This window comes from Alexandromys fortis, unplaced genomic scaffold (assembly GCF_014885135.2).
Source record: "Alexandromys fortis isolate MF-2015 unplaced genomic scaffold, M_Fortis_MF-2015_v1.1 scaffold_7, whole genome shotgun sequence".
Classification (NCBI taxonomy): Eukaryota; Metazoa; Chordata; class Mammalia; order Rodentia; family Cricetidae; genus Alexandromys; species Alexandromys fortis.
Genome location: NW_026067920.1, coordinates 17,897,389 through 17,969,477, shown reverse-complemented (window position 1 = coordinate 17,969,477; position 72,089 = coordinate 17,897,389). Strand labels below are relative to the sequence as shown.

The window sequence follows — 72,089 nt, the reverse complement described above, 5'->3', positions numbered from 1 at the left end:
TCTGCCTGGTTGTGGAGAGAGCCAGACAAAGAAGCCCCAATGGGCGTTTATTCCTAAATGCACAGGGGATTCTGTTCCTTGATCTGGGCGCTGAGGGCTCAGCCTTCCTTTCTCATGTCGTCTGCAAAAACAAACCTAAAACCCTTTCAAGTGGTGCGATTGTTAAGTAAGGGATCATTTCTGAGCACAAGATGAAGCATTGAGCCCATTCTTGATTTTAGACGCATGTTAGTTTATGAGCCTGTCCAGAGTTCACAGTCCCCTGAGGTGACAGTCACTTGCTAGACACTGTAAACTCGAGAAAGCAGAGGCAGACTGTGCCTGGCTCTTGAAGCCCTTATTGCACATTTTTGAAAGCTTAAAGACAGAACATCTTACACATGTTTCCCATAAACACCACCATAAAAAGTCTTCTGGTTCGCCAGCAGCCGAAGTAGTTGCCGCAGGACACCAGCAGAAGGTGGCATTGGCATCAACACATAGATGTGACTATTAACCTCACCCACGTTCTTTCTGCCTGCTACCCTGTTCTCCTCCTGAACTACACCCCCCTGTGTCCTGTGCATGCTGAGCTCTGTTTAAAATTAGGGCGGGTTCTGTGTGTGGGAAATCAGCTCCCTTGCATAGACAGCATATGGCTCGGAGTACAGAGGATGCTGAGAAGTCATTACATGCCTGTATTCTCTTAATGGGGTGCTCAGCCAACAATAAGTCCTAGAACCTGCATCTGTGCTCACGTATAGTTCCCTTTAATAGTTTTCAACCCACTCTACCAAATATATATATAAATAAATAAAAGAAGAAAAGAAAAGGAGGGATGATGAAGGAAGGAAGGAAAGCAGAGGGGCAGAGGGTTGGGGAAGAATAAACCACTATGAAAGCTTTTTGAGCCTCCACAGGGAAAAAGCAGCACAAACCCACAGATCCAGAACTGTGGAGCAATAGACCTGTCTGTTTATGAGTGACAGATCCAATTATGTAACTGGGTAAACTAAGGAAATCTAGTGATTTTATTCGCAGTGGGAAAGCTATGCTTTTGAATCAGCCAAGAGGCTTTGACTCTGAAATAGGTTTATATAAATTGTTGGTTTATTTTCAGTTGTTATAAATTCAGTTCATTATCTTAGCATGTCAAAAATAGTGTTTCAGGGTCTGTGACGAGACTTTGCGGGGAACGGCACTTGCTCCCAGGTCTGACAACCTGAATGATATCCTAGGCACTCGGACTCCCACAGGTTGTCCTTTGACCCTCACGCATGTGGACCCACCCACATGTGCACACCCACACAATGTTAAAGAAATTAAAAATAGTGTTTGCATGTAAATAATATTTCCTCATTCTTTATTACTAACACTAGGTAGCTTAAAATGCTTTCTTATGATGGGAGCTATTCCATCAACATGCACATTAGATGGGGTACCTCTTTTATCTGCCACCCTGTAATTCCTCTGATTTAGCGGGGAAGGAAGGTGTACTGTAAGCAATGGGTCAGTTCTAGCTCTACTCCACATTTACCTTGCAAATTCTTCTCTTATTGGTTTACTTAAAATTTTATGCTCAGGAACTGTATTGTGTTTACAAAATAAAAAAATTAAAAATATTTCTATGTAAATTGAATATTTTAAAGGTTTTGTTATTTCGTGAAAAGTGTGTGCGCGCATGCACTTGTGCACCAAGGTGCTTGTGAGGAGGTCAGAGGACAATCTGATGAAGTCAGTTTTCTCCTTAAGGGTCCTGGGAATGGAACGCAGGTTCTTGGAAGCAGAGGCCTGTCTTAGGGTTTCTGTGGCTGCGACAAAACATCATTATCAAAAGCAAGTTGGGGAGGAAAGAGTCTATTTCATGTTACAAATCTCAGCCCACAGTCCACCACTGAAGGAATTCAGGGTAGGAACACAAGGCAGGAATTGAAGCAAGAGTTCCTAGAGGAGTGCTCCCTACTGCCTTGTCTCTCATAGCTTGCTCAGCCCACTTTATTCCACAGCCTAGGACCGCCTGCCAAGGGGTGGCACCACCCACAGTGCTCTGGGCCCTCACACATCATCACTAGTCAAGTCGCTGCCTCACAGACTTACCCACAGGCCAATCTGATGGGGACATTTCCTCAACTGGGAGTCCTTCTTCCCAGATGTGCCTAGGGTTGTGTAAAGTTGACAGTGATCTCACTCCTGAGCCATCTCACTGGCCCATAGATATTTTTTTTTAATTTTTTTTAGATAGAATTAGTGTAAAACTTTCCATCCGAGGGGCTGGAAAGATGGCTCAGTGGTTAGGAACACTGGCTACTCTTAGGCAGGACCTGGGCTCAGTTCCCAGTAATCACATGGTGGCTCACAACTCTCTGTAACCGCAGTTCTAGGGGATCCTTTTCTGGCCTCTTCGGGCACCAGGCACAAATGTAGCACACAGACATGCATGCAACCAAAACCACCATACACATAAAATAATTTCAAAAAATGTAAATGTCTACTCTAAAGGGAAAAGGCTGGAAAAATAAAATATTAATTCATAATTTGGATTCATAATTTAGCAAATTCCATAGATACTCAGCAAAGCACTTAGCAGATGTTTTCTGATTTTTTACTACTTGCACTTATATTAATACTGTCTAAATGCTTTTTCCTGAAATGTAAATTGTAATGAAGTCTGAAATAATAATTAATCCATTTCTCTATTTTTTCATTACTTATTGCAGGTGGGGTGGGTCGCATGTCACAGCACATGCGAATGGGGGTGGGGTGGGTCGCACATCACAGCAACATGTGTATGCAGGCCAGGAGACAGGAGCCATTTCTTTTTTCCTACCAAGCAGGTCTCAGGGATCAAATTTAGGGCACTTGCCCCAATGGCAAGCATTCTTATTGGCCCAAATCCTTTTCTTTTTCCTTTTCCTTTTTTCACCTCCCTTGTCTCTTTTTCATTTGACTACTGAGTACTGAACTCAGTTTTCCACCCAGGGCCTTGTGCATGATAAGGCAAACATTCTACCATTGGACCACATCCTATCCTGGTGCTTTACCTCTTATTTTTAGACAGGACCTCATTAAGTTGACCTGGAGAACCATAAGCTTGAACTTTTCCTGCCGCAGCTTCTCAAGCAGCAGGGAATAGCCACTTGCCTTAGTCAATGTGCCAGGCCTGGGGCACTTGACTAACTTGATAACAAACTAAACCCGAACTCAAGTTGAAAAACCAGCAACTTCATGGGACTGTCTTTTCCTTTGTCATCTGGTTAACCTGTTATTCAGTCCGGTTGGTTTGTGTTGTGTGTGATTCCCTAGGTGGTAATCCCAAGAGAACTGTGGGGGAATTATTATGTTTTTCAGCAGGCAGACAAAAGCTCTGAAATTCAGTCCCCCGGGAAACTTCACAGGGTGTTTTCTGCTTATGGTGCAAGAGTCTCAAAAGCAGGAGCAAGCTTCCCAGCTGGGACAGAGCCCCAGGGGCCTATTTGGCGCTTGTACCTGCCATGCCATAATTGACTCTGAGTACAGGGATTAAATTACAAGTTACTCTTACAAGGCATGCAAAAAAAAAAAAAAAAAAGCTTTCTGTTATTGCCACAAAGCAAGGTATTTTGTGTTCTTACCAAGTTTAAGACAGGTTGAACTGATTCACTGTCTGGAGAAAAACGTGTTATAATCAAGTGCAATATAGCCCTGTGCTTGGGGAGACAAAACTCAATTAATTGTGTATTTCCAGTCTAACAGCATCCTGTACCTCTATGTTGGAAGGTTTGATATTCACCAACATAGGTTAGTGTTATGAACTAGCTACGTGGTCTTCACCACTGAGCAGTAAGTGACCGGTAAACAGAAGAACATGAGTCGATATAAGGACAAAGAGAGCTATCAGCTTGGGTTAGATTTGTTTGAATTTGCTATTCAAATCCTTGAGTCTCTCTATACTTTAAAGACAGACTGTTTCTAAAATAGGTAATTTATGTAAAGGTGACATGTGTGAACCAAATCTTATACATCTAGACTGTGAATTAGACTCATTATTAAAAAAGCAATAATTTCTAGGCATGGTAGTCCATGCCAGCCCCCGGAGGCAGAGAGAGGAGGCTTACCACAAGTAATTGCAGGCTCGCTTTCCTGTATATTAAAAAAAAATAAAAAACATGGTTCAGGAATGTAGCTACATTAGAAAGGTGCTTGCCAAGTATATATGCATAAGGCCTAATGTTCTATTGCTAACACTTAAAACAAATGGTAGTATAGTATAGAGCAATGCCTGGTTATAAAAATTTTAAAATGTCATTATGTTTTCTGACCAGTCACCACAAGACATAAGAAAGCATATCATTGTCATTTAAAGTGATAATCAGAATTGTAATAATCCTTTATCAATAATGTTTAACTTAAACATTAAGGTTACTAATTTGAGGTGTTCTTAAGTATATAACCTGGAACTCACTCTGTAAATCAGGCTGGCCTTGAACTCAGAGAGGAACTCAGATTGCCTCTGCCTACCTATGCTGGGATTAGAAGCCTGGGTCACCACTGCCTGGTAGGAAAACATTCTTATATTCATACTACTTGAAATACAAAATCATTTGATATATATTTATTTCTTAAGTTGAAAAAAAAAAGCAAAAGGCTTCCATATATATTCCAAATTATGTATCACTTGAGGATCTTAATGGAAGACACAATGCTAATTAATTTACTGACACCCCGTGTGGTAGATGCCTTTTTATCCCTCCTCTCCTTTTAATAGGCAAAGAGGCCAAGCAGTGCCCCCTGGGGAAGCGTTAAAGAAATTGTGTAGCCTGAAACGGGGACCCAGGAGGTTGAAGCATGAAGTCTATATGATCTACAGTCTGAAGAAGAGGCCATTCCTCAGGTGTGAACATTCTGCTCACATGGTGGACTTGTGGAGGAAATGAGCTGTCTGTATTTCTGAGTCTCCTGCCAATGTCACCTGCCCGTCAGGCTGATGCCAGAGCCACAAACTTACTTTTAGAGGTAAAACTTCAATCCCTCAGATCTGAACTCACTCAGTAAGCTTCAGATGGTTTCTAACGGTGGATTAAAAACGGAACTTAATAACAATAAGTGCTGAAATCGACATGGAAAGATGAAACAGACTTGGCAGACAAGACTTTACCTTTGACCTATTTATGATTTTACACACACGTTCACACTCACACATTACGTGCAAACCTTTTTTAATGTTTCACTTTTTAAAAGTGTGTGTGTGTGGTGTATGGTGTGTGTGTGTGTGGTGTATGGTGTGTGTGTGTGGTGTATGGTGTGTATGTGTGGTATATGGTGTGTGTGTGGTGTATGGTGTATGTGTGTGGTGTGTGTGCATGTGGTGTATGGTGTGTGTGTGTGTGTGTGTGTGTGTGTGTGGTGTATGGTGTGTGTGTGTGGTGTATGGTGTGTGTGTGTGTGTGTGTTGCCTACAGAAGCTGTCTGGATCAGATCACCCTGAGGCTAGAGTTACAGTTGGTTGTGAGCAGATGGCCGTGGGTGCTGGGGACCAAAGTTGGGTCCTGTACAAGCTAGATTCACACTCTTGAGTCATCTCTCTGCCTCTTTTTGTGGTGTCTTTTTGGTAACTGAATACAGGGCCTCATGCAAACACTCTACTGCTGACATATAGTCCACGTCCACACCATTACTTTATTTTGATTTATTTTTACTGTGTATATATGGTGTGCATGTGTGGGCACACACAAATCATGACATGTATATGGAGGTCAAAGGGCAGATTTGTAGAGCTGGCTCTCTTCTTCTATCTTTATGTGGATTTTAAGGATTGGGTTTAGGTTGCCAGGCTTGCACAGCAAGCCACCGTATCTGCTAAGCAAGCTCCTGGTTAGACTTTTATTTTTCTGTCCTAACAGTTAGCTCTTATGGTAATCCAGAATCGCACTGTTTCAACCTTAGTATCTGTAGGCAGTACTCAGTACCGACGTGCTGCCTGAACATGACACTCCGCCTGGTCACAGACTGACTGATGTCTCTTGCAGGAGAATGGAACATGGGTAGCACGATATAAAAAATCGTCACTCATCCAAGCCTTTGTTAACATTCATTTAAGCACACAAGTTGTGATTTGAAGAGTGGAGAAATGAACTAGAAGTAGCTGGGTTGATGTCAGTTCAGTTATTTTGGTAAATGAATACATAGTACTATTTTTCCTTCCAAAACTAAAGACTTACCGTTAGGTCTCAGGAAGTGCCTATGTCCAGAAATGAGTCTTGACCCAGTCAAACTGTACTATAGAAGGATTTCTTGTGGTTAGATAAAAGCCAGTACCGCAGGAACTTGTGAAAGGGTTCCTAGCCACCAAAAGAAGTTATTTCCTTGCTTCTGGCAGAAGGGGCACACGGCTCTCCATTGACAAGCTCCTGTGTTTGTATATGAAAGCCCATGCTGGCTTCCAGGCTCCAGTTCCCTCCCCTAGTCACCCTCCTATAATCTGCATGGGTTTTCCTTGCCTGCTTCCCTTGCCCTGGCCATGGCCACTCTGTTTGTTTTTCTCTCTGCTCTGGACTCTTCCAGATACATCTGGATATTTTCTTTCTCTTCTCCACAATAAAAACCTCCCCCCAAACCATGGAGTGGACATTTGTTGGTTTCTTTACAGTGTTCCTCACACACACACTTGCCAGGGTAGTGTAGCTTAGAGTTTAAAAATCAGGTTATTTCAAGACCCAGCAAATCCACATTTGTCTAAGTTTCATCAAAATATAATTTGTTTCCTTAAAATTTACCCAAGGTTTCTAGCTTATTCTAGAGATGCTCCCAGGCTCCAGCTGCCTATCCCAGTACTCTCTCCCTCCACCCTCTCCCAACCTGATCTCACCTGTTCCCATACCCAACCTCTCATTCAGACACCACTTTGATGTCTGACAATGTTGGACACCCCGTCCAACAGCGATGTCTATTCTATTTCCCCTTCACAGTGAGATTCCTGCATCCCTGCCCCCTTGGGCTCTGCTTGTTACTTAGCCTCTCTGCGTCTGTGGATTGTAGCATGGTTATCCTTTACTTTACACTGAATATCCACTTATAAGTGAGTACATACCGTATTTGTCTCTCTTGGTCTGGGTTACCTTACTCAGTATGATCTTTTCTAGTTCCATCCATTTCCCTGCAAATTTCATGATGTCATTGGTTTTGCATCTGAGTAGTACTCCATTGTGTTAATGTACTACATTTTCTTTATCCGTTCTTCGCTTGATGGACATCTAGGTTGTTTCCTGGTTCTTTTATGACAAATAAAGTTGTCATAACAAAGATCAGCAGGTGCCCTTGCGGTGTGGTGGAGCATTCTTTGGGTATTATGTCCAGGAGTGGTATAGCTGGGTCTTGAGGTAGATCTATTCACAGTTTTCTGAGAAACGGCCATACTGATTCCCAAAGTGGCTGTCCAAGTTTGCACTCCCACCAGCAATGGAGGAGTGTTCCCCTTGCTTCACATTCTCCAGCATGAGCTGTCCCTTGTGTTTTTCATCTTAGCCATTCTGACAGGTGGAAGATGGACTTGCTGTTTTGATGTGCGTTTCCCTGATGGGCTAAGGATGTTGAAGATTTCTTTTAGTGATTCCCAATCATTTGAGATTCCTCTGTGGAGAATTCTTTGTTTAGATCTGTACACCATTTAAAATTGGATTGTTTGTTTATTGTGATGTTTAGTTTCTTGATTTCTGAATATATTTTGGAGATCAGTCCACTATCAGATGTGGGGTTGGTGACGATCTCTTCTTATTCTGTAGGCTGCTATTTTGTCTTATTGACAGCGTCCTTTGCCTTACAAATGCTTTTCAGTTTCATGAGGTCCCATTTGTTAATTACTGATCTTAGTGTCTGCTCAGTTGGTGTTCTATTCAAGAAGTTGTCTCCTTTGCCAGTGCACTCAAGGCTATTTCCCACTTCCTCTTCTATCAGGTTCAGAGTATCTGGTTTTATGTTGAGGTCTTTGGTCCACTTGTACTTGAGTTTTGTATAGGGTGATAGATATGGATATGGATCTATCTACATGCTTCTACATGCAGACATTCAGTGAGACCAGCACCATTTGTTGAAGATGCTTTCTTTCTTTTTTCATTGTATAATTTTGGCTTCTTTGTCCTTAGGTGTATAGATTTACTTCTGGGTCTTCAATTTGATTCCATTGATCAACCTGCTTTTATGCCAATACCATGTGGTTTTTATTACTATTGCTCTGTAGTAGAGCTTGAAATCAGGGATGATGATGCCTCTGAATGTTCTTTTTTTGTACTGGATTGCTGTAGCTATCCTGGAATTCTTTTTTTCCATATGAAGTTGAGTATTGTTCTTTCAAAGTCTTTAAAGAATTGTGTTGGAATTTTGATGGGGATTGTATTGCATCTGTAGATTGCTTTTGGTAAGAGGCCAAAATATATTACTTTTTAAAACCAAGAATAAATGCTAGAAGCTGCTTGACTACTAGCATTAGGTAGGATGAAACAACACCATTGAGTAGTTTTTTTTCCCATAAAAATTTCTGTATTGATTTAGTTGCACCCTTACAAGCTTCTCCTATCACTTTTGGGTTATGATAAATAAAACAACATCCTGAAACTGTTGACTATGAGTCAGGAAAGCACTTTTGTGTTTGGTTTATGTCGTAAGTTTCACATTTGAGATTTTGCATCAGTACACCACTGAAAAATAAGCTTTGCCAGGCCATTTCCAGCAGAATATTTATGGATAACTGAAGTGCCCCTCCCCATGCCAGAGCTGGGCATGCCATGCCAGCAGTAGAAAGATGAGGAGAAAATGGAAAGTTTGCAGCTTCCAGGAGAGAAACACACACACACTTTTTTAAAGAGCTGTCCATCCCCTTCTCTATTTTCCAGCCCCAGCCCCACTGTAATGGAAGAGAGCCACTTGTTAGAAATTGTCTTTGTGGCTCTTTCTGACTGACAGACTGTATATATTCATTCCTCTTTCTGGGTTCAAGTTGAATAACTCCTGAGATTTTAATTTTCCAAAGAAGAAGAAAACTGTTGAACTGCTTTCTGCTATTTCTAGAGCCAGGAATTGAGGTAAAAAATATCAGGAAGGCAATCAATGCCAAGTTGACTTTTTGTTTTGTAGGTTAATACTGGTGGAGAAGGAATATGTAGCCTATGTTTGCTCTCTCCTCTCTCTCTCTCTCTCTCTCTCTCTCTCTTTCCCTTTCTTCCTCCTCCTCCTCCTCCTCCTCCTCCTTCTTCTTCTTGTTTTAAAATGACCAAGATGTACCCAGTTTATTCTGAGACTGTGAGTTCTTGGGTATCAACCTCATTTCCCTCTGCTTATGTTCTTACAGAGATTTCAGACCAAATGAAAGGAGAGCCATCTAACTATTAATCATACTCTTACTGGAGTTGTTTGGGTCAGAGCCTGGGCTCTGGCAACCATAACAAGTTCAACCACTCACCCTCAATAGGTCAATTAAAGAGACAGAGTAGTACTAAATAAGCAGATTTAGTCAAGGAGGCCATAGTAGGAAGAAGAACAAAGAGGTTCAGTGACACCTCCAAGTGCATTTTCAGGTTCTTATGCCAGATTAGGTTTAAATAGAAGTGACAAGAGTCGTATGTGTAGCTAAACGGTCCTGATGAAGGCATGGTCCTGTCCATTGTTGTCTCAGGTCCAGTCTCTCCTACTAGGTGATCTGAGAGTTGTCAAAATGATGTGAATGTCTGATGGAGTCAGCCCCCCTTCTGGACGGTTCTAGGCTCTTCTTTTTCCTTTCTCACATGGAGACTTAGGGGGGAGATTCCAGTTTCTTGGGTTTATTGTTTTAATACTCCATAACCGATGGGAGAAGTGCAAGTGTCTGTTAGAGCATCCTCATTGTTGCCATGGCACTTCAAGTCTTTCTTCCAACTTCTACTTCTTTGTGAGGAGTAACTTGTACATTTCAGTAAGGCTGTCCTCCTCCTTCTCATTACTCTTATTATTGTTATTTACTTGGTGGTGCTGGAGATTTGATCCAAGGATCTCAGGCAGACTTAGCATACTCTTAGAAGTGTGCCACAGCTTCAACCCCAGGAATACCCTTCACACACAAAAGTTAATGTTTAAAAACGCGTTAGATGCTGTTGCTGCTGCCAATAGATATCTGTATAATGGGACTAAAGGCCATTAAAATACACAGTAAGAGTATTGCCTGGTTAGCATTCTTTTAATCATTGTTTTGCAGACCTTTCTAAAGCAGGAGATGCAGGCAATTAAGAGCCTAATTTTAAGACTTGGGCAAGATATTGTTTCATTAAGCTGTCTTTTGCCCCTCTGGGCCTTATTAAGTCCTGTATAAACAAGAGTGTCTCTTACCCTGGCTGATTTGGCTTCGGTACACACCTCTCAGGCAACTGTAGCCAGCCTTTTAGAGCTTGCTGGCGTGTCTTGAACAGCTTATCATTCACAGGTCAGGGATTATTTTTTCACACTTTTTTGCAATTCCACTTTATGATCAGAGGATCTGATACTCATGAAATCAAATGAAGGCAGATTAGAAGATAAACGTTCAGACTCAGACAATAGTGTTGGGTCTGCATGCATGGTTTTTAAAGCAGCACAGGGGGATTGTATGAACTGTGCACAAGAGGAAAGGAGCAGCATTTAGAAATATCTCTTCACCTCCTTCCCAAGGCTGTAATGGATCCCAGGTCTAGCACTGAACGCAGAAGAAAAGCTTCTCAAAGGTGTTTTAGATAACGTGTGCACAAGCCATACGCGTTGGCATTTTCTATTTGTCCTAACAGGGAGGAGGGTGGTACCATGTGGTAAAAATATGTTTCATTTGGCCTCACTGGGACTAAAGTCATGGCACATTTGTAAGTGTATGCTAAGTCTGCCTGAGACCCTTGGATTCAATTTCCAGTTCAATTTATTCTTGGGCTAATCTTAGTGGTATAAAGTTTTCTGCATATTCATGGGTAATGCCCATTACTGTTAATAAGAGGTAATCACATGTGTAGAAAAGAAAACATGCCCTTTAGAACTGAACTTGGACCTTGGGGATTAAAGTATGTCCCTCGCTAATAGATGATGAAAATTATAATCTTGTGTTTGGTCCCTGATGACCTGACATCATTGAATTTGGAATAGCAGAGCCAGGTTCATCTAGAGTTAATAAAGGGAAAAATATGTTTTGAAAAGATAAAAGTGTGTGTGTGTGTGTGTGTTTAGTCACTGTTCAAATTGTCACTGAACCCTGTACCTAGTTATATGAGGAAGTGAGTCTTAGAGCAATGTTTCTGGCAAAGAATATTTGTGATATGTTTATTCTTCTTTACTATTTTCAGCCAGTCAAGCTTTTCTTTATGTTTTAAAAGTTTTTGTTTTATTTTTACGTGTAAGTGTACATGTGTGTACTTGAGTGTGTGGTGTGTCTGTGCACCACATGCATGCAGAAGCTCATAGAGGTCAGAAGAGGGTGTTGGATTGTAGTTTAACAGGCAGTTGTGAGCCAAGATCAGATGGTGCTCCTAACTGCTAAGTCATCTCTCCAGCCCCTTTGATTTTCTTGACACAATAAAATTTAACTCATCTAATAAAACTAGCCTTAGCTGATGCATTAATATTTCAATTTGTTTCCATTTAATTTCCAGGGGAAGTTAATGAGGAAAACATTAATTTCGAGGAAAATACTTAAAAAGTGAGGAAAACCAACCTGGCTTATACTCACTTCCTGTGGAAAACGTGAAGAGGGGCTGGAGCGACGGCCCACTCCTTAAAGAGCACAGCTGCTCTTCCACAGGACCCTCATTCAATTTGCAACAACTGTAAGACTGTTCATAGTTCTCTAACTCCATTTCCAATGGATCTGAAGCCTTCTTCTGCCCTCTGTAGGCACCTGACATGCATATAGCATGCCATCTGTTAAGGCAAAACCCCCATACACGTAAATTTTTTTAGAGTTAAAAATAACTTTTAAAAACAAAATATGTGCATAGTTAACTTCTCTCCTATTTTTTTTTACCTTGACCTTGTCTTCTTCCTTTGGAAAGGGTAAGTGAGGAGTAAAGAGGAGAAGAGGTGAAGGTCCCCAATAGGCCATTAAGTGACATATCAAAAGGTCTTTGAACACTCAGAACATTTAACTATCTTTAGACTAGGAAGACAAATTTTGAAGCAGATAGATCTGAGCTGGGCATCTTGATCTTTTTAACTCTGTGCTTTCACATCTGCAAAACAAGAGCAATAATTCTGCTTTACGGGATGATCGAAAGCATCAAAGAAACAAATCACTTAGTGCAGGACACATCAATGACCAGGAATTTGAATAAACAGTAGCTTCATTGCTATCAATTATAGATAGTGGTTATCCATTTAAAATTTAAAATCCATTGAACAGAATGCTCCTGATTTCCCTCTGGAATTATTGATGACTTAACTGGGCATGCGGATGGGCAATTGCTACTCTTTAAGAGACTAGTCGATCTCTTGGTTTAATCTAAGCAATTGACTCAACAAACTTCCCTGATTGAGAGCTGTGTGTGCTTGTGTGTGTGTGCAGAGTGAGAGGGTGAAGAATGGGTCACCAGACCAGCATGCCAATGCAGGCATCACACTTGGCTTTGTGTTCCCTGCAGAGGAGCAGCTCTATGTGTGCTAGGCAGTTCTCAATGGTGTTCAAAGAGAACACAGGAAAGCTTTCATGGCATCCTTCCTATGGTAAACTAACTTGAAGACTGGGATGCTAAGGCTCTTGGTTTTACTATGAAGTGTCGTTTTGGAGCAAGGGACAACATCCTAGCTAGTTCACACCATTCAAATGAAATGAGAAAATAGGTCCTGCTTAGAGAAAAAAATGCTCTCCAAAATGAAATCATACATGCAGTCTCATAATAGGTACATACAGAAGGCAAGAGATGGAACACTTTTCCTGCGCCCGTGTCAGCTGAGGTGATGGAAGACACACCAGCCTGGAATAATGAAGGTAAGTGGTCAGGAGAGGCCTAGTCCTGTAGTTGGAAAGTCAAGTGAAGGGTGCTATCAGCTCTCCTTGTGTGTATATTTAGATTGTCTTGGGAATTCATATAGGCAGAAAACTTCGTCATGACATATGCAACTGAGCTGTGTCGATTAGATTAATGCAGGAAGTATAGTAAAATCCTGCCACTCATACCTACAAGAGAAGAAAGGGGAGTCCTGGGGCTCTCCACTGGAAGCTCTGAAGGCACAGACCAGTAATAACAGGCAGAGGCATTTGTTTCAGTCTGCAATGTTAGGAACTTGGACCCATATGTAAGCATTTGAAATTAGACCCAGGTACCCAGGTGTTATGGATGAACAAGGGACGGTTAGGAGCCATCAATTCTGTTCTATCACTAGTACCACCTAGTGGTGGCCAAGATGTGCGAGCATCTTTTTGAAAGACTGCTTTAAAAATATTTTAAAAAATTACAAATCGCATGAAAATTTACTGCTAAATGTATATAAGAGATTAGAGCTCACAGTAAAATGTTCCTCAGTTCTCTTTCCCTCTCAGCCCCACTGCTCTTTCTTATGACCAGTTATTCTGCTTTTCCGCTTCCGTCTCTCAATCCTCAATCTCTTGCTCCTCTACTTAGCTGGTAAAAACACAGATGGAAATATACTACGTACTGTTGGGTCTTTAACGTATTTTCTGCAAGACTAGAAAGATTGCTTAGTGGTTTAGAACACTTGTTGCTCTTGCAGAGGACCTGGGTTCCCAGCACCCACATGGTGGCTAACAACCATTTGTAGCTCTAGTTCTAGGAGATCAGACACCTTCTTCTGGCCTCCATGGGCATGTATTCAAAACACTTGGACACGGAGTGAAAAATCGAGAATCAAAGACAAGAGACTGGCATCTCACAAGTAAAAGGCTAGCTGGCATTATAGTACCCATGTAAAGGTCATTAGAGGTCCCTTTATTCAAGACTATGAACTTGGAGGACAAAAGGCCGTGAGAGCTTCTTGTCTAGTCTCAGCTCTAGATAAAGCAGAGGAGACAGGAAGGGCTGGGGAGGAGCAGAGAGCACCTATAAGATTTTCGGGCGGAAGCAGCCATTGCTAAAGTGTTTTGGATCCAGAATGCGCTATTTCTGGGAGTAGCTTTCCCACTGTGTCTTTGGGTTTGTCTCACACATTTTATGAGAAACTTGAGGGGGCGTCAAATTCTGGGTGGCCAACCTTCAGGGGTCTTCTCAGAGGGCCAATCAAGTTCCATCTGACCTAGAAAGCCTTTATGACAGAATATAGAAGATTATTTTTCTCTTCAGTGTTAGTGGCATGTATTAAAAACACTGGGTCTCTGGAGAGGACAGATATAAAGGAGTCCAAGTCAGCAGGCAAAGTATGCTTAGCGGGAGGGATTGACCAAATGACAGGCAAGCTCACAGCTGATGTTTTAAGGCGGTTTTTAGCCCTACCCCACCGGCCCACACTGTTAGTGGTGAGGGGATGGAAACATGGTTCCATACTTCAATCTTTAGTAGCCTGAGGAATCCCCCTACACTTCCAGGGACTTCAACTCAGGTTAACCTGGATTTGTGGCTTTGGTGCTGAACATGACTTTAGGACTCACCGGCATAATATGATCTTTCAGAGTGATAAAGAATTTGGAGGAGACTCTTAATGTTTCTAAAAGAACGTATTCTAAATGATCACATCAAACTTGACTCCCAATTAATAAAGCCATAACTTCGTTGCATGTTGAATTTTCAGAGTACAGACTCTTCAACAGCAGACACGATGAAGTTGAGAGTAAAAGGAGTTTGTGTTAAGGGACAAAGTAATACGGGACGAGAACACAACATGAATTCCTTCGAACTGGATGTTGTGGGCCATGTTCTTTGTCTTTAAAACATTTCAAAAGTTGTTGCTTTTGGTTGACAACTGTGCCTTCTGATGAAATCATGGCACAATGGTGACTCATCTCACATTGTGGTCACACAGTCTGCCTGACTGCAAACTAAAGGCCAGATTATCAAGAGGGAGTAGCCTTAGCGATTGTAAGGGAGGGCACAGCAAGCCCACCGAGTTAAAAGCCAGGACCACTCTATGTGTAAGAAAGACAAATGTATTGGGGGAGCCAGTTAACAGGTTTGCCTCCAAGAATAGAGGGTAGCCCTTGGTGGGAGACAGGAAGTGGATTTGATGTGGCAGTCAGGAGGGTGGGAGTCTTTGAGTTGATGTGGGATGTTCAGATGAATCAGTATCTAGATGCCCTTGCTTGAGGTAACTGACAATGGGGGTGGATAGTGGAGGTAGTGGCTTTCCTGGTAAACAGAAATCCGCCCGAGGAACGCTGGCTCTACTCTTCCGTTTGTCAGTAACCACCCTTCTGCTCAGCCTGCCAGAGTCCTTCTGTTCAGGGAATTGTTACTGGCACTGGCATTTTAGGGGGTGAGGGGGCTGCTTTGGACCAAACCATGATCGCTGACAGTGTTACAGGGGTGTGGGAGGACCCCTAAGACTTTTTCAGCAAATAGCCAGGAAAACACATTTCGAGCACTGCGGGGCCCTCTAGATGGCTAATTAGAAGTCTGTGCTCTTTGCAAGAAGGGACGAGTTTAAACTCAGTTGCCGTCTTATTTCCAGGACTTATATATCCATATTTTATGGCGGCAAGTGACTTATAAACATAGCTATGTCATAATTGCCTAGTGAGATGAGGAATCTGTCAGGGGAATGAATTTAATGCGGTTCTTGTGGGAAGTCAACTATTTTGATCACTGGATGTATAATGAGAGAGTATATTTAGAAGCCTAGAAAACTTGTGGCCCAAGATATATAAGTTTCTTCTACAAGAGAGTGGCATTGTCAAAATCCCTGTAGGAAATGACAATGTCTAACGCATCGTAAACACAACCGGCAAACATATTTCAAGAACAGGGACTTCACACCAACAAGGTGTGTACTCATAGTTTCTAAAATCATGAGGTCATTTTGGAATAAGAGTCTCTCTCTCTCTGCCCTCTCTTTCCTCTTTTAATTCCTCAGTGCTGAATTTCACATATCCTTAAGATACACAGTAATGGGGCTGGAGAGATGGCTCAGTGGTTAAGAGCATTGCCTGCTCTTCCAAAGATCCCGAGTTCAATTCCCAGCAACCACATGGTGGCTCACAACCATCTGTAAAGAGGTCTGGCGCCCTCTTCTGGCCTTCAGGCATACAGACAGAATATTGTATACATAATAAATAAATAAATTAAAAAAATACACAGTAATATCAAGAAATAGGAGTATGGTTTTCGGTAAAGTACTTAAATCAAATAAAATGGCTTGGGAGGTAACAGTGCTATCCTAAAGTCTACCTGAAGTTTGAACTTCATTTCCTATCTTCCCCACATCACAGTCTCGCTTTCCATTCCACAGCGACTTTGATGGTTTCCATTTGAAACACCAGCTAATTTCTTATTTGAGCATGAAGCCTACTTCTTTCAAAATCAAGATAATTTTTCTGGTTTATAAAGCAACAGAGACTCAATTTTTAAGATGTTGAAGGAGGGATACACAACCCCATGCTGGAAGCTTTGCTTAGGTTTCTTCTTTCTTTGAATCAGGTGGTTCCTGAAGTCTAAAAAGGCAAGCAGTGCATACTTCATCAGGCCTCAAACAAAGCATCAAGGACTGGCTTTCGTGAAAATTCTATCAGGGCAGGGGGTACTCTGTAGCCGCCAGACTGTTTTCGGGTGCATATCTGGTTTTCTCTTTGTTAGCTACAATATATTTTTCTTCAAACTTCATTTTATTGACTTCTCAGAAACCAAGTACATCTTGCTGTTTCTTCTTAATTGCCTTAGAGCCCTAAGAAGATGCAATACATACACAGATCACCAGTCTGGGAACAATGGTTTTGTCAGAGTGCTGAAAAGGTCTGCCAGGCAGCTGCAGCAATAGCTGGAGGATGGCAATGAGTGAAACAGAGTTTAAAGGTGGGGTGGAGTGAGGTGGGGTGGAGAGGGGGTGTGCAGGTTGAAGAGGAACTGTCCAAAGTCTGCCTCCACCCTTAGGGGCCTTCAATGGTGGGGTCTTAAAATAATAATATTTTTATTAATTCTTTGAGCCCTTCTCAACTCCTCCCATATTCACCCCATCTCCCTACCCATTCAATTTTGTGTACTTTAAGTTTTTTTTTTTACAATAAACTTATTATTAAAAAACCCTTGTAAATAAAGCCATCGACACCAAAAGTAAATGAACCCAAAGCATATACAATTTCATGAACTTATATACAGATTGACCAATGCCATTTGTTGAAGATGCTATCTTTCCTTTATTGTGTCTTTTGGGTCCCTTTGTCAATAAACAGGTGTCCATAAGAGGGCTTATATATGGGCCCTCAAATCAACGTCAATGATCTTTGTGTGTTTACGCTAGTACCATGCTGTTTTTGCCACTATGGCTCTGTAGTATAACTTGAAATCAGGGATGGTAATAACTTCCACAGTGTTTTTACTGTTGCGATTTATTTTGTCTATCTTGGGTCATTTGTGTTTTCTTATGAATTTTAATATTTTTTTTTCTGCTGATGCTGCTATAAGATGTGGAACAACCCAAGCACCAATAGGACTTATGGTAGGTATGTCAGAGCTGAACCATACCCAGGGTCCACAGCTTCCTCTGAGGTCACTGGGAGAGACAGAGTTGCCACTGAGCCAGTGTGTCCAATACAGAGTCAAATCAAGCCTACATCCTGGATCTTCAGCTTGCACTGAAGCCCCTGCAAGGTATGGAACTTCCCTATAAGTTATTGATATTTTAATTATTTTAACATATCCTTTTACTATAAATAGAGTTCTTTAAATTCTTACTAATTTGCAAATTATAATTTGTATCGTATTTAGATGTTTTTGAATTGCAATGAAAGCAGGTTGGTCACTTATGACCTTACCTTTATTGCTTAGAACTTCTGGTTAAACCAATGGATAGTTAATACATGTTCTGCCTTCAAGGAAATGTGAAGCTAAGTTGTCTTTGGTTAGATTTCCCCCACTTTTTAAACACACATAAGTGAAGTCCAAGCTCATTAAGGATAAAGCCAGCCAAAGTCCCAAACAATTTGTTTTTCTCTGAAAAGGGAAACACTTTCTGTGAATCATGTGTGGGAGAAGTCACCAGAGGGAAAACAGAGTGCTAACAAATTAATGAACCGAATGGCCAGGAAGCAAAATAACCTCAAAACAAGCAAGCAAGCAAACAAAAGGCTACCTTAAATCAAACGCTTGAAAGTGAACCAAACAATATATATGTCCCACATAACACGGTGTCCACAGAAGCCAGAAGAGACTGCTTGATCCTTGGAACTGGAATTAAAGGTGTTTGTCCATTGCCATTTGAGTGCTGGGCCCTCTGGAAGAGCAGGAAGTACTCTGAACCACTGAGCAGTCTTGCCAGCCCCACAGCAAATAGGATCTTAAGCAACCAGTTGAGAATAAACAAATGTACCATCAATCAAAGCAAGGGAGGGCTAGCATTAAGCAAGAACTCACAAACATCTACGTGAGGAGATAAATGTTTTGGATACGATGGGTCCATGCTGGTACCTGTCTCCATCCCAGGTAATAAGTGAGTTAATTCTTTTCTTTTTTTCTTTTTCTTTTTGAGACAGTGTTTCTCTGTAGCTTTGGAGCCTGTCCTGGAACTAGCTCTTATAGACCAGGCTGGCCTCGAACTCACAGAGATCCACCTGCCTCTGCCTCCCGAGTGCTGGGATTAAAGGCGTGTGCCACCACCTTGCTTAAATGAATCATTCTTGAGGTTTCAGTTTGGGGCACCATAACTGACGATGCAAGAAACATGTCTCAAATCCAAGGGACAAGACATAGTTTATTCTGGAGGCAAGTATGAGTGATCACGGCCCAGGAACAGTTTCAGGCTGCCCCAATTCCATGTTCAAACATGTTAGCAGTTTCAGGGCATTTTATAGTCAATGAACAAAGAAAATCAAGACTTCTGATGTCTTTCAAATATATTGGTGCAAACAGAAGATTGGCACATTATTCGAAGGCAGGGAAACCTCTGTTGTAAGCCTTGATGCTCTCCTGGGACATCCTTAGCTTTTGGGTTGGTGCTAGACAGTCATCTATTAATGTATCCCAAACAGTTTCATGTGATAGTCGTGAGGATATCAAGAAGTCACACACAGCTGGGCAGTGGTGGCACACGCCTGTAATCCCAGCACACAGGAGGCAGAAGCAGGTGAATCTCTCTGAGTTCGAGGCCAGCCTGTTCTACAGGGTGAACTCGAGGAAGGACAGTCAAAGTTACACAGAGAAATCCTGTCTCGAAAAACCAAAAGAAGTCACACACAGAGGAGAACAACGAATATTCACGGGGCCAAGATGGCCCAAAGGTAATTTGCATTTAGGCCCTAAGCTTATAGCATTCAAATCTCTCCTCAGTTACCGGACTTCTCATCAGCCTGTTGTAAGGTAGGTGTGTCTCCTCTCGGGGAATTTTCAACTATAAACACTTGAAGCACGTTGTATCATTATTGCATGTTCTATCATTATTTATTTTCTGTTGTTTATCATTACATTCCAATGGTCATTTTTTTAACCTCAGAATACCAGCACATTTTACATGTGCTGCTTGAATGAATGAATGAACAAATGAATGAATGCACATATGAATGGACTGTAGCGAATACCCCCAGGGTAATGCTTCCTAAGCTACAATGTGGTAAGAATCACCTAATGTGCTTATTAAAGGGCAGATGCTTTGACCTTACTTTCTGAAAGTCAGCAAAGTGAAGCCCATGGATCTACATTTTCAGAAGCATTCCAGATAATTCTGATGACTTGGGGAAAGCTTCCTTTAGAATACAAAATAAGTAATTTGAGAAAAAAAAAAGCAAAGAACATTTGTTCCTGAGTGGCGCACATTGAAGAAAGTGCTTGTTCCCTCAAGGGATCCCTGGAAGCGGTTGTTCTCTGCAGTCTAGAGAATAAATAGATACTAGCCTCATTGGAGGAAACCCCAGTGAAACGAAGCTTCGTGCTCTCATTCAAGGGCTTCATTGTTTCTTTTTCAGGTCAATTGAATCATTGTTTTGCCAAAATAGTCACTGTTTGGCCAAGCCCGTTACCCCTGCCTCCATTAAAATGATGCATTTGTCAAATTTCTCTTTGGATGTTCCGTGAGTATTTTTAGCAGATTTAAGCCTGTCTTCCCTTGTTCCCTGAAGGAGGAACAAGTACAAGTTCCCGCCAACTCATCGGAGAGGCATTGCTCAAGAGCAGCTCCTGGGGAGCCAGATACAAGGAGTGAGAACGTGGGATAATTTCCAGCCCCTCCCCGCCCCTCTGCTCTGTCTCATTTTCACCACCCACCTTGCCAAATGCTTGTGTTATCTTTAGCAGGTGCTTTCCAGGCTGTTTAGATAATTTCCCTTACAAGAGCAATAAATCCCAAAGAATTCCTGGCTTCTACTCAGAGCAAAGGAACCACCCTGGACAAAGAAGAGCCTTTGACAGTTATAGTCTTAAAAGGTTTTCAGAGAGCGGTAAAAAGAGATCATGCTGTGGTTGTGAAGGTGGAAACTTCAGGTACCACATTTGTCTTAGTGAGAGTTTCTATTGCTGTGAACAGACAGCATGACCACAGCAATTCCTAATAAGGAAATTATTTAATTGGGGCTGGCTTACAGTTTCAGACATTTAGTCCATTGTCATCGAGGCAGGAAGCATGGCACATAAGCAGACACGGTGCCGGAGAAGAAGCCAAGAGTTCTTCATCTGAAATGGCAGGCCACAGGAAGAGAGAATGACACTGGGCCTGGCTTGAGCTTCTGAAACCTCAAAGTCACCTATTCCAACAAACCCACGCCCCCTAATAGTGCCATTTTCTATGGGCCTTTTGGGACCATTTTTATTCAAACTACCACGACATCTCTACCTGCTGCAGAGATCTAATCCCTGCCCTCTTTCACCCCAGAGACCCAAGAACTCCAACTGTAGCTACTCGGATATGCTTGGACTTATCTTGGGTCCTCATTCCTGTGATTTAACGTTTCCCCCACCTCACTCAATTCTGAATGTTGCACTTTCCTGACACCTCTCTTGGTCCTAAAAAAAAAAAAAAAAAAAAAAAAAAAACCTTCCTAAGCATTTCATACAGGGTAGTTTGATCATCTCCACCTTCTACTCCTCTTTTAATCCCTCCTGGATCCACCCCCCACTTCTTTACCCACAACTTTATGTCCTTCATTGTGTGTGTGTGTGTGTGTTCATATAACCCATATAAGTCTAATTTGTGCTGTCAGGTGTGAGGTTACGGACTGGAGCATGGTCAACCTCCCAGAGGTCACACCCTTAAAGAAAATTAACTCTTCCTCCCCCGGAAGTCATATAGTATCCAGTGCACCTCAGTTAGGGATGAGGCTTCATGAGTCCCCTTCCCCACCTCCTTGCTAGAATGGGGACTGCCTTGATTTTGTGCAGGCGACCATAGTTGCTACAAATCTATGAGTGCTGTGGTCCTGTCAGGTTGAGGCCACTGCTCCACTCTTGTCCTTGACCGCTGGACCCCAGAGTCTTCCTACCTGCTGGAGGAAGACTCCCCCACCTCTGGGGGAGGGGTGGTCAACGGTGGCTGAGCTCTCTCTTCGCTCTTTGACCAACTGTGAGTTTTCTACCACTGCCTACTTACTGTATCACAAACATATTTGTCCTCAGCTCCAATGAGGTTAGCCCAGTTGGGTTAACCTCATTTCAGGTTAGTGTTTTTCTGATACCAAATGTTCTGTTTTCCCACTTAACTGTGACGACCATGGCACCCTCATTCTTCAGTTTCTTAAGTTTAGATTGAAGAGGACAGGAAACCAAGGTAATCCACATGTTCTCACTGTGTTCCCTTTGATACAGAATCTGTATGAAGAAGGGAGAGGCAAAGTCATGGGAGGATAGATGAGAATGGGGGAGGTGAGAACTGTTAGATTCTCAGATTTTTTCTTTGGGTTTTATATAAACCCTAAACTTTTATTTTCTTCTTTATTTTTAACATGTCCCTTTTAACTTACATGTAGTGAACTCTGCTAGGATCTTTGTCTTTAATGGCTTATTATTTAAGCTTCTGCTTTAATGTAGGAGGTGTGTGTGTGTGTGTGTGAGAGAGAGAGAGAGAGAGAGACAGAGACAGAGACAGAGACAGAGAGAGAGAGAGAGAATATCCACACATGAGTAAAGGGTAATCAGTTCTTAAACTTTAATTACTATGACTACACTTGAGTGTTGACTTTCAGAAATGTCTTGATTTATGATGTTTTTATTTCCATATGAAATACATCTATGAACTAAAGATCCTGGGAAGAAGCTGACCCTGCATCAAACTTTCATTGGCTGATTATAACTTCAGGTATTGAAGAAAGGGTGGAATGATGCAGATTCAGAGTCAGGAGTTTTTTGTTTGTTTGTTTTTTTGTTTTTGTTTGTTTGTTTTTATGGTTTTTGGGTCCCTTAATGCTCAGTCATTTCTCATGTCTGTGTTGGACTTAACATCCTTGTGACTACCGAGAAAAACCTTTTGGAACATATTAACAGATCATTGATCATTGACTTCTACTAACCCAAAAGCTAACAATGTCATCGGATAGCATGGAATTTGGTATAACCCAACTCTGTGTCCCCAGCCCTAACCACTTATTCTTGGTTCCAAAGTTAACTAACTATATTAGGTCCCCTTTGGGGTGGGAGCTTCATTTTTCACATGGTCAGGTGTGCACTTTTAATGTGATGTCTTGGAGGCAATCTACTTTCTACTGGAGGAGTCAGCAGGATCAGAAGCAGATAGCAGCTTGTGCCCAGCCACCTGGCATTGACTCCTGGAGTAGATGTTCGCCTGGGACCTCCTTCTGTGGTAGTTAGTTCATTGGTTTATTTTTGAGCTGGTTGCTGGTTGTTTATGATCCTATTTATGTGCTATCTTTCTTTTTTAAATTTCCTTTCAGAGAATTTGGCTTACTTATTTGGTTTGAAATTATTTTGGTCCCCAGAAATTCATGTTTTGTTTTTTGTTTTGTTTTGTTTACCCCCTGACAGCTGACAGCATTTTGGTTCCTGACCATTCAGCTTGTTGATTTGCTAGCATTTTGTCTCTTTCTCTGGCCACTTCTACACTATCTAGTTCCAAAAGCGAGGAACAAATGTCTGTTACTCCAGTGGGTTTTATGTTAGATAAATCTCTTAATTTGTCTTCCAAGTATTTGAAAAAAATGGGGGTTAAAAATTCAATTGAAAATAAGTTGGATTTACCATTTCCTCATTGGGGGGATATGTACTATCTCTAAATTGTTAGTTTTATTTTCTTGATGGTTAATTAGAAATCCTAGGCAATAGAATTAAATATTTATATGTGGGATCTTTCCATTAAATTTAAAAACATCTAAAAGTGCAAATGGTTTAATCAGTACTTTAAACCAGATTTAATTAGTACTTTAAGCCAGATTTACTGGTAGCTCTTGGAAGTGGAGTCAGAAGTATTGTAGATATGAGGTCAGCCTAGGCTACTGGTGAGTTTCAAGCCAGCATGGGCCATGCAGGGATATTTTGTCTCAATGGAAACATTGGAAGCTGGTAGAAGGGCCTGCTGGTAGATTGGCCACACAGCCCTGAGGACTGGAGCTTGATCCCCAGCACATGCACATGAAAAAGCCAGGTGCAGCGGTGTGCACGGGAAAGGCAGAGAAAGGTACATCCTTGGAGCTTGGTAACTGCAAGGTTCAATGGGAGACCTAGTCTCAAAAATAATAAGGCAGGGCTCCAGGAATGGAGATGTATGCCTTTCATATCTGCACTTAGGAGCTGGAGGCAGGAGGATCTATGTGAGTCTGAGGCCAACCTGGACTGCATAGTGCAGTAGCTCTCAGGCTGTGACTTCATGGCTATCTTAGGGTAAAGAATCATCAACTGCTAGGTTTCCCAGAGACCTGGGAGTTAGCAAGTTCTAGAGAAAGTAGGGCGAGTGTCTTGGCCTCACACGGATTTGAGTCCTCCCTCTGCCTCCTCCATCCTCATCAGCTTTGTGGGCAGGCACCTTCACCACTCTAAGCTTAATGGCTCCCTTGTTCCAGAGATTTGTCTTATTAGTTTTACTTATGTGTATGTGTCTGTGTCTGCTGATGTGCACAGTGAGCGTAGACACCCACAGAGGCTGGAGGCATCAGATGCCCTGGAGCTGGAGTTACAAATGGTTCTGAGTCACACAAAAGGGTTCTGGGAAATGAACTGGGGTCCTTTGGGAGAGCAATGGGAGCTTTTAACCATTGAGTCATCTCTCCAACCCAGTATCTCCATCTTTGAAATGCAAATCATGTACACATTGTACATAGAGCAGTTTACAGGTTCTAAAGATACTGACTGTATGTATAAAATTTTAGCCACCCAATGAATGTAATTTTCCCTTTTCTTCTGCAGTTTAATCGTCCTCCTAACATCAAATAGAACAACACCCAAACTAGTTAGAGTTTATTTTATTCTATAAGACTGTGAAAGGGAAAAGTGAGTAATCACTTTCTTAGTCCACCCTAGGCCTTGCTTTTGGAGACAGGGTTTGGCTATACAGCTTAGGCAGCCCTCTACAATGAGATTCTCCTGCCCCTGGTTCCCAAGGGTCGGGATTAGACACACAGTCACGGTATTCAGTTTATCCCCTGACTTAACTATGGCAGAAAATGATTTAGAACTGACTTTAAAATTATTTTCCCCATTCATTTCTTTTTTGAGTTATTCCACTTTTTGCAGAAAAGAAGAGCAGTCAGACTAAATTTATCCAATTCAGATATTCTATGTGAGAAAAGCAGGGCTATTCTGTGGTAATGATATAAAATGACATAAAGATATAAATTATGGAGAAAGGAAGAATGAAGGACAGAGGAAAAAAAATAAAGAAGGTTACCTATAATTGTTCAGGGCTCACGTTGGGTGACCCTATGTGACTGGGGAGGTTGGGCTTTCCTCTTTTAATTATTAATCTGTTTTTTTTTTTGTTTTGAGACAGGGTTTTTCTGTGTTGCTCTGGCTGTCTTAGAACTCACTTTGTAGACCAGGCTGGCCTTGAACTCAAATATCCATCTGCCTCTGCCTTCCAAGTGCTGGGATTAAAGGTGTGTACCATCTTGGCCAAGCAATTTCTCAGTGTTGTTAATAAAACAATTTAAAAATAGAGTCAGCATTTCCTAATTATAACCCCAGTAGCACAGACACTGAGAGAAACAGTTAATAAATGGGACCTCCTGAAGCTGAGAAGCTTCTGTAAAGCAAAGGATATGGGCAACAAAACAAAACAGCATCTCACAGAATGGGAAAAGATCTTCACCGACCCTACATTGGACAGAGGTCTGACCTCCAAAATATACACAGAACTCAAGAAACTGATCTTCAAAACAACAAATAATCCAATAAAAAATGGAGTACAGACCTAAACAGAGAACTCTCAACAGAGGAATCTAAAATGCCTGAAAGACACTTAAAGAAATGTTTTCCTTAGTCATCAGAGAAATGCAAATCAAAACAATTCTGAGATTTCATCTTACACCTGTAAGAATGGCCAAGATCAAAAACACTCATGACAACTTACATTGGAAAGGATGTGGGCTGAGGGTACTCACATTCCTGGTGGAAGTACAAGCTGGTCCAGCCCCTTTGGATATCAGTATGGTGATTTCTCAGAAAATTAGGAAACAACCACAAGACCCAGCAACACCACCTTTGGGTATATACCCAAAGGATACTCAATCGTACCACAAGTACATGTGCTCAACTATGGTCACAGCAGCATTGTTTGTCATAGTCAGAATCTGGAAACAACTGAAAAATGGATAAGGAAAATGTGGTACATTTACACAATGGAGTACTACACAGCAGAAAAAAATAATGACATCTTAAAATTTGCAGGCAAATGTATGAATCTAGAAACATCATATTGAGTGAGGTAACCCAGACCCAGAAAGACAAATATATGTACTCACTCATAAGTGGCTTTTAACATAAAGCAAATAAAACCAGCCAAAGGTTTACAGTCCCAAGAACCTAGACAAAAATGATGAACCTAAGAGAGACATACATGGATCTAATCTACATAAGAAATAGAAAAGGACAAGATCTCCTGACTAAGTTGGGAGCATGGGGACCACAGGAGAGGGTAGAAGGGAAGGGGAAAGGAAGGGAGGGGAGCGGAGAAAAATAGATAGCTCAATAAAAACAATTTAAAAAAAATGAAGTCAGTAGGACAATTATATTAGAATTGATGAAAAAAACACAGGGCAAGCATGCTGTAAATCTCAGCTAGCGGGAGGTGGGATATGGAGAAAAGGAAGAAAGAAAGCAGTGTCTCTGGAGTTAGGCAGGAGCAGTCAATGGAAGTGTGCCAGCAGCAAACAGCTGTAGGATGCATGGTAGAAGTGGGGCTGCTTTAGAGGAAGAGAAGGCCCAAGGTGACAGAAAACATGCTTAGGCTGCAGCTGAGAGATAGAAAAGACTAGAATAAATAGAAAAGAAGGAAAAGGAGAGCTCACACTTTCTAGGTTAGGACTCAGACTTACCAGACGTATATGGCTACAGCTCCTCAAGCAACTGGACTGTGGGTCTGGAGAGCAAAAGTTTGATGTCCCGTTAAGAGGGTAACTACTCCTTGAGCCTCTTTTGCATGGCTTCAGGTGAGCCAGCTTTCCTAAGGGGTGGTCTCTTAGCTAGGCCCAGTGGATTAATTCTTTTTTTTTGTTTCTTTATTAGTTTTAAAGATCTATTTATTTTAACATACTTTTAAAAATTCATTCTTCACATCACACACCCCAGTCCATTCATTTTCTAGTCCTTCTAACGTTCACCCTTGCAACATTCCCCCTCAAAGAAAAGAATTAAACAAATAAAAATAAATATTGTGCCAGGCAGTGGTCCCAGTACTGGGAAGGCAAAGAGGGGAGGATCTCTGTGAGTTCAAGGCCAGCCTGGTCTACAGAGTGAGTTCCAGGACAGGCTCCAAAGCTACAGAGCAACCTTGTCTTGAAAACACAAAATAAAATAAAACAAAATAATTAAAAACAGAAACAAGAATTACACAAGAACTTCACATTTCGCCAACCCTAGGGGGCAACGACCTGCTCCTCTATACTATAGATCGCAGTCTTCTCTCGGACTGGTCACTGTCCTTGTACCATGCGGCTTCTCCGTCTTTCCTGCCTCTCCATCACACACTCGTTTGTTGTAGTGGTACTGGGTGCTATGGCGCGCCACACAATGTATGCTTTTTCTCTAAAAGCTTTCATTGCAATGAGTCTGGTTCAGGGTCCCTGACTTGTGCTCCGTTATTGATTCTGGATCCTCACTGAGAATTCTCTTGGATATTCTGTTGTCGCCCAGAGTTATGGAGATTCTTTGGCTATCATTCCATCCTACCAACTTCTTCACGTGTGCCAGCAGCTCATACTGAAGAAGTTGTTGGGATGAGCCAAGTCAGGGCCTGGCCAATAGTTGAGTTTGTAAGCCTGCCGAGCCTCCCATCCTCCCGTGCTGCGGCCATTGACACCAACATGGCTTCAGGCGGCAGTCCAGAGCATGGATATCCACATAGCTTTTGGTGGAATCATGGGCCTCTGTCATCAACACAGACCCCAGCTGTGATAGGACCATGGCCCTACACATGGCCCTTGACAGCAGCCCAGCCATGATATCACCATGGACTCAGATGTCAGCACCTATCATATGACCCCCCCATCCCCCATGGCAGCAGGATCTTCAGACATCCACATGGTCTCAGGTGGCAGCTCAGACCACGGACATTAGCATGGCCTTTGGTGTTAACTAGGGCCATTGACATCAGCTCAGACTCTGGCTGCAGCAGGACCCTGGACCCAGACATAAGCCTGGGCAGCATTGTCCGGGATATCTCCATGACCTCAGATGGCTAAGCAGGCTCCTCATACCTGCCTGTTCGTCCCTGCCGTCGTGTCTCTAGCTCTACCTCCCTCCATGGAGCAGGAGCCACTCTATTTCACTTTCTTTCCCATCTCTCCACTGAGCATGCCATCTTTCCTGTCTCTCCATTGCATAGTTTCAAGGCCGGCACTTGGGTGTCTTCCAGCTGCATCCCTGGGCTGCTGGGCCCTGTAAGTGAGAAGAAAATGGTATATAATGTTCGAATCTTTGCAGCAGATCAGAAGGTCACATCTCCACCCAGGAGCAGAGGTATTCCATTAGGGATGTGGGGTGAATCCACTCAAAGGCCTCTAAAGTTCCTGCAACAGAAGGAAGGAAAAACAGAGGGGCAGGCGTGTGATAAAGTCAAGATGGCAATGTATTGCATGGGAAATCCATGGGATGTTTGTGCAAGTCTTGGAATTTTTTTCTGCAAAATTTAACATTTATCACATTAAACATGTTGAGAGAGAAGTTTTTTTTAATAAGCTGTCATTTTTATTTTTTTTAATTTAATGTAATTTAATTTTTTATAAAGTAATTCTTTATAGATCTTTGGGAATTTCACGTCATTCATTTCCCCCCCGAATCCTACGCACCTCTCTGTTCTTCCATATCTACCCCTCACCCTGCAGCATCCCCCCCCACCTCCGCCCTAGAAGAACCTGTTGTAATTATAATTCTGCAGGCCTGCCCTGTCACCTGGGTACCCTGTCCCTTTAAGAGACAAGCCCCACCCACTCTCTCCCCCCCCCCCCTTCCCTCCCACCTCCCACTCCCTCCCACCTCCCCACTTCCTGCCTAGGTAAGCTGATCTTTCTCCTCTCTTCCTCTTACTCTCTTTGCCTGTCATTGTTTTGAATATTTTGAACAGGCAGCTTCTGCCTATCCCTTTCCCCTTACTCTTTCCTCTCTTTCTCTGTCTCTCTTCCACTCCATAACCCCTTACCCTTATATCTTTCCCAGTACCCACTAAATAAACTCTATACCCAAGCTCTTTCTCTGCATGGCCTATCTCTCTGTCTCTCTCCCACCCACTGCGGCCTTGGGTCACCGCTGTGGCCCCCTCGTGGGACCGGCCTCAGGTCACCTGAGTCATAAATCATAACAGAACCCCCTCCCCAATTTAATTAAGAACAAAACAAACAAACGAACCATACAACTTTGTCCATTCAGCCCCATCCACAAATGCCACGAATGTTCATTGCAATGAGTCATTGGTTTGGCTCATGGCCTCTGGCATGCCGTCATCACTGGCCACTCACAGAAACTCCTCTCAGATCCAAGGCCTGGGATGTGGGTCTGGTGGAGCTGATCAGTCCGTGGGTCCACCCCATCAGGCCCTCCTAGGCTGGTGCCATCCTGGCCAGCTCTCTCACACTCCTGGGGCCATAGTGAGAGAGGTTTATTCTTCTTTTATGCTATAGGTCCAAGAAAGGTTGGCTGGAGAGCCACTTCTTCCATTCCACGACCCAGGATGACAGGTATCCATGGTTGTCACGAAGGGGCCATCTGGATCTCCCCTGGGCTCTGGTCCTAACTCATTGGCCTGAAATTCTGGCCCATATTCCATCACAAATCCTGTCTGGTGCTTAGCAGGGGAGAGCTGGAAGCATTTGTTCAGTATTTATCCTGACAAGAGTAAATACACGAATTTCTTCAAAGAACTAATTATCATGGAAAAGCAGACTCTCCTGGAAGTGATTTCAGTAAAAGAATTCAGACCCCTCCTCCATCCCCAGCCACTTCCTTTCTTTCAAAAGTCTCTTTCAAGTGGACCATTTCTAGCCGGCTGAGGGCGAATCTCTGCCAAACACTGGCGGGCGCTTTAGCCAGTGAGGCCGCCAGCTGGCCAGCCAGCCAGCTCTTCCTAGAATCTCAACACCTTTTTATTGAGTCAGCTAGTTTTCAGTGAGTCGGGAAGGAGATGTGGGAGCTGTCCTGAGAGAGGGAAAAGCAAAAGTTAGATGGAGGGAGGCTGACCAAACGTTTAAGAAATTAAACGATAAAACGAAACATCTGAATAAACTAAAATTAAACATTCCTTGACTTGATCATTTACAGTAGTTAGAAAGGACTTCATAGCAGAAGTGACATTTAAACTGTCAGATAAAGGTGTCTGTTAGCTGGGGCATCCAAGCAGCTGGCAGGCAGTATGATGCCCAGAAACCACTGGGCTTACATTATCTAAAGGAGCTGGGGTTCTGCGCCCATTCTGAATAGACTGAAATTCCAGCGTAGGACCAAAAATCCTAGTGTAGGACCAAACATTTTCATTCGTTAGGAGACGGGATGAAGAGCCTTATTTGCTATATAAAATGTTTAATTCATCATTGCACTCACTAATAAAGACTGTTGCCGTGTAATTTACTGTAGGAAGTGTAATGGTGTTTGTTTTTATTCTAACTTTTGCTCTCCACAGTGTCGGTTACCCATGGCCAGTGGCGGTCCACAAAGATCAAATAGGTGATTCCAGAAACAAACAGCTCATGCATTTTAAATTGCATGCAGTTCTGAGCATGACGTGATTGGGACGTTTGGTCGTGCTTTCACTATTATGCTATTTTATTATTGATGTTGTTAATCTCTTATTGCGTCTAATTAAACTTTGCCACGTGAATAGGTGTAGCAAGCAAATAGAATATATAGGTTTTGCTGATAGCCAAGTTTTTTGGGTATCTTAAAAAAAATATCCCATGTAGATAAGAGGGGACAATTGTATTATAGTAAATGACTTCTCAGGAAAAGAACGCTTCTGTTTGGGGCAAAATTTGTCAGGTTATAGGTGTTGTAACACACACACACACGTTTCTCTGGGAATGGCAGGCGACCTACTAGGTTAAACCAAACCAAAGCAAACCCAACAGGTTTTTAAAAAACAGTGCAGGGATGCTGGTATAGAAGAACATATTTTAAACAGAATGTCTTTGTCAAGGGGAAGTGACAGGGAGAAGAGAGGCTTTCTCAGAACCAGTTTGAGAGGTAGGGATTATTTTACTAAGTCAAATTAAGGGGTTTCTTGTAACAAAACAAAATTGAGTCTTATTTTCAACCTCTGAGACTGTATTTCTGTGAGAAATAGAAACAGGATGTACATTGCCTCCCTCCCAAGAGCAAGATGATGGAGAGAAATAGTAAATAGAAATTTTGAATAACTCTTGACCTTTAGCATGATATGCTAATAGACATAGTGGACTAGGTTCCTTATATGGATCTAAGTCATGATTATGTACATCAGTTTTCATTTGGTATCTGCAACCACTCTTTGATTTAGGATGGGGTTATACCTCTGTTATAGATGGAGGTTACTAGTATATAATTTGACTTATTATGATATTTGTCCCCTTTTTTTGAAGTGCAAAGTCATTCTCCATATACCAAAGCTCTATAAATTGTCCTCTTTCCTCTAATTGTTCTGTTTTTAATTTCCTAAGAGCCAGAGACTGCATCACCGTACACGGTAGAACTGTGTCTAACCTGGACCAGAGACTGCATCACTGCACAGGGTAGAACTGTGTCTAACCTGGACCAGAGACTGCATCACCGCACACGGTAGAACTGTGTCTAACCTGGACCAGAGACTGCATCACTGCACATGGTAGAACTGTGTCTAACCTGGGAGTTGCAGTCCGTTTCGGAAAATGCACTCTGCAGTGAACAGATTTTGTGACATCTGTGGCAGGCTCTTTATTTTCGTCATGTTGTATGTTCTCATCTGAGGTCTGTATGCTTTACATGGCTAGAGAGATGGCTTCTCGAGGAACGAAGTGCCACACAGCACAAACCCAAGGCGTTTCTACCCTTCTGCTTGCTGCAAAGTATTTTCATCATCACCCCAATTAAAAGGATGGCCTCATTCCTCAGGCTTCCAGGGAGCCATCTGATGCTGGAAGCAAAGAGAGAGGCTACAACCTGTATAAAAATAGCTCTCCAAGGTGGTTGAGTGACAGAGTTACAACTCAGCAGCTTGATAGAGCTGAGCACTCACATTTTGGAGCAGGAGGAGAACCAGAGAAAAGGAGCCAGAGAGACTGGGCTGGAGTCCACTCCCAAATAGAACCGAAGATGCCAGGAGCCATCATTTGACAAGCAGATTAGCTGTTAGGATTTCCTGTTGCTTCATTCCCATCACCGGTCCACCGCTTCGAGTGTGCCTTGCCTCTGCACCTGCAGAAATATCACACACACAGACACACACACACACACACACACACTTTTTAAAGTATTGAATAGACGTGCAAGCCAGAGATTTCAAAGCATTTTGGAAAAACGAGAAGAGAATGAGCTGAGGTGACCATGGGCTCAGGAAGAGCCTTAGCGGGACTCACACCCCGGCTCTTCATCCAGGCTCGGCTTTCAACACCTCTGTGCGACGCTTATGCAGTTAGACCAGCCACATTTCCTCCAGTCTTGTGTTGACTGGATTCCAACTCTCAATGAAACCGTTTGCTTCAAAAACCACAGATTCTTTGCAAACATCACAACCCATTTACAATCTCCAAACAAGTGCTGAAGCTCTGAGGTCGCTTACTGATTTGAAACCTGCATTTCACAAACACAAAACTTATGGATCAAGTATTTATAAAGACAGAATTGTGCAGTTGCCCCCCCCCCCAACTTTTGTTGTGCTCAAATTGCCCCACATTCTGGAGGAAAACCAAAGCCCCTACAATAAACCCACTTTTAAAATTAGTTCAATGTGTAGCCAATAATTCAAGGTAGACTTTTAAAATATGGTAATTCGAAACAGGCTTGCGCTTTTTCCTTGGCAAATGTAATAGATGCTATTGTTTTTGAGCAAGCTTGCTGAGAAACACATCGAGCTCTTTAAGCTCTTTAAAACATTTATTAGCCGAATGCCAAGGAATTGCTGGTCCCTGGCGGCAGCAAGGACTCATTGCACCCCAGCTACTTACTGTTGGAAGAAAGGCTGCCAAACTTAGCTCTATAATAAATCAACTCTTTAAAATGCTTCCATTAACATGGCATGCTACTGATGGAATGAGACAGGGTCTGGCTATACAGTACAGGCTTGCTTGAACTTACAGTCCTCTTGCCTTATCCTCCCAAAGGCTGGGATTGCAGGAGTGGACAATTATATTCTCATGTGAAAGGTTTACTGGTAGAAAAAAAAAAAAAAAGAAAACCAGAATCTTTAGCTGACCCCCCCCCCAACATGACATGATTTTTGCTGGGCAAGTGAGTGATAACATGGAAGACAGGATATTGTATTTTAAGAGGAGATCCCCTCCCATGGACCCGTATGGAGCATAGCCTTTGTGCTATGCACCTTGAAGCGGTCTGTGAGCAGGCAATGACGTCTCAATGCTGCTGAATTGCTCTGTTATAGCACGAAGCCCTCTTGCTATCGAGTTAAGCAACTAACTACAGAGTAGTTGCTACCTAGGAAGGAACAGAGACAACAGCGATCCTATTCTGATGGTTTAGCAGCTGCTTAGACTCCTGTTGCCATGTTAGACCTTGCTGGAGGTCACCAGTTAGACAGGTATAGAAGGCTGACTCTCAGTACACTCTCCTTACCCTTCAGCAGAGAGATTTGAGTGCACTGTTCTAGAAAAGAGATTGGCCTGCTAGGCAACTGTTGCACAATTCAGAGTTCAAGCTGGGCCGTGATTTTCAATGTCTTTATTAGGAAATAGCGAAAGTTGATTACCATTCCATACACGGCTGTACGGAGCTCAAGTGAAATGGTGTGGAGGGTGGCATCTCTATGTGTGCTTGGTCTGTGGTAGCTTGCCCAAAGGGTAACCCAAACTTCCAAAGCCACAATAATGTCTTTTCCTGATTTCAGCTAGGCCACAGCATAATGCCTTGCTACTGGAAAGACGACTAATACATTATAAATGTTTCTTTATAGATTCATCAATTTATTCTGTCATTTTCTTCCTCTGAGGAAGCTGAGGGGTTGACAGGAAGCATGGCATTGGAGTCCCATTCACTGCTGACTGTGTTACATTTTCACAAAGTCTGCTTTGGAGGTTCACAAATACTGCATGCTGCATGTTACAATATACACACATGGGGGACTCGAGCACATTGTTACTTTATTTGACAATGAACACAAAAGGGGGGAATTGGTTGTCTTAGAAATAAAACACCATGGTCCTTCTGTGGAACCTTCATGGATAGGACAAAGGTGCTAGTCCCTTTGAGCTCCAGTCACACCGGCAGGCAGTATGATGGAACTCGGCTGGATGCAAGAACACCAGCATCCAAGAGTGGAAGGAGAACTTTCAGGGATGTGACATCATCGTTTATGTCACCGCTACTGTATCAGAGAGGAATCACACTTTCAAAGTAACTGGGGCTAGGACGTCATTGGGAAACAACCATGGTGTAGTGTGCCTTGGTTAAGGCTTGTGCTGGTTTGTCTAAACGTAGATTTCTGGAGATTGTCTAGCCACATCGTAAGGAGCCGTATTCAGAGGAAGGACTCCTTGTTCACCCACATGAGGCTGCGTGTCTCATTGGGCTTGCATTCATACTCAATGACAGAGAACGGGCTTCCCCACTGGCAGTGGTCTCGCTTGTGGTAGTTGTAGAACTTGACTTGCCACACTGTCTCGAAGGTCCCAATGTCTGTGAACTGAAGGGAGAGAGAAACCCATCAAAATCTCATCTTGTCACAAGCAGTGGATGCCCGCTAGTCAGTGACACACACAGCAGTGGATAGATGCTCGCTAAAGTCAGTGACACACTCAAGCAGTGATGGATGCCCGCTAAAGTCAGTGACACACACAAGTAGTGGATCCCTGCTAAAGTCAGTGACATAGCTCCCAATAATCAGGTCTCGGTAGCCACATCTCTCTTAGTCTGCAAAATTCACACATTTTCTTCTAGGAACTACATTCCTAAGATATTGGAGATCTTTTCCCTAAATCTCCTGGGCATTGGACTATTTCATGAATTTATCTTGTTTTCCAAAAAGCCGACCTTTGACTCTCACAATTTCTGTTCTTTTTTAAAAGTCCCCCTTTTTAACAGAAGGGATCTGGAAAGAGAAGAAAGGGAATAGTGTTGACCAGCCATCTTTTGCACTCTGTTTTGAGACAGTAGTACAAGAAAACATCTATATTATTCATCTAAACATAAGGTATACATAAGTGCTCTTTTATTATTAGTTTCAACTCAGGGAGGATATTTGACTGAAGGTGACAACCACAAATGCTTTGCTTTGAAGTACTGGATTCAAAAAGATTTACTTTAATGGTCAAATATCGAGGGTATATGCCCAGCTCTCAAGTTTAGGTACTGTACCATTCAAACTATGAGTGCCTATTATGTACCATGTACATATGAAAGTTGTATAAGATAGATTATTGCTTTTCTTATGTTACAGCCAGGTATGTTGGTTTACACTGAAATGCAAGCTTATGGAAGGCTAAGAGAAGACTGCCATGAGTTCAAGGCCAGCTCGAACCACTATGAAAATAAAAGTTGTTCTACTAGAAGGTTGGAAGGTAGGCTCAATAAGAAAAAAAAATCCCTGTACAGAATTTTGAGACATTAGGATGAGTGTTTTTTAGCCACAAAGAAGACACAGAATGCTCTAGAGGCCACCAGGCAGATGCTCAAGTGTCCCGGGGTTTGCCTGACGGCTGCCTTCTGCAGCTATTTAGAGGACCTGGCAGTAAACATCATTATGCCTGTAGTTATTTTCTCCGCCGATCCTCTCTTGATGAGAAGGGTCAGGACTGGCTTGGCAGAAATCTTAGACTCTCTTGGAGCCAGGAGACATAGAGAGAAGGGCAGTGAGCAAGGCGAGCTTTTACGCTGTGCAGTTGATACAAGAGGAGGGTGATCAGGTGCTTCTCAGAGAGCTTGCCAAGGTCCTCAGGACTTAGTCCCTGCATCATCGCCTCACCCACTGACTTGGTCCCGCATCAAGATCTGGGCTTTCCTTTGGGAAGTGTGCCTGACGTGAAACACAGGGACGAAACCATTAGAGTCTACACACTTCCTAGGTATGAAGAGGAAGTATCTCTTTTTGGAGAGCCACGGCCTAAAGATTTATGATCTTACAGCAGCTTGTTTATAATAATCCCAGGCTGGAATAAACTCAAAACACCTCACTATTCACCAGATGGGAGTCAAGTTTTGGTATATGTGTAAAGTGACATGTGACTGATTTATCAATAGGACATGTAGCTTAAGGTAAGAACAGGGATGGATCTTAAGACACTGTAAGCAAAAGAATCTAGATTCCAGAGAATATATACCATATGCTTCCAATTACTTTAAAGTTATATGATAAATATAAACTATACTAGTAGAACATATCCGTGGTTATTTAGGGCCTGAGAGGGGGAGATTGCTGAAAATGTATGAGACAGAATTTTTGGAGGACAATGATAAAAGTGTTCTATATCTTGGTTGATGTGGGCCAAACCACACTGAACTCTATACTGGGTAACTTATTATTTGAAAATCATGTCACATAGTTGGTTGCTTTTTAAATCAGTATCCATTTTCAGTAAGCTATAGGAAGGTCGGCTACTGAGTCCTTCACAAAGGAGTCCTTTGACAGTCAGGTTAAAGGTGTGAATAATAGATGTGGATCCAGAAATCATACGTCCTATAAGAATATCGTAAATTTCAGAGCAGTGAAAACTGAGCATGAAAACTCTTACTTATAGAACAGACTATTATAAAGAAATTTAAATGTAAAATATTTTTCTATTATTTTTTATTCCTATATAAATCAAGTACAGTACAATATTGAATGCTTGGTCTTGTGACAGGGATATAGTTCAGTGATGGAGTGCCTGTTTAGAAAATATGAAAAACTCTGGGTCGATGCTCAGTAAAAGATAAAATCTAGGATAGTAATATTCTAATGTCCAATTTAATCCTGCTTACTTAATTCCAACTTAACGTTGGAAACTGATGGATTACATTTATTTTTCTATGTGCTTATTTGTATTTTTAAATTAGAAAATAAAAAACCCAAACCACACTAAGTATTGAAATTTTTGGCCTAAGGGTAATGTAAAATATTTAATAAGGAAATAAAATATTACATGAAATGTATGAGTTACTAAGACTGTTAGGATAAAAGACTGAACCATAGTTCATTAAAAGAAAACTATATGGGCAGGAAAGATGGCTCGGTGGTTAAAGGCACTTGTTGCTCTTGCAGAGGACCTGGGTCCAATTTTCAGCACCCATATGTTGGCTCACATCTGTAAATTCCAGTTCCAGGAGATCGGAGGCCTCTTCTGACCTCTTTGGGCTCCTACATTAAGGCACACACACATACAATTAACATAAAATTAGTAAATATTAAAAAAAAACCAGAAAAACTTCAAACACAGTATTAGCAGTTAAACAAACACAAACTTTTACAGAGATACTGGTTATCTGTTCAATTAGTTTAAATTTCTAAGTCCCAGAAGCACTGTTGTAAACATCTGTTATTAAGAAAATACTGTGGAAATAGAGGGGTATTGGGATGGGGATTTGCAGAGTCATTATGGAGTAATATGATATGAGAACAGGCACGGAACAATCTTAGCCAGAAAGAGATCAGAACAGTTCATACACACGAGCTCAAGTATGTAAAATCTAAAGTGTATAAATGCAGGGTTTTAACTTCTAAGTAATCAAATTTTTCTATTTCTTCATTCAGATTTTTTTCTGTAAAAAAGAGTTATTTTCAAAATGACTTATCCTACCTGTAAAGTTAAGACTGATATGTTATAAATTTTATTAAGAATATGTACATTCTAATGAAAATACCACAGCTTTGTTCAGATAAGACAGTAGTGGGTTTCTGTTATTCATGTTACAGTAGTGGTATGTACAAATTGCAACCTCATTTAATAACTCACTTTGAAAGGTGTAGTTTTCTTAGTTTTAACCAACAGAGGCATTTCCAGTGTTAGGAACAACCGAATTATAAAACTTAACTGGAATTTGAGTTCTAAATTATAATGGCTAACTTATTTTGAGGTAAGGTCTCACTCTGTGACTCTATCTGAAGCTTGCTATGTAAATCCGGCTAGCCTTGAAATCACAAAGATCCTCCTGCCTCTGCCGTCTGAGGTCTGACCTGCATCTCTGGCTAATAAAGGTATTTTATAAAGTACACATTTTAGCAGTAAAACATTTTATTATGAAAACAGTTTTCTTTTTTAAGAAGATTTTATTGTGTATTATGTACACAGTATTCTGCCTGCATATATCCTTGTATGCCAGATCCCACTATAGGTGGTTTTGAGCCACCTTGTTGTTGCTGGGAATTGAACTCAGGACCTCTGGAAGAGCAGTCAATGCTCTTAACCTCTGAGCCATCTCTCCAGCCCCAAAATAGTTTTTCAAATAAAGCTAACCACCCAAGAGAAGCAGCAGCCTGAAGCCACGTGCTTCCCAAATGAGAGAAAACACTGAGAACTTTTTTTTTCAATAAGAAAGAACTGGATAAAAAATAACAAAACAAAAACATTAAAAACGAATAATATAACCACCCATAAGAGGAAACTTCAGCATTATTAACTTACCTGAAAAAATTAAACTAGGAAAGTTATTCTTAAATATTTATTTTTAGTTTGTGTGTCAGGGTGTTTTGCCTGCATGCATGTTTGTGTAACACGTGTGGTCCATGCTCACAGTGGCCAGAAGGCTGCTTTGAATGACCTGGAACTGTAGTTAGAGGTGGTTGTGAACCACCATGTAGCTGTTGGGGCTAGAACCTGGGGTCTTCTGGAGGAACAGTGAGTGTTCTTAACCACTGAGACATCTCTCCGGCCCCTGGAAGTCTTAATCTAAGACTATTCAGTAGTATTCAGTAACACAAGAGACCCAAACAGAAACATGTGGACAGCAATGGTCACAGCAAATACGTTAGATGTTAGTTTCCAGTCCTCATTTGGTTGGGCTTCTCCTGACTCCAGAGTCATGCTGAAGTATATATCTCTGTTAAGTCTGCACAGCTTCTTCTCCCCCAGGCCTTAGATTTTTATACTTCCCACCAGTTTTCTGGAGTTCACTTCCTGGTTCTTTTACTATCTAGTTCAGACATTTTTTTCTCATCTATCTGAGAGCATAAACAACCATACAGGCTTACTCCTCCCTCCTGGCCCATCCCAGCAACCCAGGGATGGCACCACCCACCACTAAATGAGAAAATGCCTTGTATCTGGATCTTATTGAAGCATTTTCTCACCTGAGGCTCTTTCCTCCGATGACTCCAGCTTGTGTCAAGTTGTCACACAAAACCAGCCAGTACATTACTCTAACAACCCAAACTGATAAATAAATTTAAATAAAGGATATTTGTACAGAAAATGTCATGGCCTTATGAGTAAATCTGTGTATTGTTTCTATTTCTTAAAATATTAAAGTCAGAAATATATGAGAAGGATGTTAAGACCAAGAAAGTTTTTTTTTAAAGAAATAGAATAAAGAGTGAAAAGTTTACATAGATGTGTGTTAGATAGTCAGCTTAGGCCATAATGGACCTAACATATATTGCATTGTGATATCACAGTCTTCTCAACAAGTATGAGCACATACTGTCTTAGTTACTTTTCTATGACATACTTCCTTCAACAAGGCCACACCTCCTAATTCTTCCTAAAAATGTTCTATCAACTGGGGACAGATTTTTTTTGACATGGGCATTTAGTACTATAATGTTTATTTTAGGATCACCTTCCTTGTATCCCATAGATTTTGGCTTCCTGTGTTTTTATTTTCATTTATTCCTAAGGATTTTAAAAGTTCTTCCTTGTCTCAATTATCATCAAATAGTATGTAGTTGCATTTCTATGAGTTTAAGCACTTTCTGTAATTTTTATTACTTTTGATATATAGCTTTATTCCATTGTGGTCAAATAGGACAGAGAATGTCATTTCAATTCTCCTAACATGTGTTCAGTCAACTTAGAATAAAACTCCATAGGAGGCTTCTGAAAAGTATGTGCAGTCTTTTTTGTTTAGGTGGAATGTTCTGTTAGGCACATTTGATTTGTGATGTCATTTAACTCCAATGTACCGCCCCCCCATCCAGATGCTATGTCTACTGTTGAGAGTGAGGTATTGAAGTCACTCACTGTCACTGTGTTGAGGTCAGTCTGTGATTTTACATCTAGTTGTATTTGTTTTATTAAATTGGGTGCACCCGTATTTGGCAAATATATGTTCAGAACTGTAAAACTTTTTTTTAGCATATTGTCCTTTTAATGAGTATAAAGTGACTTCTGTTATCTTTTGTGAATTGCTGTGGTGCAGTCTATTTTGACAGATATTAAAATAGGTATGACTGTTTGCGTCTCTGGTTCTATTTGTCTGGAATACCTTCTCTATTTTACCTTAAGGTGCTATTTATCATTGTTGGTGAGGTGTATTGTTTTTGGAGGCAGCAACATGATGACTCCTTTTCTCTGATTCAATTTGCTGATGTGTATCTTTTTATTGGGAAGTTGAAACTGATAATGTTCAGTCATTGCTAAAAGATATGTAGTAATTCCTCTCTTTGTATTGTAGTGCTTTCCAAGATTTCTTTGGCCAACTGTCCTGGTATTATTTATTCATTCCCTGCGTCCTCTTTAGTGTGTTTACCCCTCTTCTCAGTGTTTCTCTCAGGGTCCTTTGTAGGGCTATTTTAGCAATCATGAATTCCTTTAATCATTTTTTATTATTAAATGTTTTCTTTTTATTTCTCCTTCAACCTTGATAGGTAATTTTTTCTAGGTATAAGAGCCTGAGTTGACAGCTGTCATCCTTCAGAACTGGGAAGAGATCTTTGCAGGTACTTATCGTGTTAAAAGATTTCTTGAGTAATCCATCATCTGTTATTTTGATGAGCTTGCCTTTATAAGTAACTTTACCATTCTCTCTTGTAGCTTTCCATACTTTCTTTATTCAATGTTTTTAATGTCTTAACTATTATGCTATGGGGGATCTCATTTCTGATTCTGTCTAATTGTTGTTCTGCTGGCCTCTTCTACCTGGATGGGAATTTCTTTCTCTAAGTTTGGGAATTTTTCTTTTATGCTTTTATTGAAAATATTCTCTATACCTTTGGTATCATATTCTTTTTATTCTTCTATGCACATAAACACAAGGCTAGATCTTTTAGTGGTATCCTAAATCTCTCCTATGTTCCATAATTATGTTTTTAACAATTTGTTCTTGACTTCAATGCATGATACAGTCCCTCTACCTTGTCTTAAAGTCCCAATACTTTGTTCTTTGCATGATTTATTATGTTGGTGGGGCTTTTTTTTAAAAATGGGTTTATTGAGGTTTTTTCATTTCCAGCATCATTTCAGCTTGCTTTTGTTTAGTAATTCTCCTTTCTGTTTTTTTCTGTGTGTCTTGTATTGGTTCCCTTATTTCATTCAGCTTGTTTTCGTTCTCTTGCAGTATATCTGTGCTTCCTTTGAGTTGTTTGAATACAGTTACAACTACCATTTAAAATTCTTTTTCTGGAAGTTCTTTATGTTGTTCTCATTGGGGTTCACTATTATGGGATTAATAAGTTTTGGAGTAGACATGTTTTCTTAATCTTTAATTTTGTTTTTGTGTTGGGATATATGCACTGAAGTTAACTGCTTGTGTCATTCTTTCCTTTAAAATAGATTTATCTTTATTTTAATTGATGTGCATATGTGTGTGTTTGTGAGCATGGATGTGTGGAAGCTGGAAGAAAACATTTAACCCCCTTGAGCTGGAGATACAGGCTGTGGCCAGCATCTCCAGATGGGTGCTAGGAATCAAACTCGGGTCCTCTGGAAGGATAGCAAGAGCTACCTTAATCACTGAGCTATCCCTCCAAACTTTTTTTTTTTGTTCAAATCACCTTTCTTCTTTCAGTTGAAGTATGTACAATATTCAAAAGTTGGTTAAGTCATAGTATGTTTGAGGTAATTTTCCATTGTGTGGCTGGTACTGAGAGCTCTAGGCTCTATCTCCCTTTTTCTTCTGAGAGAAGTGATTTTCAACCTGTGGGTTGCAGCCACTTTGTTGGTCTAACAACCCTTTCACAGGGATTGCGTAAGACCACTGGAAAACACAGATTTTACCTTATGGTTCATAATAGTGGTAAAATTATCATTATAAAGTGGCAAATAAAATAATTTTACGGTCAGGGTGGTCATCACAACATGAGGGAGCAGCATGAGGAAGGTCGAGAACCACTGTTTAGAGTAAAGACTTGGTGAGTAGGTGGTCCTCCGAGGGAAAGCCATGGTCCTTGGTGAGTAGGTAGGCCTAAGGATGGAAGTCATGGTCCCTCAATTGGCACAGGAAGCTGTGTGGGTTGGGCTCCTGGAGAAAATTCCTGAGTAGTATAGATGGGGCTGGTGCAGGAGTTTCAGCACATAGAGGGGGATTTCCATTTGGCTTAGGAAGACCTAATCAGGGGAAGCTGGGGGTCTCTCATTTGGTGTAGGAGGTTTTCAGGTATTGTAGGTGGACATATGCAGAGGATTGTGGGCTCCTTCACTTAAAGCAGATTATTTCACAAAATAAATATCAATGTACTTAAAAGATCTGCTTCTCTTACACAACAATGGTGGATGACTTTGATATGTCAGCCTCTAAACTAGAAATCAATGAAGAAACTTCAGAGTTAAAGTATACTGCTGAGCAAACTGACTTAGCAGGTATCTACAGAATAGTCTATTTATTAGAAACAGAGTTTTCTCGCAGCCCATGAAACCTTCCTTAAAACAGATAACATTCTAGGTCACAAATCAAGATTTACCAAACAAAGAAGAATCAAAATAATCCCTTGCCTCATATTAGGTTGTAGTACAATAAACTAGAAACCAACAGAAAAAAATTACATAAATCCATTGAGACTGAGCAATACTTGAAGTACTAGTGAGTTGTTGAATAAATCAGGGATGAAATTTAAAAATTCCTTAAATCACTTGACTGAGAAAGCTCAGGGGCTAAAGGCACTTGACCTCAGCCTTGAGGCCCTGAGTTCGGTTCCTGGGCCCCACGTGGTGGAAGGAGAGAAGCAGCTCCCACAGATCTGTCCTCTGATCTCCACATGTATGCTATGGCATGCCCTGGCATAAAAATACATGAATAAATAAAATTTCAGAAACATTACCTATGGGTGGAGAGATGGCCCCGTGAGGAAAATGCCCACTGGACAAGCGTGAGGGCATGAGCTTGCAAGCAAAAGCTGGACATGATCACACACATCTCATCTGGAACCCCAGTGCTTGAGGGTCAGGGTGAGAGAGCCAGGTAGATCCTTGAGGCTTTCAGGCCAGCCGGCCCAGTCAGGAAAATTGTACTGAATTCAGTCAGAGACTCTGCTTAAAATTAAGATGGAGAATGACAGCGGAAGGCACCTGACCTTAACTTCTGGCCTCCATACGCATACACACAGGTGCCTTCACACACATATGCAAACATGTGTGCACATACATTACACATACATGCAGATAGGCAGACAGACAGACAGACAGACACACACACACATCTAGAAATAAACCTAACTAAGAATATTAAAGACTTCTAAAATAAAAACTTTAAGGCACTAAAGTAAGAACTTGTAGATACTAGAAGATAGAAAATCCTTTTATACCAGTGGATAGGTTGAATTAATATTATAAAATGGCAACATTGCCAAAAGTAAGACAAGCCCTATAAAAAATTCTTATGACATTCTTTCTACGGAAGAAAACAAATCCAAAATCCACAAGGAAAGACATAAGATCTGGAATAGCCAAAGCAATCCTGAACAGAAAGGACAATGTTGGATATATAGCAATACCTGACCATGTATAACACTATAGAGCAGTGTTTTTCAACCTCTGTGTTGTGACCCTTTTGGGGTTGCATATCAAATATCTTATGTATCAGATATGTACATCACGATTCATAAGAGTAGCAAATTTACAGTTATAAAGTAGCAATGAAATGATTATATGGTTGGGGGTCTCTACATGAGGAACTGTGCTAAAGGACTGTAGCATTGGGAAGGCTGAGAGTCACTGCCATAGTCACAGTGATGTAGATAGTGTATGGTACTGGCAGAAAAGTAGACATAAGAAAAATGGAATGGATTAGAATATCCAAAAATATACCCTCATGTTACAGTCTCCTAAACTGTGATAAATTGCTTGGGATGATTAACTTTTTTACTTAAGATATTTAAAATAACCATGGAAACAGATGTCTGGACTGTGAGATTGGAAGCCTCACCCTAAATGTGGGTAGCACCATTACATGAACTGAATTGGGGGTCCTAGACCAAGTAGAAATGAGAAAATGAGTAGAGCACCAGCGTTCATCTTTTTCTGCTTCTTAACTTAGGATGCTTTAGGACCCGCTGGCTCTTGCTCCTGTCGTGCCTTCCCTGCCAGGAGGGGCTGTGTCCTCTATCTCTAAGCCAAAACAAATCCTTGCTTCCTTGATTTGCTTTAATCAGGAATTTTGTCATAGTAACAAAAAAAGTTAACTAGGGCTGGAGAGATGGCTCAGTGGTTAAGAGCATTGCCTGCTCTTCCAAAAGTCCTGAGTTCAATTCCCTGCAACCACATGGGTGGCTCACAACCATCTGTAATGAGGTCTGGTGCCCTCTTCTGGCCTGCAGACATACACACAGACAGAATATTATATACATAATAAATAAATATTTTTTTTAAAAAAGTTAACTAATCCAGGTTCAAAAACATTCTTTGTGGAAAGCCTCTTCAAAATGATGTTGGGAAGACTGAATTTATACAGATAGACAGCCTCTTCAGCAAATTGTGCTGGTTGGTTTTTGTCAACCTGACACAAACTCAGACATGTATGGGAAGAGAGAACCCGTGGGAGGAATGTCCTTGGGCTTACAGACAAGCACCAGGGGAACTGGGAGTGTTAAACACACGGGGTTGTCTCTTCAAAGGGAGCGATGTCTAACCCGCTTTCTGCCCACAAGGCTGGGGATGAATGTGGTTCTTAGCCTGGCGACCTCTGTGCTCTCCTTAGGGCCAGACCACATCTGGGCTTCCCCAGACCCTTGTCAGGAGCTTATCTACCTTGAGCCTGTTTTCTCAGTTCATCTATAGAACCCATCTTTATGGACGATGTCACTTATACTGTATAGGAGTTTCGATGTAGCCATGTCTTAAGATTTGCTGTGCACATGGAGGTTAATTCTCACCAGGAAGCTTCCCCCCAAAATTGTGCTGTGCTTAAATATGTTTGAAACCAACTACCTGGTGTCACACTCTTGGTGTTTGAACCAACAGTGACTACTGAATCATGCTACCTTCTTGCCTCTCATGGATTAACATTCTGCTGGCTAAGGTGTTTACAGGACTCTGCCCCTGGGCAATATCTCAACTGAGGAACTGCCTCCATCAGACTGCCCTGTAGGTAAGTCTGTGGAGGGAATTTCTTGATTATTTGTGTACAAGGTTCCAGCCCATTGTGAGTGGTCCCACTCTTGTATCAGGTGGTCCTGGACTGTACAAGAGAGTAGTGTAGGCAAGTCATGAAGAACAAGCTTACTGGTTTGTTCTTCCATTTCAGTTCTAACTTCGACTCCTACCTTGAGTTCCCTCCCTGACTTCCTTTCACAAGGGACTACAATCATAAGATGAAGTAAACTTTTTTCCCCCCCTTGGTAATAGTGTTTATCATAGCAGCAGAAACCTAACCTAAAAATGATGCTGAGAAGAATAAATGATATTTTACAGTGCAAGGATTAAACTGGAAACAGATCTCTCACTGTGTATAAAAATAAATCTAAAATGGATAAAACAAAACAAAACAAAACAAAAAATCCCAGAAGCTTTGTGCCCTAGTTTTCTATCACTGTGAGAAGTCACCATGACCATGGCGACTCTTATAAAGGAAAACATTTAACTGCGGCTGGCTTATAGTTTAGATGTTTAGTCCATTAACATCAGGCTGGGAAACATGACATCAGGCAGGTAGATCTGGTAACTGAAAAGGTAGCTGAGAGTTCTACAATTGGATCAGCAGGCAGCAGGAAGAAAGAGTGACACCGGACCTGGTTTGGGTATCCAAAAACCCCAAATTCTATCCCAGGGACATGCCTCTTCTAATAACACCACACCTACCCCTAATAATGATGACACTCCCTATAAAGCCATTGTCACTCAAACCACCACACTTTGTAAACCCAGAGACTTTGACACTGATAGAGGAAAACACAGGTAAGACACTTGAAGGTGTAGACACAGGCAGAGGTCTCTCAACAGGGTTATATAGCAGCACACTGAGTGAGCCAGTTGACAGATGTATAGTCAGTCTATGAGACTATGATGTTTCTGCACAGCAAAGGGTATTAAAACCCAGAATACACAAAGCTGCAAAGATGAAACACTCCAAGCCCAAACTCTCCCACCAAAAAAATGAGCCAATGAACTGAATAGGCCTTCTTCAAAAGAAGACCTTCAGATGGTAAATAATTGCTTGACCAGTTGTTCAATATCCTTAGTTACCAGGGAAGCCAGTTAAAACTGTATTGAGATGCTGGCTCACCACAATCAGAATAGCTCTCACTCAGAAAGCGAATGACTGGCCAGGATGTAGGAAAAGAACTCTTAGCCACTGTTGATGGAAGTGTAAACTTACATAGCCACTGAGGAAATAGTAAGAAGATTTTTCTAAACACTGCAAATAACACAATTATATGACCCAGGTATAGTATTTTTGGGCATACTGTAGAAATACTTGTATATTCTCATTTACAGCTACAGAGGCAGGTAAAAGAACACACTTAGATGTCCATTAGCAGATGAATGGATTAATAAAATATAGTATGCAAACAGAATGAAATTTTATGCAGTCATAAAGAAAAATTAAATAATGTCATTTGCAGAAAGATGGGTACAATTGCATATCATCATATTGAGTAAATTAAGACAAACTCAGAAAAATGTTACATCCTTTCTCAGAGGCAAGATCTAAACTTAAAAGTATATGAAAATAAATAAACTGCAGCCCAAACTTGAGAAGTCAAAGTTTTACTGATTTTTCAGTGTAAAGCTAAGAATTTAGAAATGAGAGTGAAGCTGGGTATTTCGGGGCAACTCAGGGCAGACCGTCTAAAATCTCAGTATAAAAATCTCATTCAGGACTAGGGGGATGGCTCAGGGAGGAAAAGTACCCACTTCCAAGCCTGGGAACCTGAGTTTGATTCCTGGGCCTCATGTGGTGGAAGTTGAGAACCAAATCCCATTATTGCTCTCCGACGTCCCCCTGTGTACTGTGTCATGTGTGCACACACACAAAATAAATAAATAAATGCAGAGATACAAATCTCTATTATTGTCTGACTGTTGCATCCGAAGGGCACAATGGGATGTCAAGGTAGAAAGTCAGCAATGAGAAAGGTGGGAAGACTGATGGAGTTCCTCATGACTGGGAAGACAGAGCTTGAGGCTTGGGTCAAGCTGACAAGTGTTTGCTAGGACAGGAAAACACAGTAATACGTGTTGAGCATCTCTAACCTGAAGATACAAAATCTGAAATTATGTCCCAGCATAACTCCTAGCAAGTCTGGAGTTTTAGCTGGGTGTGGTGATGCTTTTCTGTAACCTTGGCACTCAAGAAGCTAAAGACAGAAAACCCTGACTTCCAGGTCACCTTATCTCAAGAGGCAAAACAATTATTTCTGGTCTGAAAGCTTTTGGATTAAGTTCATCAAGTTAAGTCCATGAACATAATTTCCAATTCTCAAAGCCTACTAAAGTAGGCACTAGGAAAAGGGCCTACTTTTGGATAAGGGACACAATTTATACACAGGAGGATAAAGGATAAACCACAACAGTCAATGTTACCCACAGTGTCTGATTTCTAGCCAACATTACCAAGCATGTAATGACACAGAGACGCTCATACCTAGGGGAAAAATCAGCCTAGAGAAGTTTATAAATGGAGGTGGATGTTGGACTTATCAAAGATTTCAGGCCACTGGTTACAGTCAGGTGGTGCTTTGCTGCAAGCCTATCTACTTGGGAAGCTGAGGTAGGAAGATCACAGGTTCAAGTCCTCTTTGTGGGTCCAGAGTATGAAAATGTTTCAGGGCAGTCTAGGCAACTTAATAAGACCCCGTCGCAAAATGAAAATTGGAAAGAGGGCTGGGTATACAGGTACAGAATTTGTCTAGTATTTGAAGGGCTCTGAGTTTAATCTCCAGTACCACAAAGGACCAACAAATCAATAAAACAAGCAAACATTCCCTCAGAAATTATAAATGCTCAAAAATAACAAAAAATGTAATTTGAGCAAGTAGGTAATTAAAACTCTAGAGTTGAGAACATGATAGCAAAGGTTTTAGAACAGAATATACATCTGAAAATTTCAGGAAAATCGGTGCACGTAAAGACACTGCATTCAAAATTCTCTGAGGATCCACAGAAACACAGGAGACTAAGTACATAGAGCTGGGAGGAGGAGAATTGACCTCTTCCAGGGAAGGACCTACTTACTAATTGGTTGTTTAATGTAGAGTTGCCAGCTCTGATATCAAATACACATCACCAACAAAAATAAACTCAAGAAGTTGTATATATATGTATATACATATATATACATACACACATACATAAAAAGAATAATAAAAGAAAAGGAGGCTACCAAGTTGAGAGTGGGGGCAAATGAGGATTTTGAGAGAAGGTAATTTGGGGGGATACAGGGAGGAAAAATAGGGGAGAAAGGGATGCAATTCTATTTCAATTAAAACATTTTTTTAAATTAAAGGAAGTTAAACAAAGTCTCAAAGACTTAGGAGATAACACCAAGCTGCCTTACATATGTGTATTTGGAATCCTATAAGAAAAGGAAGAACAAAGGATTGCTATGAAAAATTTTTGCCAATAAAGTTGTCAATGAAGCTGACAGCTTATTTGAAATGAATTACCTCAAATGCAAAATACAAAAGCAAAGTAGCCCAAAGAAATAAAAGTAGATAGCCCAACACCAAGGAATTTTAATTTGTAATTAAAAGCCTTCAATAAAAACAAAATATATGGCTCTAGGAGAAAAAGTATTTAGCAAAATAAAGGTTCATAATACTCCAAATTTTGTTAGAAAGCTTATAGATTCAATAACTTCAATGATTCACAATAAAAACCAATACAAAGAAAAACACACTCAGGTGTACTACAGCCAAACTACTTAAAGCCATACTGTACAATATACACCTCAACTGATATTTCAAAGCAAACAGGAAAAAAATTCAGGTCTAGAATTACATAAAAGCAAAGGTGGGATTTTGGAAAGGCTGTTACAGGCAATAAATGCCTAGCTACACTGAGCCAGAAAAAACCAGACATTTTGAATATCAAGAATGAAAGAGTGGATCTTGTTGGAAATCCTGTGGATGATTCAGAATTAGCATGAGGGGCTGGGAAGATCTTGAGCAGTTATGAGAAATACTACTTTCCCAGAGGACCCGAGATTAGTTCTCAGCACCCATGTCAGCTAGCTTCCTTTGGCTCCCTCGGGCACCTGAGCACACACATACACATAAAGATACACACAGACATGCACACACACACACACACACACGCACATACACACATAAAGATACACACAGACATGCACACACACATGCACATACACAGCCACAGATATACAAACACACACATACAGACACACACATACAGATGCACAAATACAGACACACACACTTAAATTGAAATAAAATATTAAAAGAAGAATTACCATGAACAGTTTTATTGAAGCAAATAAAACAATAATAAAATTGCTTTAAAGGCCAAGTCTGTAGAAGTGACTAGCCTGATAAAACTGAATTTTAATGAAAGGCTTTTGGTGAATTCTATTCAATATATTTTGAGATCTCTAAAGTGTGAGATTTACAAACCATGTCATGCAGCTAGTCCTAGCCTGATAGTGAGATCAGACAAATACATAACAAGAGAAGTCCAGACCAATCACTTGCAGAAGCATAGATAGAAAAATCATCAATATGATATTAATAAGAAAAGTCCAGCTACTCATTCAGAAAACATACCAAAACTAATTACTACTTATCTTGGAATTCAAGTTTACTTCAGCATTGAAAAAAGTTAATATATTATAAACAAAACAAAGAAGAAGATACCTAATTATAAACTCTGGCAATACATAAAAATCTTGAAAACATTCTGTAGCATCAGAACTAAAATGCTTAGGAAAGCATAAGGGAATCTCTTTAATATCAAAACTTATATTAAAAACTACATAGCTAACATCATACTGTTAAAAACTGAAGTCTTCTGAAGATGGCGAGACAAGGATAACTCTCACCATTTCCATTTAGCATCAAATGAAGTTCCTAGCTATTATAACCAAGCCATAAATAAAAGGAATAAAGATGGGAAGGAAAGAAGAAAAATATCTTTCAATGACAGCATATGTAGAAATTAATAAGGATTCTACAAGAAGAGCTACAGGACAAATCAATAAGGTTTTACAGACTTTAGGACTGAAGATTAATGTAGAAACTAAGTTTATATCCATACCAGCAATGAAAAGTATTCCATTATACATAGAAAATTATGAAACAATAGTAAATTTTTAAAAATTCATAAAATCGTATAGAGAATATTGTAACCTATTATACAGAAGATGAGAAAAAATTGAGAATTTTAAATAGACATATTAATGGATTAAAAGACTCAATACAAAGATATTAAAATTGATCTGTAGATACTCATTGCTTTTTTTCCCCCTCACACTGCCTTTGAATGTTGTCTAGTACTGTTCCTTCTCCCTGGCCTTTCCAATTGCTGCGATTATATGTATAGACTACCCCTTTCTTCCTCTAGTCCTCCTCCTCCTCCTCCTCCTCCTCCTCCTCCTCCTCCTCCTCCTCCTCCTCCTCCTCGACACAATGTCTCGTGTCTCACAGCCCCACTGTGAACTCTTGGGCACAAGCCATCCTCTTGCCCAGTCTCCTGAGTGAGTAGCTGTGACTAGCAGGAATATGCTATCACACCTGGCTGGCCTGCAGATTTGATGCAAATACAACAGCCCAATTATTGAATAAATATACAAGCTAACTTTAAAATCTCTATAGAAATATAATGGCCTGAAAGGAAAACCCAAAGTTTTAAATATAAACTTGTAGTTCTAAAGTAAGTAATCAATATAGATTGCAAATCAATATTTTTGTTGGACATTCTAGGTCTCATTCATTTCCAAATTTAAAGATGGGCATCCATTAAGGATTTAAAGCAACTAGGATTCACACAACGTTTCTGGTAGAAAGAAAAAGTTGCAACAGTCTGGATATTTAAAATAAGAATTACTTTATTTTTAGATGTGTGTGTGTGTGTGTGTGTGTGTGTGTGTGTGTGTGGTTGTGATATGAGTGTAGGTACCTTCAGGGGCACGGAAGCATCAGACCTAGAGCTGGAGTTACAGGCAGGTGTGAGTCACCTGATATTGCTGTTGGGAACTGAACTCAGGTTCTCTGGAAGAGCAGCAGGTGCCAACCCATCTCTCCAACATGGATATCTCTTATATAGTACACTGATCCTGTGACTTAGAAATTCTCTTCTTGGTTATCAACTCAAAGGAAATAAAAATGTTTTCTAGTTGAGAACTATACTTTGATGCTCATTGTAGACTTATATATAATGCCAAAAGCTGAAAACAATCAAGCTATGCTGGTGTGGGACAATGGTCTGCATTCTGTCAATTATATTATAAACAAACACTGATTGGTTAGTAGCCAGGCAGGAAGTATAGGTGGGGCAACCAGACAGGAAGTAGAGGTGGGTCAATGAAAACAGGAGAATTCTGGGAAGAAGGAAGTCTTAGTCTGCAGTCCTGATCCAGACCAGAGCAAGCAAGATGTGACTGCCTCACCGAAAAAGGTACCAAGCCACATGGCTAACATAGACAAGAATAATGGGCTAATATAAGTTATAAGAGTTAGTTAATAAGAAGCCTGAGCTAATGGGTCAATCAGTTTATAACTAATGTAGAACTCTGTGTGATTTCTTTGGGACTTAAGGATTGAAGGAACAGGGCAGGACAGAAACCCCTATAACACTATTCACCTGCATATAAGGAGGAAAAGGAAGTTTGAAATAAAATGTACTATTCACTGATAACCTGAGCCAATACACAACAGCAGAGTTGACACATGTAGCATGGCAGAGTCTCAAGAATATTGTATTCAATGGTGGACTCCTTCCTCTCAAGATTCATTGATTTTTATTTATGTGTATGTCTATATGCCTGCCTGAGTTTATGTACGGGTGCCTGTAGAGGCTGGCAGAGGGCATCAGATCCCTGGAATTTGAGCTACAAGTGGTTGAGCTAGTTGAAGTGGGTGCTAGGAACCAAACTTCTTCAGGAGTAGCAATTGCCTTTGCTGTCAATCTATGCCTCCAGCCTCTCATCCTTTATTTCTTTCCTAATCTTGAACTAACATAACACTCCTGGCATACCCTCCCAAGGTCCTATACGGATTCATTATTGCTTTATAATAGCAGCTGCTTTTGTCTTTGAGCCAGTGTTTGACTATGCAGCACAGGTTGGCTTTGAACTCACAATGCTGCCTTGACCTTATCAGTGCATGTAGGCATGCACCATCATGCTTGGCTTATACTTGCTACTGTTTATGCCATTATTGACAACCATATACAAAGTACGTTTCTGCCTCTTAAGGTTAGAAGCTCAGTGAAGTCAGGATTATTTATTTATTTTCTCACAGTTCTGTCTGTAGGGCCCCTGATAGAGGAAATTCTCAAGTACTTGCTGATAAACAAAATAAATAAAAATTAATAATATGAAAATTCTAAATGTAATCTTATCCCATTGAATCTACCAATATGTTAAATAAAATATTTAAGTTCATCTTATTTTAGGAATTAATTCCTACATTATCTTCCAATAGAATGATATGAACTGAAATAATATTTAACTCCAGTTCATCCAAAATTTAACAAATGAAACCATGAAAATATAAACGAAAATATACAAATGTACTTGTTTTTATATGTATGCATAATCAATCTCAGAATTAGAAAAGTTTTTCTATTCTGGGTTGGTGCTAACCGCAAAAGTTATAAAAGAAAAGACTAATATATTGGGCTACATTAAAAAAATTAAACTTACATTATGACCAAAGTTAATAGATGGTAAATACTAAGGACATTTAAAATACAGTAAGAGATCACTTTAAGATGGTTTGAAGTCAGTAATATGCACAGGTTGAGATAGGGATAAAAGTTATGAAATATAATTTATGCAAAGAGTACAAATGGCAAGTATCTCAAGCCAACAGTAATTAGAAACATAAATGTTAAAATATTCTATCAGGGTTAAAACATTTAAAGTGTTTTTAAATCACATTTATTTATTATTATTAACTATTCTGTCATTTCTTGTGTGGGTATATGTACCAAGTGCAGCCTAAATTGGGGTTCTTTCTTTCCATCAGGAGGACTCTGGGGACTGAACTGGGTCTGTCAGGCTAGTGGCAGGCTACTCAGCCATTGATCCAGTCTCTGCTTTCCTAGAGGTCAATGTTTATAAAAAAAATAAAACCCTAGCATGCACATTTCTTCTGCAAATCTACCCCAAGTAAACAATAACATTGCAGAAGTGGTAAAACTTAAAGTTGTTTTTTTTTATAGTAGTGAGAAATGGAAACCACCGGTAGGCATTGGAGATTTTGACACACTCACATAATGGACTTCAAACTCATACTTCATACTTACATCTCCTAATGTGTATGTACTTAAGAAAAAACCCTATGCATGTATGCAAAGACATAGCAGAAGCAGCTTTCCAAGAACAGGGTCTAAAATATTGTCTCTAAGAGAAATTAGTATTTTCCACAGTTATATATTTTCCTCTGTTGAATCTCTGGTGGAAAATAAAATTCCTTACAAAAGGAGTTCAAATATGTCCCTCAAAAGAATGGACTCCTAGGCAAGCATTGCTGTTGTTTTAAGGATACTGGACACTGTGAGACCTTGAGGTTTTGTCAGATAAGATGGATAAGATCTTAGAGCAATGTCTCTTGAAGGGGATTCCACAAACCATCCTCATCAGGGTTGGTTCTCTGTAGGTGTGTCCGTTTGTTTGATCCTAACTTACCCATCGTTAAATTAAAAACAAAAAAACAAAAACACTGGTTCTGGAACTAGAACTGAACTAGTAACCTTCAGAGGAAATTTTTTTCTCGTATGGGTGGGTATTTGGGAAATGCTGTGATCTTCTCTATAGAAGCAGGGGGGAAAAGATTGACCAGCTTTTACAGTAGCCTGCTACTGTGTTTTAGCAAGTTTCCTGCATCATCTACTGTGTGTGCACATACACTTAACTAGCTTTACTTGTCAACTCTAGCCTTTCATCTGTTTTTGATGTCAATATTCCTTGGTGATAAATATTTTCTTGTAATATACACATGCTTTTTATGTTAATAGACTCCATGTCTATGGATTAATCAACCTGGACCAGAAGGCACTCAGAGGAAAACTGTGTGTGTATTGAACATGCATCATCGTTCCCTAAAGAATGCCACACAGTCACACTCTCAAGATGATTTAAAGTGCATACAATGGCAAGTACAGGTTATATGCAAATACTGAGCCACTCTATGTAAGGGATGATCATCTGTGGATCTGGTATCTTTGAATGGTCTTGGAATGAATCTCCCATGGGTACAGAGGGATGACTGCACTTGACATAAAGGATTAGGATCTTATTGCTTAGCATAGCAGTCACTTTTTTAGGGTTCTTCAGCTAGAGTGGTTTTAAGGAGCAATGTGTCATTTATTTAAAGATTTCTTTTTTTCACACCCAAGGGTCTGTGAGGTATTTAGAACCGCAGTCTTTTCAGAGTGGATTATTTAAACAAGTCCTTGTGTAGAGCACAACAGAGAAAACGGCAATGTAGTCATTATCCCTCCCGGAACCAATTACCTGGCACCTTTAATGTCTGAAACTTCAGACTGTCATGCAAAACAGCATCGGTTACATTACTCTCTCATAGATCCATGAGGGAAACTGAAGCCAATTGCCATAGTAACTGGCTCCAAAGCATTTTTTCTTATTCTTAAAGAAGTAGTGATTTTTTCCCCTGCAGTTTCCATTCGATCTGAAACCACACCCCCACACCTCCACCTTGGACTTACCGGCATGGTGATCTGAATAGGTTGCCGCTCTCCACTTTTGGTAGGAGCTACGCCTTCTGTATCATATATGCCCGTGTAGACAACTCTGTCACCCTCAGGCTCTTTACACTTCAGCTCCAGTGGGACAAGCACGCCACCAATGGAAATGTTCCTGCAATGGACTTGAGTTAAGCATAGACGGTCGGAATTAACTTAGGTATCCTGTTCTAGTCTGAACCAAAATCGTAGAGAGGAAACCCATAGGGTTTGGCTAAGGAAGACATGGTAGCAACCTCTGAAAGCTCAGGAGGTTAGAATTCTCCAACTAAGCAGTATTATGATCACAGATCAACTACTTCCGCTCTCTGGACTGACTTAAGGGAAAATGATGCTTATACATGAGGGCAAATGTCAGGGCAGGGGAGGAAGGAGAAGCCTGGCTACAAGTGAAGAGACAACCGGGCAATGTGAGGACAACTGTGTGGGGACCTGTGAGGTGGAGATTTGGGGGATGCTGATGGACTAAATGCATCGGGCACACCAGAAACCACCCAAGTGTGGCTACAGATCTGTGTGTCATGAAGCCTAAATAAAATAGGTTTACTGAGTTCAAACTAACTACAAGTAAGTGATAGATTCACAAGCCCCTCCTCCCTCAGCATATGTGAGTTTTGTTTTGTTCTTGCTCACAAACTAGACCTCACACAGTGTTTAGGTGAAAGGTACAGGACCCTGTGATGGCTAGTCTCAGTTGTCGCCTTGACAACACCTGGGAAGAGTCTCAATGAGGGAGTGTCTTGATGGCTTGGCCACGGGTTATGTCTGTGCGGGATTTTCTTATTTAATTTAATTCTGGTGGGAAGAGCCACCCTAGAAGTGGTGGGGACCATCTCATGGGCTGGGCTCTGGACTAAAAAAAAAAAAGAGGAAGCTGCTGGGCACGGGCATGTATGTATCAGTCCACTGCTCCCTGTTCTTGACTCTGCATGTCATTATGACTAGCTTCTTCAAGTTCCAGCTGCCTTGACTTTTCCACATGATGGACTGCAACCTCGAATTTTTAGCCACACAAAACCTTTCTTCCTGAAGTTGATTTTGCCAGGGAATTTTAGCCCTGCAACAGGAAAGGAATCTAAGACCCACGTGTGAATTATTCCCCATACGTCATTCTCCTGTTTTACACCCGTCTTGTGAAGACGTTTTTTAGACCACAGGTAACAGCACCGGGCTGACCCCAAAATTCAGCCAGGAAGCAAAGAAAAAGTAGAGCGCATGTAAAACCATAAAGGTAGGCCCTAGCACTGGCGGTACCCTTGAATTTGTACCACTAACTCTGAAGAGGAGTAGTGGGGAGCGTCCCTCAGGGAACCCAGTGACCATCTGTCCACTGTGGTTCTCATTCCTCAGCCCTCCCCACCGCTTCAGTCTCCTCAGCAAAAGCAGAGGAAGAGCCTAGGATCCAGGAGAGAAGGGATGGGATTGCAGTTGCTGAACCCCTCCATATCTTTCATCTGCCCCACCCTGTCTACCTGTGGTTCCCCGTTGTAGCTGGATGGAAGAGAAATTTACAAGAAAACGAAACAAAGCAACCCCCAAAGTAAAACAAAAGCCCCAAATCCTGGCTTCTTCTCGCAGATTTAAAGGCACTCGCAGAGAAGGGTGGAAGGAAGCTGGGGTGCAGGACTACAAGCTCAGGGCGGGAGAGTAGCTTGGGGACAGGGCTTTGACACCCCAGATCCCGCTGAGCACGGAAGAGACTAAGGGGGACCAAGGGGAGGCTAGGGATGTCCTGGGGCCTCTGTGCTCCTCCCATACCCGGGGTATTATAGCCCTGCCGCCCGGCGCGCCCCACACTCACTCGACCTGCAGTGTTGTGGGCTTAATCTTCACCTCCACCTTGTAGGAGGAGCCGGTGAGCAGCTTGATTGTGCGGTTCTGGCCGAAGCGCTGGCCGTCTACCTTGAAGAAAACAGGGCCGTCATTGGGCTGGATGCGCAGCGCGATGGAAAGGCGCACGAGCCCGGGTAGGTCTCCCATAGCTGGCAGAGGGGCTGGCAGTCGTGGCCGTGGTGATGGATAGTGCGGGCTGGAGGGAGCTGTTGTCGTGCGATGGGCGGAGGGGACACGCAGGGAGGAAGAAGGAGCTGACGGATGCAGGCCACAGCTAGGAGCGGTCGCCTCCGTCCACCCCAGATTTTGAGCAGCTGTTGGTGAGGCTGTGGCCCTCCACCGCACTCAGCCACAGAGCCAGCCCCAGAAACAGCAGGGAGGCAGCTGGCTGCCCCATCCCCCCGCTCCACGCGCTGGGCCCTGCACGCACGCGAGGGCTCGCGGGGACTGGACTGGCAGGCTGCCCCGCAAATCAGCACAGCTGGGGGCTAGAGAGTTAATCCTGTTTACGCACCACAATCCCCTTCAGCAGGGCGGACGGACGTTTAGGCTCCTCCTAGAACAGCACCGGATGCTAGGAGGATGGGGCGGGCAGGCACCGGGAGAAGATTAACTGTTACAGCAAGGAGTGGAGACCCCAGAGTCTAGGCACCAAGGGTGTGGATTCCCTTTCTAGAGAGTCTGAGCTGCGGTTTGGTGAGAAGACGCTGAGCGGGGAAATGGAGGCAAGTGTCGGGAAACGGAGTCGAAAACTGCTAGCTAGTGATTTAAATGTCAGGAAGCTAGTGTATCCTGTCGAGAGCTTAGGGCAAATGACCCCGGGAAGGCAGAGTTCCTTATCATGTGGCTTGGAAGCTACACTTGATTCGGTGCGGTAGAAAGGCAGATGCGGGTTAGGGAGAAAAGGGTGGGGGAGAGACTGAATGAGTCCTATATGTTTATTTCCATTATACGTATCTTGTCTCAAAAAAGACACCGTAATCAGTTAACACGTATTTATATCTGTAGGAGCGAGCCAGTTCTGTAAAAGGTAAGCTAGTAGGGCATTTAAGGTGTAGGTCGCGACCCTGTCCAAGAGGAAGGATGAGCCACAAGACTACCGCAGAGCACGCCATCCGACAGACACTGAAGAGTTTGCACTTGCAAGTTAGATGTTATTCTGAACTGCTTTCTCATAGACGTTGGATAGACCACTGAATATTCCAAGCAGCAAAAGGAGACCAGGTGTATGGAATCTGAAAAGGAGTTCCTTCTTCAGCACCACACAGGTGGATAGTACCATAGCCGCCTACCTGGGAAACGCAGGATCCAATCAGGGCATCCAATTGGGAAAGATGGGCATGTTTGTAACTTTGTACTCCACCTAGGTTTGACTTTTTACTTATAAATAACAAGCTATATATGTGTATATAAGTGATAGATTCATGATTTTGACATCTTGTGTTTATTGTAGCTATGATGCAAAAATCAAAACAAAACCTAAATGGACAATCAATCCATAAAGGATGGTTGATAAAAGACCCAACAACATTAACGAATGGATGAATAAGTTTTCACATATATATGTATATAGACTGCATATTTCTATAAACTGTTTAAAATATGTGTCATAGGTTACATTGGTTAACACTTGCTAAAACTTAATTACAAGAATGGATGAGTGATAAGCAGTAGAAGCATGAGGGTGGGATTTGAAACACAAGGATGGAATTTTTCTCTGTTTTACTTGTTACTGCATACTCAACATGCACAAAACAGTACCGGGCACATTTTATATGTTCCCCCAAATGTTGTGTGACTTGAATTTTTGTTGTGTTGTAACCATGGCCATATGTAAATTCTTCCACACCTAAAAGTACTTAGATTCATAATGACTCACCTAGGATGAGGGCAAAGACATACAAATCCAGTTGTAAACATTATATATGCATATATAATTTTATTATTTATCTTTAAGTTCAGGAACCACTTTATTTGTTCAAAAGAAACACCCCAGTGCAGACTAACTATAATCTTGGCAGTTGTCTGGATGAGGAAGGTGGGAAAGAGAAAGAAAAGCTATGTTGTTCCAGTTAAGTTGCTGTGGAGGTTGGCCACATGGTGGACAAGCAGCTATATAGATAGGAAATCTCACCAATGAAAGACTCAAAAGGTTTCTTCATCAGCTTTCCCAACCTTTCTTTGCATGTGGGTGCTTTACTCTAGCAGTCTCTGCCTACTGGAATTCTGGGAGGTGTAGTCTAGAGTCCATTCTTTACAGCCCCATTTTCCCCCTGAAGCAGTAACTCTAAACTCATGCAATATACTGGAATTGGGGACTCAATACAACCCATCTTCACCAAAAAAAGTAGAGATTCTGTCCCAAAACTGTTCTCCAGAAGGGATCTAGGTTAGGATGGCTAATTCACTGCTGAATTAGCCTTTAGCTGGGGGCTGCTCATTTAGGAAGAGATAAGAAACCCGAGATCTAATGTTCCTGGCCAAAGAAACAAGGACACTTCTGGAACTACTGATTTTGGAACTTTTTTTTCCAAGTAAGGTTAAATATTTTGTACCTTCCATTCTCATACCCAGCCCCCCCCCCCCCAGGTAACCCTAACTGCTATCTAGGGAATTGAGGCATCAATCTTTCTTTGGCTTCTTTAGAGCTGAGTGGGGTCATTGAGTGTGGCAGTTGAGATAGTCCTTCCATGGGACTTTCTAGAGGACAAGGAAAGTATTTAGATAGTTCCCCTTGTATAGCAGCCAAGTGTTGTGAGGAAGACAAGTCCTTAACTAGTGTCTGGAAAGAGCCACGAGAGGGAGAATAAAGCCAAGAGTTATTAGCATTGCAAGCTAGAGGCAGAGAACCAGGAGAAGCCAGAGTAAAGGACAATTGAAGATATTTCCTGCCCTTTGAGGTTTAGATGAGCTGTCTCAAGAGCTCTTTCATGTCAAACTACTCCACCATAAAAACTTTTTTACTCATCTTGACATTGTCATAATACTGAGTATTCTTCTTTTTAAGTGTTAAAATTAGTATGGGGTAAAATATGATCTTTTTTACATTTTGAATTATTCAGTGAGCATGAATTTATAAAGAATCATCTAATGCTTACCATGCATTGTAGCTGAAAAGGCAGAATGATCTGGGCTGGGCAGGAAAGAGGAAGGAAATGACTTGAGGAGGTTAAAAACTTGTGTATGGTGTTAACAGTTTATATGCGATGTCTGCATTATTTCTGAGAAAGTGTTGGATACTAGCCAATAAAAATGTGCACATGAACTTCTAATAACCTTGATTCTTAGTTCTATGTCAACCCTTTAGTTAAAAGTCGCATTTAATGATGCTAATTTGTGAACATTAAGTTTCTCTAAAATATGAAAGTACTATTTCATGTATTTAAGTAGGATACAAATTCCATAAAAATGATTGGCTATTGGGTGAAAATTTTTCTTGATTAACTAACAACAAATTGTAATTAAAAAATCCTGGGATATATTTTTGTGCATATACATACACAGTACTCACGAAACCATTGAGTGTTTCAGAGCTCTTAGTCTGAAACCATGACTTTCCCATTGCTAAAACTTAATGCAGCATGTGGTATTTTCCATGTTTTTCAGCTGCCCAAACCACTTTCTTTCTCTCTTTTGGTGTCCAATTACAATATTTAGTAAGTGTATTACAGTCAGGCAGTGGTGGCACATGCTGTTAATCCCAGCACTCAGGAGGCAGAGGCAGGTGGATCTCAGTGAGTCTGAGGTCAGCCTGGTCTACAAAGTGAGTTCCAGGACAGCCAGGGCTGTTATGCACAGAAACCCTATCTTGAAACAACAACAACAAGAAATGTATTACAGTATGACGTAAAATTTAGAACAGAGATTAGAAGAATTTTCCAAGTCTTAAACTGACATTTGAAAAGTAGTTCAGACATGAATAGAACCAATAACACAGTAAGAATAATGTGAAGGCAAAGAATGAGCCAATTGTTCAAGCACCTGAGTCTAAGAAAGCAAAAAAGGCTGAGTGTACAGGCGCTGCAATTCACTATGTTAAGTACTTGTATATTCATTTTTCTCTTCACAAGGATGCTTACTTAAGAATTCACAGTTAAGTAAAAATACATTCTTTGTATGAATCCATTCTATTGTCTACCCCATCACTATTTAAAATAGTTTTTACCTTTCGCTTTGTTTATTCTATGCATCTTTTACATCATGTTTCTTGATCCCGTTCATTTTTCCACTCCTTCACATCTGCCCTCCACCCTTTGCATGCCCCCCAAATAAAGCAAAATTTAAGAGAAAAAAGGGGGAGATTTAAAAATCACACAGTGAACCCTTTTGTCCAATCTTTACTTACAAGTGTGCGTTGCAAAAAGCCTTTAGTTTGGTTCAAGGCTTCTAGTTTCTACTACACTGTTGATGCTGGGCCCTCACTGGGACTCTTTTTTATATTCTGTTGTTGCCTTGTGTTGTAGAGATCCTGCAGCTTTGAATATGTGGGTCAGGTTTCTTTACATACTCCAGCAGGTGTATGTTGGGGCAGTCCAAGTCTTAACCCTAGTTCGGGTCCTGGCAGCTGTAGTATTGGTCTGCCAGCCAGTTCTCCCCTGTCCTCACCACTAGGGCGCGCTCTCCAGCATTGCCTGGGCTAATTTATCTCTTGCATTAATGAGCGAGGGGTGGAATCGGTTTCACTGCTTTCATGTTCACAGGGTCAGCTCTCTCACACTTATATCATCAGGGCCAGCTCTAACGTGTTGTCCAGGTGAGGCACAGGGGCCACTCTCTCCTGAGTGCTGCAGCAGCCGGTGAAGGGTAAGGACAGCACTCCTGCTCTTATGACCACAGGGCCAGCTCCTCTGGCTGTCTCGGGCATTGGCAGGCAGGAGGTGGGAAGGCATCTCTCCTCTGCCTACGCTACTGCATGTCTGATGAGCAATGGGGACACTTGCCCTCTGCTCACCACTGGGCAGCTCTGCTGTGCTTCCTAGGTGAGGGCCAGTAGTAGGGATGGTTCTCCCATGCTTTCAACTTCGCGGCTGGTTCACCCACACCTCTGCCAACAAGGTTGGCACTGTCGTGTTCCCCAGGCGAGGTGCAAGGCCTGCTCTCCCAAGTGTTGCTCTTGTGACCTCAGTGCCAGTTCTCATACCCGCCTCAGGCACTGATAGGCGTGGGTGGCGGGTGGTGGGTACAACTGTTCCCTGCCCATGCCATCAAAAGGCAGATGGGTGATGGGGACAACTCTCCCTTGTTTACTTCTTCGGGATTGGCTCACCCCTACCTGAACCAATGGAGCTGGCTCCCGTGTGCTGTCCAGGCAAATGTTGTAGCAGATGATGGTCAGAGACAGCTCTCCTGTTCTTATGACCACAGGGCCAGCTCTCCCAGCTGCCTCCAGTGTTGATGGGTGGTTAGGGAGAGGAGGACATCTCTCTCCTGCCCATGCCACCACAAGACAGATCAGTGATGGGGACAGGTTTCTCATACTCACAACTTCAAGGCTGGCTCATCCACACTTGTGCCAATAGGCTTGGAACTATTGTGCTGCTCTGGCGAGAGACGGTTTTCCCACAGTGGGCTGGGTCCTTCCACACCAATCATAAATCAATTGAGAGTTCCTCTTCCCAGAAGACCTAGTCTATGGAAAGTTGAAAAAAATATAAAAATTAACTAGCACAAGGAGGTACTTGAATAAAGTACCCTGAATGATTCAATAGATATCTTGAAATATGATTTTGTAGATGAATATTCTTCAAAAGCATTTAAATGTTATTTATTTCTTTATCTTATGTGTATGGGTGTTTTGCCCATATGTATACATGTATGTGCAGTGTCTACAAAGTCAGAAGAGGGTGTCAGATCCTCTGGAAGTGGAGTTAGAGATGATTGTGAGCTGCCATGTGGATGATAGGAATGGAACTTGGGTCCTCTGGAGGAGCATCCAGTTTTATTAACCACTAAACCATCTCAACAGCCTTTCAACATTCATTGTTAGTATTAATGTATACAAAACTAAGAGACCAACATTAAGTCTTAATATAGTAAAGATGTTATGAGAGATCAGAATGAGATCAAGGTAAGTTTCATTCTTTAAGCACCAAGCAAATATAAGTCAATTCTCCCCATCCTCCCACTCACCTTAAAGTATTATTTCTTAAAAAGGGAATTCATTTGACAAAATCCAACATTCCTTCATGATAAAGGTCTTGGAGAGATCAGGGATACAAGAAAAATATCTAAACATAACAAAAGCAATTGACATCGAGCTTAAAGCCAACATCAAATTAAACAGAGAGAAACTCAAAGAGATTCCACTAAAATCAGAAGCAAGACAAGGCTGTCCACTTTCTCCATATCTATTCAACATAGTACTCAATATACTACCTAGAGCAATAAGACAACAAAAAGAGATAAAAGGGACACAAATTGGAAAGAAGTCAAACTTTTACTATTTGCAGATGATATGATAGTATACACAAGTGACCCCCAAAATTCTACCAGGGGACTCCTACAGCTGATAAACACCTCTTCAGTAATGTGTGCTCAACCTCCTTAGCAATCAGGGAGCTGCTGAGACAGAGAAAGAGCCGGAGGTTTAAAGACTAATGAGAGTCCGTAATTGCAGTTAGCAGGAGTTAGAACTGAGATTCAGATGTGGGATGCTAAGGTTACATGGCTGTGATTATCTCCCTAAAGAAGCACTGGACTCTTGTGGCATATCTTTTTTAGATCCCAATAATGACCTTTTGAAAATTGGATGACCAACTATTCCAGGAGAGCGAGTAAAAGCTTTTCCCAATTCTGTTACCTCTCTAGAAGAATATTTAAGCAAAAATAAATAAAATTTTACTGCTCTTAAGCCTCTTAGCTTATAGAATGCAGATATACATTTTATGCATGTGACCACGCATGCACAATTGAAAAAGTCTTTTAAAAATAGGAAGAATGTGGAATTAGTAAACTGGATGTGAATTTCTTTTCTATCTGCTATTATTTAATGCATTTTTTCCCTCACAGAGATCTGTTGGTGTGTTTCATTGTTACTGGGACACGGTGGGTACTTTCAACGATCATGTGATTAAATAATACGACAAGAACAGCAGTCAGGCTGAAGTTGGCTGTGGGTCAGACTGATGAGGATTGGACTTGAAGAGGTGGGGGAACGAGACATAAGAAACATGGGATTTGCTAAAGCTGTGGAAGAAGCTGAGCCCAGGCAAGCATGGTGTGTCAGAGCTGGTTTGTGATGTGATGTTTTTCTTTTGATATGCCTTATTATCATATTATTATATGGTTATTTGTGATAACTCTTGTAGGGAAGTGGTTGTTTTACCCATTATTTTATGGACAACCAATCTGACTTTTCTGACACAGATTCAAGCTATATTTTTTATTTATAGCTGACTGTGGTTCTTGTCTTCAGAGAATTTAGAGAAATGCTTTAGAAACTCAGGACTATGCCCCAGACATTGTGCTTAAGAAATTATGCTAGTCTGAGGGGTCTGTGTTATCAAAGTACCACCTACATATTTTTCAATTTATTTTATATGTATGAGTATACCTTTGGACAAATATATGATGTGTTCACATGTGTGTACATGTTTGTGTGTGTGAATGCCTGTGGAGACCAGAAAAAAGTATCAGATGTCCCTGAAGATGGAGTTACAGGCACTGTGAGTACTTAATTTGGGCTCTGGAAGAGCATCCAAGTGAGTTGGATCCTATTCTCCAGTCCACACCCACAATTGTCAATAATATATTTATTATAGGCATCGGTCTGCTTCTTTAAAGAGTTATGTGAAGAAGTCTAAACTGAGTGGTATAATTTTTATTTATCCTAGAATATTGATTATATCGCCTATACTTTAATGAAGTTCTTTATCTCTTCATAGGTTTCTGTAAATAAAAGATTTCCCCCTTATTGTTTACTAATATTATAATCTTTTTGGCAGAAAGTTGATAGAGGAAAGGAATTAAGTGTGAATTCACTCTGGAGCTGTAAATGCCTACGGTTCACACTTGCGATCACCTTTTCCTGTTGGAGGGAGGGACTGCTTGTTTGCCCCAGCTGCCCGGCTAGTTTAGCCCTGAAATAATCACACAGAAACTGTATCAATTAAATCACTGCTTGGCCCATTAGCTCTAATTTCTTATTGGCTAACTTTTATATCTTAGTTTAACCCATTTCTAGTAATCTGTATACCGCCACAAGGTCGTGACCTACCAACAAAGTTTCAGCACGTCTATCTCTGGTGGCAGATTCATGGCGTCCCTGACTCTGCCTTCTTCCTCCCAGCATTCAGTCCAGTTTTCTCTGCCTACCTAAGTTTTGCCCTCTCAACAGGCCAAGGCAGTTTCTTTATTCATTAACCAATAAGAGCAACACATAGGCAGAAGGACCTCCCACACCATTTGTCTTTGTTAGAATGTGCGCTATGTTCATTTTATGAAATAAAGGGTCACACACACACAAAGAATACAGCCTACTTTTTGAATGAGCACCTTTATGCAGTACTGTCAGAGAGATCTTGGGCCTTGGCACCAGGTGGATCCAAGCGTCAATCCCGTTTCGGCAGTGAATAGACTTTAGAGAGGTTCTTGTCATGTCATGCCTCACTTTACCCTTCTGCAAAATCTAGACGATGGTGGTTTCCTTGGATGCTCAGTCTGAGTTCTATAAACAGAGCTCTCTGTATGGACACTATAGGGGTCACTGGGAAACAATATCTGCACCCCGGCATCTATGGAAGGGTGGCTGTGCAGGATCCTGAAGGACACAGAGGAAACTTTCTCTTATTTTTGCTTTTTACCTTTCTTTCTTTCTTTCTTTCTTTCTTTCTTTCTTTCTTTCTTTCTTTCTTTCTCTCTCTCTCTCTCTCTCTCTCTCTCTCTCTCTTTCTTTCTTTCTTTTTTTGTGCAGTGTTAAAACATGAGCACCTCACCGACTGCTTTTGCTGTTACCATGGTGATCCAGGTTCATTTTAGGAGTGACAGGACAGATTGGTCTTAAGAATTGTGAAATCTCACACTCTAAAAATAAGGACTAGGAAGTCACAGTGGTACTGACAATGGGAGGATGGGTAGAATTTTTGCCATCTCACAGCGACACAGAATCAGAAGAGCCTTGGTTAGTCAGGCATGCTGCCAGACTGTGGGTCTCCAGGTTTATCCGGGAACAGTTGTGTGAGTGATAAGTCATAAGCATGTCATCAACTGTGCCATTTCTTTCTCTTTGGATTCTTTTTATGCTTTGTGTCTTTTCTCCTGTTCTGCTCCTTTCTACCATCAAACATCTGTGCCTAGGCTATTAATTCTTACTATATAGACACAGCCATAATTTAACGGGTGTTAAACATGAGGATTCCTAGAGCATGATTTAAGAAAATTTTCAAATAAGAAAAGGTAGGATGTATGTATTCATTACCCAACTATAATAGGTCTCAATTTCTGGCTAACATGTATTCCCGTTCAATTTTACCTGGTTTATATTTCTTTCTTCTTAAAATTGCTCTCTGAGAACTTCATACGTTTGTAGGCTACGTTTTCATCACGCATATCCATTGCTTTCCCTTCTACTTCCTACTCCCACTGTCCCAGTTCCCCTCCTATTTCTGTATCTTTTTCTGTGACCTGCTGGGTTTAATTAGGGGTGCTGCAGGACTACAAGTTGGGGATTATTTACCAGAGCGTATGCAAGTTACCAGAGGATGTGCCACCGAAAAACATTACTCCTTCTCCACCAGCAATAATTAACTTACCATGGCTCCTCAGGAAGGGGTAGGCTCTTAAGAGCATCCTATCCATGATGGGTCCAATCCTGTGCAGATTTTATGTGGGTTACTGTAGCTATTGTGACTTCATGATACGACAGCCACATTGTGTCCAGGAGATAATATTTCACTCCCCCTTGTCTTCCAGCTCTTACATTCTTCTGTGATGCTCTCTGAGCTCTCTGAGTTGTGTTATATAGGGCTGGGCACTCACCAGTCACTCATTCTTGACACTTCGATCATTGTGGGTCTGCATCAACTGTTGCCAATGCAAGTAGCTGCTCCTCACAGCAAGGGAGAGAACGGCACAATTTGTAGGTATAGGCATAGGTATTCAGATGACAAAGAACAGGAATCTTATCTCCTCACACCTCAGGAATTATGACCTTCCCAACCAGGCACGGGAGCTTTATGGTTTCAGGCATTAATTCCCTCTTAGATATGACCCTACATTCTGACCAGAAAGCAGTTGGTTAATCCAATAAAGGTCTTGTCAGTATTGTACCAGTGGGCCCATGTGCATGGCGGGTCAGTATTCTCATGCACAGGGTTTCCCTGCTGGGCAAGAGACCTTTGATGACTTTGCTCTGCCAGCAGCCTGTTCAGCGCCACATACTATGAAAGTTCACCTCAAAGAGGAAGCTTCAAGTTTAGTTTCAGCTAGATTTTTCTATGCTCTGCAAACAAATATGTGGTGTCTTCAGCAATGGGATCTTAGTGTTCAGTTCAGCAGCGGTCTTTTGGGATGCTTCTGGGATTTCCCTGGCCAACAATGCACAGGGAAGTGCCCTGCACCTGATACTGCAGTTTCCATGTGCAAACTAATGGCTTCTGGGAACCACGTTATCTATCCATGCAGGATGCCTCACTTATATCCTTTAAAGGCTATATTTTTAATCAGCTTATAAAAAGGCTTTCTTATATTTCCTAAGTGTTAACCCTCCCACCACCCCTCTTCTCCTGTCCTGATTCCTGATGAACTCTTTCTAACTGACTCGTCTCTGATCCTTTCATCACCTGTGTTCTGTGATTGCCCACTTTAATGGATTCTTCTCGCTCCTTCATGACCTCTTGCTAGCTTCTTGGCCTCTAAAGACACTTCAAGTTAAGCTTATATGTTCAAAACGTTGAAGCTGGGATCCTCATATGAAAGCACATACAGCATTTGTACCGCTGAGGCCAGGTTTCTCAGTATGGAATTTTCAGTTCTAGCCATGTTTATTGTAAGTTTTGTGGTTCCATATTTCTTTACAGCTGAATTGAGTAAATGTGTAAATGTTTGTGGCACATTTTCATCATCTGTCCTTCAGCTGGTGACATCTCAACAGACTCAGTTTTCTAGATATTGTGAAGGGGGCATCAGTGAACATGGGTTTGCGAGGACCTCTGCATTGGGATGTAGAATCCACTGGGTGTATAACTGGGATTGGAATATCTAGGTCATATTGTATTTCCTTTTTTGTTTTTTGAGAAACCTTTACACAGAGCTCCATGGCAACTAAACTGGTTTACGTTTCTACTAATACTAAATAAGGATTCCTTTTCCCACCCTCCTGCCAGCATTTGCTGTCATTTCTTCTTGATGACAGCTATTCTGGGGTGAGTCTGAAGCTCAGTGTACTTTTAATTTGTATTTCTCTGATGACTGAAAATGTTGAATACTTTAAAAACATTTATTAATTATTCCTATTTCTTCTTTTGAAGACTGTTCAGTTCGATAGGTGAGTTTTTGATTGGGTTCTTCACTTTCTTAGTGTTTAATTTTATGAACTGTTTGTATTTTTTTATATTAAACCTCTGGATAGCAAAAATATTTTCTCCCATTATATAGACTGCTCTTCACTTGAGTAACTAACTGCCTTCATGGAGTAATGAAGCTGTATAATGTAGGGAGGTCTCACTTTCAACTGTTGGCCTTACTGAGTGATGTAGTCCTGTTTAGTCTGCCCTTATCTATGCCTATGTCTTTAAGTGTACTTGCTACTTGTTCCTTATCGGTTTTAGAAACTGTGGCCTCATGTTGAGTAGTCTGACCCATTTGGAGTTGAGTTCTGTGCAGTGTGAGAGAGAAGGATCTACTTTCATTCTTCTACAGATAGATGCCCAGTTTCTCCAGAACCACTTGTTGAAGACACGCCTTTTCTCTTGGGTACATTTTTGATGTATTTGCCCCAAATCAGGTAGGTGTACTTACATCTGGAGCTTCTGTTGTATTCAGCTTATCTGTTTTTGTGCCAGTATCTACATGCTGAACATTTTATTAAGGTTCTGTAGTGTCTCAGATGAGGGCTAGTGCTATTTCTTTTTTTCCTCTTTAAACTCAGGACTGCTTTGGCTCCTCATAGTATTTTGCACTGTGCATGAAACTGGAGATTGCTTTTTCTATTTCTGTGAGGAATGACAGTGGGATTTTGACTGGGAACGCATTATGTCTGCAGTCGGGTATTGGCAGCATGGCCAACATCATCCACAGCATTCATTATCTCTTTGAACTCACTGGCACTGAAGGTGTTTCAAGCTCCCATTGTCTTCTAGTTCTTCTTTATATATCTTAAAAAGTTTCTTGGCGGAGGTCTTTTACTTCCTTGGTTAAGTTTGTTTCAGGAATTTTATTCGTTTTTCTTTTGGAAGTGGTTGTAAGAGGGATTGTTTCCCCGATTTTCTTCTCAGTATGTGCGTTGTTACTGGTGTAGACCGTGATTCCTGATTCTCATATTACTTTGTATCCTGTCACGTTGTTGGAAGTGTTTGTTAACTCTAGAAGTTTTCTGCTGGAGTCTTTAGGGTCTTCCTATTGTAATTAATCTGATCCAGAAATCCCTCACAGGTGTTCCCAGAGGCTTGTCTCTTAATTACTTCCAGATCCAGTTAAACTGTCAGTCATCCTCCACACACATCCACAAGACACTGGTCCATTTCCCTCCCTAACAATATCCAGTTCTCCCGACTAGTCCGTCAGTATATATTTTTACCTTCTGTGATTCTATGAATTGTAGCTTGGTTATCATTGACTTAATAGCTAATATTCACATACAAGCAAACACATACAATACTTGTCTTTATGAATTTGGGCTATGTCACACAGGATGACTTTCTTTTCTATCCATTTATTTACCAGTAAGTTTCATAGTGTTATTTTTTTCAAATATTGGGGATTAAGTGGGGAGGGGAGTGGGAGTGAGGGACCAAATATGAGGAGAGAGAGCTAAGGTTGGAGGCCATTTGAAGGGTATGGAAGTGTAGAAGCCTAATGCAGTGGAGGTTTCTTGGAATATATACATATGTAGTGCCAATATAAATGAAATCTCTGAATAATGGTGGAGACAGAGTCCCATCTGGCCATCTCTAGTCACCAAATGAAGCTTCCAGTACTGGGATTGTGTTGCATATAATTGAGTTGTTGGCCATTGGCGTCCCATGGAATCCTCAAGCAACCCAGCCTGTTGCAGAGACTGTTGGTGGCTGAAGACAACACCTATACAACTTGTTGAACACGAAGAAGTTGAGCTGGTTCCTACATGGAGCCTTTGCTCCACCACCAAATTTTAGGACCTTTGGTAAAGGACAGCAGTCTGCATGCTACCAAAAGAGAAATGTAAACACCGAAACCACCCACAAACCCCCTTACAACAGTGTCCTACCTGCATGATATTCTTGGGCACAAAGCTTGTGAGAATAACCAACCAATATCTGATTTGACTTAAGGCCCACTCCATGATATGGAACCCATACTCAATAGTATTTGGGTGACAAAGAACCAGGCACTGGACAGCCCAAGAACCTAGGGTAAAACCGAATAATATTAGTTCAAATGAAAGCAGACATGCAGTAAAATGATTCCTGGTGACATTCTGCTATATTCACAGATCAGTGTCCTGCTCAGCCATCCATCATCAGATAAACTTTCTCCTGCAGCAGATGGGAACAAATAGAGACCCACAGTCAGACATCATGCAGAGAATGAGAGACTTTGGTACTCTCAACCCTAAATGGGATGTCTTTCTCAGTTCCCTTCCCCCAAGGCACAGAGAAAGCCATGGATGAGGAGGTGGAGAGAATGGAAGCATCAGGGGGAATGGAGAACACTAAGAAAACAAGGTCCTCGAAATCAACACGATTAAAGCTTATATGAGCTCCCAGAGACTGAGGCAGCATCCACAGGGCCTGCAGGGATCTAAATTAGGTCCTTTGTGTAGATATTGTGACTTCTAGTTTAGAGTTTTTGTGGGATTCCTGAGTATGCAAATGAGTGGGTCTCTTGGGCTCATTTTCTTCTTTTTGTTTGTCTGTTTCAACTCTGATGTAACCGTTTTTGTTTTATTACACACACACACACAATTTTTGAGGCAGGGTTTCTGAGTGTAACCCTTGATGTCCAGAAACTCACTCTGTAGACCAGGCTGGCCTTGAACTCATAGGGATTTACCTGCTTCTACCTCCCGAGTGCTGGGTTTAAGGCACGCATAACCACTGCTTGGCTTATTTTATATTTTATTGCTATCCATTTGTAATGGCTTTTCTTGGGTGTCAACTTAATTACATCTGGAAGTAAAACATCAAAATGGGGATTTTTTTTTTTGCTTAATTTGAAGTAGAAAGATCTACTTCTAATATGGATCTTTGAATGAGGAAGACATACATGCCTTTAATCCAGATCTCTCAAACTGGGAAAAAACCAGGCCTTTAATCTGGATTTTGAGGCAGGAAGACACACCTTTAATTTGGGACACACCTTCTGCTGGAAGTCTGTATAAGGATCTGGAAGAAGGAAGCTTTTGCTCTCTGTTTGCTTACCCTTGCTGTCTCATCAAGTTCATTTCTCCACAGGCATTAGATTGTAAATCATTGTAATAAATCATACATACATATATACATATTCATACCACAAATTCAGTTACTCTAGAGAACCCTGACTAATACACCCCAAAGGCTTGCTTGTTTTCTAATGAGAGATAGAATTACATTAATATCAGCCCAATACTGAGTGCCAGTTGCAACTTCTAGCAAAAAAGACAGTTAACTCCTATATGAAATTTGACATTTGTACACGAAAGTGTTTCGAAGAGTAACCACTGAAATGCCACCATTTGCTGACATAGATACACTCTTAATTCATGTTCCAGAACACATGCACTCCAAGTCTTTGCCAAGACTCTAACCTTAAAGTTTTTGCTTCAGTTTTGTCGCAGTCTCTGGGATGAATATGCATGTACTTGGAGGATTGTTTAAAGGATTATTTCCTGAGATTGTATGTGGTGTGTGTTCTCAGATTTCCTAGTTTTATGAAGACAGATGGTTAGAGTACTATATATGTCTCCTATTGTCTTGATAGTCACTCAGATGAGGGTCTTTTTCATGTTGTGGTAAAGGCTTAGTTCCTTTCCCCAGGTTTGTTATGAGATTGAAAACTGTGCTATAAAATCTAAGACTGCATCATAGAAATATTTTGTTAAGTTCCTTCCATATAAAAATGCATACTAGTCAAT

General features: G+C 41.2%; 1 protein-coding gene across 1 annotated transcript; it reads right to left on the bottom strand.

Annotated features, from left to right (window-relative positions):
• Window positions 1-33,911: 33,911 nt before the first annotated feature.
• Cnrip1 (cannabinoid receptor interacting protein 1) lies at window positions 33,912-57,558 on the bottom strand. Its single transcript, XM_050141273.1, has 3 exons — window positions 56,811-57,558; window positions 54,974-55,124; window positions 33,912-34,470 (listed from the first exon to the last, which is right to left on the bottom strand). The coding sequence occupies exons 1-3, from the start codon at window positions 56,987-56,989 to the stop codon at window positions 34,306-34,308; spliced, it is 495 nt and encodes a 164-aa protein (XP_049997230.1). The 5' UTR covers window positions 56,990-57,558; the 3' UTR covers window positions 33,912-34,305.
• Window positions 57,559-72,089: the final 14,531 nt, after the last annotated feature.

Excerpts from the sequence above, each read along its gene's own strand:
- Cnrip1 (XM_050141273.1), bottom strand. The coding sequence starts at position 56,989 with ATGGGAGACCTACCCGGGCTCGTGCGCCTTTCCATCGCGCTGCGCATC. Across the intron at positions 55,125-56,810 it reads CCCACAACACTGCAGGTCGA|GAACATTTCCATTGGTGGCG; the intron begins GTGAGTGTGGGG and ends AGTCCATTGCAG. Across the intron at positions 34,471-54,973 it reads CTATTCAGATCACCATGCCG|TTCACAGACATTGGGACCTT; the intron begins GTAAGTCCAAGG and ends CTCTCCCTTCAG.